At 49.4% G+C, this 72,089-nt stretch overlaps 1 protein-coding gene and 1 long non-coding RNA gene across 5 annotated transcripts; one reads left to right on the forward strand and one right to left on the reverse strand.

The window, feature by feature from the left end:
- Nucleotides 1-17,510: 17,510 nt before the first annotated feature.
- LOC109784071 (metal transporter Nramp4) lies at nt 17,511-55,328 on the reverse strand. Of its 4 annotated transcripts, none has more exons than XR_002237810.4 (13): nt 54,914-55,328; nt 54,463-54,541; nt 54,218-54,258; nt 54,054-54,132; nt 53,859-53,963; nt 32,605-32,714; nt 31,899-32,080; nt 27,578-27,647; nt 26,975-27,145; nt 26,606-26,710; nt 25,682-25,797; nt 25,500-25,595; nt 17,511-18,070 (listed from the first exon to the last, which is right to left on the reverse strand). XR_002237810.4 is itself a non-coding variant. In XM_020342672.4 (13 exons), exons 1-13 carry the CDS (start codon nt 55,082-55,084, stop codon nt 17,774-17,776), a joined length of 1,632 nt encoding a protein of 543 aa, XP_020198261.1. In that variant the 5' UTR covers nt 55,085-55,328; the 3' UTR covers nt 17,511-17,773. The 4 variants fall into 4 exon arrangements, 3 of the variants coding, with proteins under 3 accessions (XP_020198261.1, XP_040259821.1, XP_020198262.1); XM_020342672.4 differs by having other exon boundaries at nt 25,682-25,807; XM_040403887.3 differs by lacking the exon at nt 27,578-27,647 and having other exon boundaries at nt 25,682-25,807; nt 26,975-27,011.
- LOC109784072 (uncharacterized) lies at nt 18,519-23,844 on the forward strand. The gene is made up of 2 exons (XR_012204882.1): nt 18,519-19,605; nt 23,533-23,844. It is a non-coding gene; the product is annotated as an uncharacterized lncRNA (long non-coding RNA).
- Nucleotides 55,329-72,089: the final 16,761 nt, after the last annotated feature.

The raw sequence follows: 72,089 nt of genomic DNA on the forward strand, positions 1-72,089 counted from the left end.
TACTCATCCAAAGTACTCGCAAGCAAGGAGCTACACTACATATGCATGGGTATATGTGTAAAGGGGCATATCAGTGGACTGAACTGCAGAATGCCAGAATAAGAGGGGGATAGCTAATCCCGTCGAAGACTACGCTTCTGGCCATCTCCATCTTGCAGCATGTAGAAGAGAGTAGATTGAAGTCTTCCAAGTAGCATCGCATAGCATAATCCTACCCGGCGATCCCCTCCTCGTCGCCCTGTTAGAGAGCGATCACCGGGTTGTATCTGGCACTTGGAAGGGTGTATTTTATTCAGTATCCGGTTCTAGTTGTCATAAGGTCAAGGTACAACTCCGGGTCGTCCTTTTACCGAGGGACACGGCTATTCGAATAGATAAACTTCCCTGCAGGGGTGCACCACATAACCCAACACGCTCGATCCCATTTGGCCGGACACACTTTTCTGGGTCATGCCCGGCCGCGGAAGATCAACACGTCGCAGCCCCACCTAAGCACAACAGAGAGGTCAGCACGCCGGTCTAAATCATATGCGCGCAGGGGTCTGGGCCCATCGCCCATTGCATAGCTGCACGTTGCGTACGCGGCCGGAAGCAGACCTAGCCTAGTGGCGTTCCAGTCCAATCCGGCGCGCGCCACTCAGTCGCTGACGTCACGAAGGCTTCGGCTGATACCACGACGCCGGGATACCCATAACTACTCCCGCGTAGATGGTTAGTGCGTATAGACCAAATGGCCAGACTCAGATCAAATACCAAGAACTCGTTAAGCGTGTTATGTCGAAGTAACCGCGGTCGCCGTCCAGGGCCAGGCCCACCTCTCACCTAGGCGGTCTCAACCTTCCCTGTCGCTCCCCCACAAAGTATCAGTCGGGGGCCGTCAGGAACCCAGGCCCACCTCTACCGGGATGGAGCCACCTGTCCTTTCAGCCCCCTCATCAGAATCACTTGCGGGTACTCAACGAGCCGACCCGACTTTAGTCACCACATGTGTCATGCATATAAAGTATATAGTATATACCCGTGATCACCTCCCGAAGTGCTCACGGCCCAGTAGTATAGCATGGCAGACGGACAAGAGTGTAGGGCCACTGATGGAACACTAGCATCCTATACTAAGCAGTAGGATAGCAGGTAAGGGTAACAACTGTAGCAACAATGACAGGCTATGCATCAGGATAGGATTAACGGAAAGCAGTAACATGCTACACTACTCTAATGCAAGCAGTATAGAGAAGAATAGGCGATATCTGGTGATCAAGGGGGGGGCTTGCCTGGTTGCTCAGACAAGGAGGGGTCGTCGGTGACGTAGTCGACCACAGGGGCATCAGCATCGTCACGGGGTCTACCGAAGAGAAGAGGGGGGAGAAACAGTAAATACATAGCAAGCAAGTGCATAACAGGACAACAGGCAGAGCTAGACGTGTTCTAACGCGGTATGAGGTGATACCGGTGAAGGGGGGGACATCCGGGAAAATATCCCCGGTGTTTCGCGTTTTCGGACAGATGAATCGGAGGGGAAAAGTTGCGTATTCGTTATGCTAGGGATGCGTGGCGGACGAACGGGCTGCGTAACCGGATTCGTCTCGTCGTTCTGAGCAACTTTCATGTACAAAGTTTTTTCATCCGAGCTACGGTTTATTTCATATTAATTTTAAAAGATTTAAATCATTATTAGGGTTAGCAGAATTAATTAAATCAAAAGGCATTTATGACGTCATCATGACATCAGCATGATGTAAGCGGTCAATGTTGACCGTTGACCAGTCAACTAAATGGGTGGGTCCCGCATGTCATAGGTACAATAACCTAATTAACCTATTAATCAGTTTAATTGGTTAATTAGGTACCTACTGTTTAATTAGTTTAATTAAACATGATTAATTAAGTTAATTAATTTAGTTACTTAACTAATTATTTAATTAACATTTTTATTTACTTATTATTTATTTATTTTTAATTTCTTTTTTTTCGTTCTCAGGGCGTGGGCCCCGTTTGTCATTGGCCCAGAGGGCCGATGCGGGTTAGCGGGCGTCGGGTGCGGGCGAAGGGGTGCCCGCACGCCCGAGGCGACCAGGGAAGGGGCGGCCGCGGTGGCTGCCGGAGCAGGGCGGCGCGACGAGGCCAGGTGGGACGACGAGCGTGGGCGGCTGCGACTGGGCTCGACGGGCGCGTGCGGCCGAGGCGTGGTGGCAGCAGCAGCAGGCAGCACCAGCAGCGGCGGGGGCAGGCAGAGCGAGCGCACGCGCGGGCGGCCGTGCAATTGCACGAGCGGGCGCGTGAAGGGCGAAGTGGGGCACGAGCTGGGGCGCGCAGGCGGTTGCTGGACGCGGCGGCGGCGCGGCCACAACGCGAGGCGCGGGTGCGGTGAGCGCGAGGAGCGCGGACAGCAGCGGGGAAAGGAGCGACGGGGGGCGCTCACATGCGTTGACGAGAGAGGGGGCGGCGTGGCTTGTTGGAGCCGGCGAGGGAGAGGCGGGGAGGCATCGACGAGGCCGGGCGACGGCGTGGCGGAGCCGGAGACGGCGGGCGGCGAAGCAGGTACTCCCCGGCTCCGATCCAGCGGCGTGGGAGTCGAAGGCGAGGCGAGCGGAGGTCCAGGGCACGGCGACGGCAGGGACTACGGGCGGCGAAGGGGTCGATGCCCCCCAATCTGGATCGGGGGAGGGGCAGAGGAGGGGATCGTGTGGGGGGAGTGGGGTGACTTTGGGGTTAGGGTTTCCTGGGGTGGGGGGATAAGGGAGGCCGGTTGGGCCAGGGTGGAGCTGGGCCAGGTGGGTCAGAGTGGGCCTTTCGGCCGGGGGGATGGTGCTGGCCGGCTGGGCCGCTTGGTCCAGTTGGCCAGGGGGGTTCCTTTCACTTTTTTGTTTGTGTTTCTTTTCTGTTTTATTTTAGTTACATTTTATTTTAGTTTTGTAAAATGCCAAATGAGCACCTAAATTAGTATTACTAATTAGTCCACTGCCACAATTAACTTGGCACCTAAAATAAAATATTTTGTAATTGTTAGTATTTAAAGTATTTAAATAATAGTTTTGCTACTGTTTTATTACCATTTGAATATTTGAACATTTTATAAAAGTGTGGTTCTCCACCATAATTACCTACACATTATTTGGCACAACCTAAACATTTTAGTTTTAAAGTTTGAAAACTTTTGTTGTTTGCCTTTTATTCAATTTTGAATTTGAATTGGTTTTTGAACTAACGCGGGATTAACTACAGTGACAGAGGTGACGTGGCATCAATAGCAGGGAATTTCTGTAGTCTAATTATCCGGGCGTCACAATTCTCCTCCACTACAAGAAATCTCGTCCCGAGAATTAAGTGAGGAGTAAGGGGGAAAGTTCTGGTTACGATATTCTAACGGATCTTCTCGAAGAAGTTAATCCCTTTCGTTGATGTCTTCAATTCTTTATTCCAATGCATCATGATAAAGTTGTCGTCCTTTCTTCGGGAACTCCACCGTACTTACGAAAGGTTAAGAGGGGAAAACTCTATAAGGACGGATTCTAACAGGATTGAGCATCAGACGGTTAACTCGAGGGAAGAAGCTTAAGCATCTCTCGAATTGAAACTTAAGAAGATATCGAGAGCAAAGTAAGAAGGTACCATGAGAAGTTTCAAATGGATAGGTAATGGTTCGATGTTTGAAACCAAGTGCGAAAGGGGTCCAGAGCAACGAGATTAAGTATTGCGTCTGTTACGAAAATAGATCACTAGGAAGGTGGCCCGTGAATTACATACGAGGCCACGCGCGAGGAACAACCTTGGGAACTGGGGGTGTACAGGAGAGTCAGGTTTCGATCCTGGGGAACTGTGGGTTATGGGCCCACCATGTGGTTAAAGTAGGAAGGGCGGTGACATCTTGCATGATCATGATAGCAAGGCATGTCAGAGGGTAGCCTGTCAGTTATATGTCAGCAACATCGTCGGTACCAAGGGCGAGGGACGAAGAGAACCACTTTCCTGCTCGTTGAACGAGGCGGACCAATAGGCAAGGTTCTCGTCCATCGGTGGCTACCGGAATGTCATCAACAATAGTAACAGGGTCTTATTGATAGAGTAGTACACCGAGGTGTTTACATAAGCAGTGAATTATTACTGCTTAGGTCATATAGATCACAAGAAAGATTAAATAAAATAATGGAAAGGAAAAGGGTGATCATCAGATTAAACAGAACAATGGAAAGGAAAATGTGTTTAAACACATATTTCAAGGGTATATCCTTCCCAAGGACAAGCTGAGCATGATATCCATGACAGGATATAATGTAGAAAACTCTTTAGGTAGGGGAGAGAAATTTCATGACATTACCCATACAACGGTGTTTGGATAATTGAGCAGGAAACATTTAGCATTGGGCTTCAAATGTTCCTGATGAAAATTGAAGTACCATAGACATGCTTCGAGATAGCATTGACATGGTCAACAGGTGAAGATCAGACTTTGGAAACAAAAAGGATCCATCAGGAACAACTTATAGAATAAGTCTTACAATTTCCTCATGGAAGAATGGATAACCTTGCTGAAAGGAAGAACTATAACAATAGGTCCTCCGGCCAGTTGTGCTAGGCATGACATCACCCTACTGGGTCATATAAAGACCAATGTATAACTCTTGGAAATATGTTCCAACCATCATATCTAACCGAGGTTCAGATCTGATTGGTGTCAGGATACCTCAGACTCAGGATGTCTGAGAAGGAAGGTGCAACACAAATTGATGGGATGACATTGTAAGATTCTCGAGAAATGAACTATGAAAGCAAGTTCCGAAACAAGAGTTCATCATTAAACCAAGGAGAGGATGAGGGGGTGGCTGATGGACTCAGCGACAATTCCTCGAGATTTCCAAAAAGAGGGATTTCCACACTTATGTGAACAAGGAGATAACATTTGTCAGATCAAATGATATAATGAGGTATGCTCGAGGAAAACATACACAATTAAACATTGGTTGAAAGGTGCACCCGAAATATGGGCTTAGGTAGAATGATCAATGTTAGAACGGTGATTCGATAACCAATGGTCTAAGAATGAAATATCGACCATTAACTTCAAAGCAATAGGGTTGCTAGAAGTTTTGAAGTCGCACATCATAGTTCAATTGTCGGTTTCCGGTTAGAAACAACACGGGGATCAGAAAACAAATGGAGATGGCGAGAAGTATTACTATATCAAGAATTCTCAAGAGGTGGAGAAATTCTCACAATATCCTTGACATAAAAGATGGTAATACTCCAAGGTAGAACATAACATAAGCTGGTTAGCAAGGAGCTCCATAACATGATCAAGTTTGTGATGAAAGGAATGTAAGGATGTTGTCGATGGTAACTCAAATTACCAAGGAACGAGGATGGCACTTATCATCATGAATTCCATTGATATCCTGGAAGGAGTCAAAATGTTGATGATGATCACGATTTTGTTGTCGAGGGGATCCACGAAGAAGCAATTGATCAGCGACTGCATCAAGCAAAAGGACTGATGCAACAAAAGATTATTGGAGCCACAGATACTACACAAACTCGGGGTCAACTTTGTTGTTCGAGGTGAAACGATATGACGAGGAAAATCGACGTAAGCTTAGCTCATCGTCGAAAGTGGTGCTCCGGGAATAAGGACCAGGTAGCACAGTTAAAATCATCAAGATAATGATATAGCCAAACAGGCTAGGAATGGCGTGATCGGGTACAAACTCGTACTTAAAGAAGATTACTAAGAGTTGTTGAACCGTAGTGCGGACTCGGTTCAGTTATCGGTGTCTTTGCGTGATTAATAACTCAGAGCCCGTGGAAAATTGGAATCAGTGAGAATTTAGCACTTGATGAAGAACTCATAAGAAGTTATGCAGTTCCATGATAATCTCGAGATACCAGGGGGTAATACTCGACGACAGATCAAGGTAAAGGTTGGACTAGGGTATTGCCTGCAGAAGACAAGTGCTCAAACTTGCACGAGAAACGGAATCAAGGAGAAACATGGTCGGAACCACGATTGCAAAGGATCAATTCACCGATACCAGATGATATTATACCAGGGAAATAGCTATTATTATAAGAAGCTTCCATGATAGGATCTACATGGTGTCCATGGGCATGAACACAAAGGTTCAAGGTCGACTCCCACTTCTTCAATGCATAACCTTCCATTCGCCTCTCGTATTTTGATAATGACATTAGTTGTCAAAAGTTTTACCTGGTGCAATACCAGATAAGTATGTCCCGCGAAATCTTTCGGGTTCACACAGATTAAGGAAGGCATAGGTTCAACCCATCGGGGCATCGTAGAAAGATATACTGCAAACTTCAGGAGTAAATAACACAAGCTCAAAAGTAGAGCATGGTTGACAAAGCAGAGGATACAATTTACCAAAGGCATTATGTATCCGAGAAAAAGCTCACAGGCTTATTGAATATGAAGGACGCTGTCGGATAAAATCCAACAGAGGATCTGGTGGTCCACAAGGGATCTGACGTGAGCAATGGTACTCCACTAGAGGAAGAAGAATGCAAGGAGATCAGATTATAGAAACAACTGACTAACTCAAAGCTCAAAGGCAAAGGAATTATGATTCCAAATCAAGGGATCCGAAGCAATGTTCTAATTAGGGATGGATAAGTTGAATAGCCTTAGGGATACAATCGACAGTAATTTGATTAGTCGAGAACCAGCTCCTGTTCAAATGACATCTGAGCCGGAAGGATGAATTCTAGGATTCGACTGAGGAATGCGAGCATCGCAACAAATTGAATCAACAGACTCAAATGATAATGACAAAGGATGCTAATAAGATTACCAGACTTATGGGATTAATCATAATTAAAGCAAGCAAGAAATTCCAGAGCAATAGGTTGCTGAGGATTTTCGAAAGATCGAATGGTATTTCGAAGACTTTGTGAAATACATGAATCATTTGGGGATGAGCGGATACTCGATAAGTGCGAGAAATTATTCGTAGGGGTATTCAGGTGGCAAAGAACTGGAAGGCAGTGGTACAAGGGTCTTAAAAAGCCGAAGAGCAATTCGATGTATCTGGTATTAACAAGAGAAACTCAGAGTAATTGTATGAACAACAAGTGTATGTTGTTATCCATATGGATATATCGGTAGTAGGGAATTGAAAAGGCAGAGGGCACAAGGGTCTCGGGAATGATCGAAGAGTATCTTCAACATCTTCTGGTGCAGTCGGCGACCATATGTGATAAAGGGCTCTCCGGGAGAAAGTATTTATGAGAACCTACAGTTAGTCCTTTTAGCAAAATCATTTAACCCGAATAGGAGAGAGTTCAGAGTCCCAGAGTATAGACAAGGAGTAAAAGATCCTAATACCACCCAATGGCGACGTGGGCCCGTAAGCCACACAGCCATGTTAGTAAAACAGTTTTCACTGACTAGACTCAACTTCGGCCAAGGAGTGTGGAAGGGGGATTCCTACAGGCAGTCGGCTCTGATACCAACTTGTGACTCCCCCGATTTGACCGTACACTAATCATGCACGCAAATGTGTATGATCAAGATCAGGGACTCACGGGAAGATAACACAACATAACTCTACAACATAAATAAGTCATACAAGCATCATAATACAAGCCAGGGGCCTCGAGGGCTCGAATGCAAGTGCTCGATCATAGACGAGTCAGCGGAAGCAACAATATCTGAGTACAGACATAAGTTAAACAAGTTTGCCTTAAGAAGGCTAGCACAAACTGGGATACAGATCTAACGAAGCGCAGGCCTCCTGCCTGGGATCCTCCTAACTACTCCTGGTCGTCGTCAGCGGGCTGCACGTAGTAGTAGGCACCTCCAGTGCCGTAGGAGTCGTCGTCGACGGTGGCGTCTGGCTCCTGGACTCCAGCATCTGGTTGCGACAACCAGGTAGAAAGGAAAGGGGGAAAAGAGGGAGAAAAGCAACCGTGAGTACTCATCCAAAGTACTCGCAAGCAAGGAGCTACACTACATATGCATGGGTATATGTGTAAAGGGGCATATCAGTGGACTGAACTGCAGAATGCCAGAATAAGAGGGGGATAGCTAATCCCGTCGAAGACTACGCTTCTGGCCATCTCCATCTTGCAGCATGTAGAAGAGAGTAGATTGAAGTCCTCCAAGTAGCATCGCATAGCATAATCCTACCCGGCGATCCCCTCCTCGTCGCCCTGTTAGAGAGCGATCACCGGGTTGTATCTGACACTTGGAAGGGTGTATTTTATTCAGTATCCGGTTCTAGTTGTTATAAGGTCAAGGTACAACTCCGGGTCGTCCTTTTACCGAGGGACACGGCTATTCGAATAGATAAACTTCCCTGCAGGGGTGCACCACATAACCCAACACGCTCGATCCCATTTGGCCAGACACACTTTTCTGGGTCATGCCCGGCCGCGGAAGATCAACACGTCGCAGCCCCACCTAAGCACAACAGAGAGGTCAGCACGCCGGTCTAAATCCTATGCGCGCAGGGGTCTGGGCCCATCGCCCATTGCACACCTACACGTTGCGTACGCGGCCGGAAGCAAACCTAGCCTAGTGGCGTTCCAGTCCAATCCGGCGCGCGCCACTCAGTCGCTGATGTCACGAAGGCTTCGGCGGATACCACGACGCCGGGATACCCATAACTACTCCCGCGTAGATGGTTAGTGCGTATAGACCAAATGGCCAGACTCAGATCAAATACCAAGAACTCGTTAAGCGTGTTATGTCGAAGTAACCGCGGTCGCCGTCCAGGGCCAGGCCCACCTCTCACCTAGGCGGTCTCAACCTGCCCTGTCGCTCCCCCACAAAGTATCAGTCGGGGGCCGTCAGGAACCCAGGCCCACCTCTACCGGGATGGAGCCACCTGTCCTTTCAGCCCCCTCATCAGAATCACTTGCGGGTACTCAACGAGCCGACCCGACTTTAGTCACCACATGTGTCATGCATATAAAGTATATAGTATATACCCGTGATCACCTCCCGAAGAGATCACGGCCCAGTAGTATAGCATGGTAGACGGACAAGAGTGTAGGGCCACTGATGGAACACTAGCATCCTATACTAAGCAGTAGGATAGCAGGTAAGGGTAACAACTGTAGCAACAATGACAGGCTATGCATCAGGATAGGATTAACGGAAAGCAGTAACGTGCTACACTACTCTAATGCAAGCAGTATAGAGAAGAATAGGCGATATCTGGTGATCAAGGGGGGGGCTTGCCTGGTTGCTCAGACAAGGAGGGGTCGTCGGTGATTTAGTCGACCACAGGGGCATCAGCATCGTCACGGGGTCTACCGAAGAGAAGAGGGGGGAGGAACAGTAAATACATAGCAAGCAAGTGCATAACAGGACAACAGGCAGAGTTGGACGTGTTCTAACGCGGTATGAGGTGATACCGGTGAAGAGGGGGAACATCCGGGAAAATATCCCCGGTGTTTCGCGTTTTCGGACAGATGAATCGGAGGGGAAAAGTTGCGTGTTCGTTATGCTAGGGATGCGTGGCGGACGAACGGGTTGCGTAACCGGATTCGTCTCGTCGTTCTGAGCAACTTTCATGTACAAAGTTTTTTCATCCGAGCTACGGTTTATTTCATATTAATTTTAAAAGATTTAAATCATTATTAGGATTAGCAGAATTAATTAAATCAAAAGGCATTTATGACGTCATCATGACATCAGCATGATGTAAGCGGTCAAAGTTGACCGTTGACCAGTCAACTAAATGGGTGGGTCCCGCATGTCGTAGGTACAATAACCTAATTAACCTATTAATCAGTTTAATTAGTTAATTAGGTACCTACTATTTAATTAGTTTAATTAAACATGATTAATTAAGTTAATTAATTTAGTTACTTAACTAATTATTTAATTAACATTTTTATTTACTTTTTATTTATTTATTTTTAATTTCTTTTTTTTCGTTCTCAGGGCGTGGGCCCCGTTTGTCATTGGCCCAGAGGGCCGATGCGGGTTAGCGGGCGTCGGGTGCGGGCGAAGGGGTGCCCGCACGCCCGAGGCGACCAGGGAAGGGGCGGCCGCGGTGGCTGCCGGAGCAGGGCGGCGTGACGAGGCCAGGTCGGACGACGAGCGTGGGCGGCTGCGACTGGGCTCGACGGGCGCGTGCGGCCGAGGCGTGGTGGCAGCAGCAGCAGGCAGCACCAGCAGCGGCGGGGGCAGGCAGAGCGAGTGCACGCGCGGGCGGCCGTGCAATTGCACGAGCGGGCGCGTGAAGGGCGAAGTGGGGCACGAGCTGGGGCGCGCAGGCGGTTGCTGGACGCGGCGGCGGCGCGGCCACAACGCGAGGCGCGGGTGCGGTGAGCGCGAGGAGCACGGACAACAGCAGGGAAAGGAGCGACGGGGGGGCGCTCACATGCGTTGACGAGAGAGGGGGCGGCGTGGCTTGTTGGAGCCGGCGAGGGAGAGGCGGGGAGGCATCGACGAGGCCGGGCGACGGCGTGGCGGAGCCGGAGACGGCGGGCGGCGAAGCAGGTACTCCCCGGCTCCGATTCAGCGGCGTGGGAGTCGAAGGCGAGGCGAGCGGAGGTCCAGGGCACGGCGGCGATGAGGCGGCGGCGACGGCAGGGACTACGGGCGGCGAAGGGGTCGATGCCCCCCGATCTGGATCGGGGGAGGGGCAGAGGAGGGGATTGTGTGGGGGGGAGTGGGGTGACTTTGGGGTTAGGGTTTCCTGGGGTGGGGGATAAGGGAGGCCGGTTGGGCCAGGGTGGAGCTGGGCCAGGTGGGTCGGAGTGGGCCTTTCGGCCGGGGGGGATGGTGCTGGCCGGCTGGGCCGCTTGGCCCAGTTGGCCAGGGGGATTCCTTTCACTTTTTTGTTTGTGTTTCTTTTCTGTTTTATTTTAGTTACATTTTATTTTAGTTTTGTAAAATGCCAAATGAGCACCTAAATTAGTATTACTAATTAGTCCACTGCCACAATTAACTTGGCACCTAAAATAAAATATTTTGTAATTGTTTAGTATTTAAAGTATTTAAATAATAGTTTTGCTACTGTTTTATTACCATTTGAATATTTGAACATTTTATGAAAGTGTGGTTCTCCACCATAATTACCTACACATTATTTGGCACAACCCGAACATTTTAGTTTTAAAGTTTGAAAACTTTTGTTGTTTGCCTTTTATTCAATTTTGAATTTGAATTGGTTTTTGAACTAACGCGGGATTAACTACAGTGACAGAGGTGACGTGGCATCAATAGCAGGGAATTTCTGTAGTCTAATTATCCGGGCGTCACAAGCGCAGACTATTCTTGTGTTCATCGACATACGGGGTCACCAAGGTAGAGTTCTGTAGAACTGTTTAGTGTGCTTGAGACCAAGAATGCCTCTCCCTACATATTATTGAGTCCGCTCCTAGCGTGCCTTTTCCAGTCAGTCTCCCATCATACCGCGATTTAGGGAGACCTATCTTCTTAAGGCCAGGAATGAAGTCAACGCAAAACCCAATGACATCCTCTGTTTGATGGCCCATGGAGATGCTTCCTTCTAGCCTAGCACGGTTACGGACATATTTCTTTAGGACTCCCGTGAACCTCTCAAAGGGGAACATATTGTATAGAAATACGGGGCCCAGAATGACAATCTCGTCGACTAGATGAACTAGGACGTGCGTCATGATATTGAAGAAGGATGGTGGGTACACCAGCTCGAAACTGACAAGACATTGCGCCACATCACTCTTTAGCCTTGGTATGATTTCTGGATCGATCACCTTCTGAGAGATTGCATTGAGGAATGCACATAGCTTCACAATGGCTAATCGGATGTTTTCCGGTAGAAGCCCCCTCAATGCAACCGAAAGCAGTTGCGTCATAATCACGTGGCAGTCATGAGACTTTAGGTTCTGGAACTTTTTCTCTGGAATATTTATTATTCCCTTTATATTCGACGAGAAGCCAGTCGAGACCTTCATACTGAGCAGGCATTCAAAAAAGATTTTCTTTTCTTCTTTGGTAAGAGCGTAGCTGGTAGGACCTTCATACTGCTTTGGAGGCATCCGTCTTTTTCGTGCAAACGTTGCAGGTCCTCCCGTGCCTCAGGTGTATCTTTTGTCTTCCCATACACGCCCAAGAAGCCTAACAGGTTCACGCAAAGGTTCTTCGTCACGTGCATCACGTCGATTGAAGAGCGTACCTCTAGCTCTTTCCAGTAGGGTAGGTCCCAAAATATAGATTTCTTCTTCCACATGGGTGCGCGTCCCTCAGCGTCATTCGGAACAGCTAGTCCGCCGGGACCCTTTCCAAATATTACGTGTAAATTAAAGACCATAGCAAGTACGTGATCACCGGTACGCATGGCGGGCTTCTTCCAGTGATCTGCCTCGCCTTTGAAATGCTTGCCTTTCTTTCGACATTGATGGTTGGTCGGGAGAAATCGACGATGGCCCAGGTACACATTCTTCCTGCATCTGTCTAGGTATATACTTTCGGTGTCAGCTAAACAGTGCATGCATGCGTGGTATCCCTTATTTGTTTGTCCTGAAAGGTTACTGAGAGCGGGCCAATCATTGATGGTCACGAACAGCAATGCCTTTAGGTCAAATTCTTCCCCATGTGCTCATCCCACGCACGTACACCTGTTCCATTCCACAGCTGTAAGAGTTCTTCAACTAATGGCCTTAGGTACACATCAATGTCGTTGCCGGGTTGCTTAGGGCCTTGGATGAGAATTGGCATCATAATGAACTTTCGCTTCATGCACATTCAAGGAGGAAGGTTATACATACATAGAGTCACGGGCCAGGTGCTGCGATTGCTGCTCTGCTCCCCGAAAGGATTAATGCCATCCGCGCTTAAAGCAAACCATACGTTCCTTGGGTCACTTGCAAACTCAGCCAGAACTTTCTCTCGATTTTTCTCCACTGCGACCCGTCAGCGGGTGCTCTCAACTTCCCGTCTTTCTTACGGTCCTCACTGTGCCATCGCATCAACTTGGCATGCTCTTTGTTTCTGAACAGTCGTTTCAACCGTGGTATTATAGGAGCATACCACATCACCTTCGCAGGAACCCTCTTCCTGCGGGGCTCGCCCTCAACATCACCAGGGTCATCTCTTCTGATCTTATACCGCAATGCACCGCATACCGGGCATGCGTTCAAATCCGCGGTAGAGGATGCAGTCATTAGGGCATGCATGTATCTTCTCCACCTCCAATCCTAGAGGGCATACGACCTTCTTTGCTGCGTACGTACTGTCGGGCAATTCGTTATCCTTTGGAAGCTTCTTCTTCAATATTTTCAGTAGCTTCTCAAATCCTTTGTCAGGCACAGCATTCTCTGCCTTCCACTGCAGCAATTCCAGTACGGTACCGAGCTTTGTGTTGCCATCTTCACAATTGGGGTACAACCCTTTTTTGTGATCCTCTAACATGCGATCGAACTTCAGCTTCTCCTTTTCACTTTCGCATTTTTCCCTTGCATCAACAATGAACCGGCGGAGATCATCATCGGGCACATCGTCTGGTTCCTCTGGATCTTCAGCTTCCTCTTGATCTTCAGCTTCCCCCGTTGCAGCATCACCGTATTCAGGGGCACATAGTTGTCATCGTCCTCTTCTTCTTCGCTGTCTTCCATCATAACCCCTATTTCTCCGTGCTTCGTCCAAACATTATAGTGTGGCATGAAACCCTTATAAAGCAGGTGGGTGTGAAGAATTTTCTTGTCAGAGTAAGACCTCGTATTCCCACAATTAGGGCATGGACAACACATAAAACCATTCTGCTTGTTTGCCTCAGCCACTTCAAGAAAATTATGCACGCCCTTAATGTACTCAGAGGTGTGTCTGTCACCGTACATCCATTGCCGGTTCATCTGCGTGCATTATATATAATTATGTGTGTCAAAAGTAAGAAAAATAGACAACTATCTATCTAAAGTAAGATTTTTTTTTTCTTTCAGAAAGAAGATAAGAACAAGAGGCTCACCACGGGGTGCCGGCGACGAGATCGGTGCGGGCGATCGACGGCGGTGAAGACGAGGACGGGGCGTGACGGATCGCTAAATCTAGACGAATCTCGGAAAAAATGGAGCTCGGAGGTCGAGCTTCGAGAGGAGAAAGCTTAAATAGTGTGGCTCGGGCATTTCATCGAACACCTCACATGCATAAGAGGTGAGCTAGAGCACCCAAATGCCCTTCCTCGCCGGCCAGCAAAAAACAGAGCACTGTGGAGTGCTCTGCTCGCCGGCGATGGGGTATATTTAGGCAACTCATTTGTCCCGGTTCGTGGCTGGAACCGGGACTAAAGGCCATCCTTCTGTCCCGGTTCCTGCCACGAACCGGGACCAATGGTTGTGGGCCAGGAGCGAGGCTCATTGGTCCCGGTTCGTGCCAAGAGCCGGGACAAATGGTCCCAGACGAACCGGGACCAATGCCCACGAGGCCCCGGCCGGCCCCCTGGGCTCACGAACCGGGACAAATGCCTCCATTGGTCCCGATTCGTGGCAGGACCGGGACTAATGGGCTGGCCAGGCCCGAACGAAAGCCCCTTTTTCTACTAGTGCACGCCGCTCCCTCCAGTCGACATTCTTCGCCTTGCAGCTGACTGCCACATGCAAGACGGAAATGGACTCCGCTAAGGCATCATCCATCTTGGTGGTGGGGGACGGAGTACTCGGTGATGATATCTACGACGGCGGACGAGGGTGGCGGCGCGTACGGGGGAGCAAGGGTGGAGGACGGCGATGGCCCGGACACTGATAATAGATGACGGACGCGAGAGGAAGGCAGACGATTTGGTGGAATTTGGGGTGGGTCCGGCCTGTCTGGTCCGGTGTGGTGGACGCACACGGGCGTGTCCGAGCCTCCCCATATCCGCCCCAGATATGGGTTGGATATGAGCGGCGTCGGTCAGCCCAGACGAATAGGGCCGGTTTGAAGGGGTCGGCTGGTCACGACTTTGTGATAGGTCACTGACTGGGCCGTCTGTTGGGGATAACTATTGGGTATGACCCGCCCAGAAGGGGCCGGGTGATGCTACGGCGACTTAAGGATGAAGATGGCGGGTTATAAAGCAAGCCTATTGAAGGCCCAAGACCCAGAGGCGACTTGAGGCCCAAGAGGATAAATCGTCATACATGTAACTTGTATTGTAAGGCAAGCTTAGTTAGTCACCGAGCCGGACACATTGTGTATGAGCCGGTCGGGACTCTGTAAGCCGCCGGGCATCAACCTGTGTATATAAAGGGGTGACCCGGCGGCGGGTGAGGGCAAGAAACAACAAGTCGAGAACTAGGTAAAGCGTATTCGCTCCCTGGTAATCAAAACCCAAGCAATACAACCTAAAGCAGGAGTAGGCTTTTACCTCGTTGAGAGGGGCCGAACCTGGGTAAACTCTCTGTGTCCTTTGTCCCGTTTAACCCCTTCAAGCTAACTACGTCGCGATGGCTCCACACTTAAGTCCTTTTGCTAGGGCATCTGCCGTGTTAAATCCACGACAGTTGGCGCCCACCGTGGGGCCAGCGCACGGTGGTTTCAAGTTCTTAAAGGGCAGCTTCGCAGGGATCAAGGGATACGTCGTGGGCCGGATGACCAAGAGTTGTCGCGGCAAGCTCTACATCGACGCTGCTGGCTGGGGCCCCGAGGCCGGCTCAATTGAGTACGGGTACCGGGTCCCCTTCGGCGGAATCCACGTCTTCATCGCCAAGATCGGCATGTCAGGGCCTGAGCCGGACACCTGCACCGACATCTCAAGACGGCTCAGCGCGCACAACCCGCCAAGGTTCAAGCCGCCGTGAAGCATGCCTTTGTTGGTTTCATCCATGGGGCGGATCTTCAGGAAGGATCTGTGTCCAGGGAAGAGACGGTGATCTACTCTGATGGCGAGTCTTCAACTGGTAAGACCGATTCCCTCGGACGTACATGAGCATTTGAGAAGCCGGGTTGTAGATGCTTTAAAAGATGCCACATCAGACTTGAGAGAAGAGAACAGAAGCAGGCTATATATTTATAGTTGATGGTAACACGGGCTTCAACATCCTTCCTAAGAGAAAAATATGATTCACTTCACATGTAGTGGGTTCAAATACAATCGCAGATGCTCACATAGACTCATCCCTACACCCACCCTGCTCCTATGAGCACCACATCTCCCTCACTAAACAAACATCGCCGTAATGTCTGAAATAAATCCAAAAAAAATGAGAACACCAAACACCGCCGTAATGTCTGAAATAAATCCAAAAAAATGAGAGCACCAGTGCCAAGTCTAGAAGTTAAACGAATATCATCGGAAGGTCTGAAATAAATCAAAAAAATGCAAGTATCAGTACCAAGTCTAGGGCTTGAACCCCGATGGGTTGGTTCCACCAGCAAGAACCTAATAATCTGAACTACGTTCAGTTCCCTAATCCCTATGATTCACATATTAATGACATAGCACAAAATATGACCTACTATTATATGAGTAGGCTATTAGGTTGATTATAAGTAACAACACAACTCCATACAGCTGGTTGTTGGGATATTATTAGATATATGCTAGGTGGCCATATAGCTGCCGGTCCGTGCTATTTCAAAAATGCATTACATAAGATCAGTTTCAATTTCTTTAAAGAAAAACCAAAACGGCGAGTGGTTTTGAAATTATTCTGGTTGTTGTGATGTTTTTCTTTTTTTGCAATTAACTTTCTTCCGATAATCAATTCAACCTCTCATAAAAAAGATAGACCTTGGTTCTATTTCATCTCTTCAACCAAGTTTAGTAATACCCCCGCAGAAAAAAAAAGTTTAGTACTCCCTCCTTCCCAAATATATAGCGCAATTGACTTTGCACGGTCTTTGATGCACGACTTTGACCACTAATATATGTCAAAGTATCTGGATTGAACATGTATAAATGGCATCATCATATTTGTCTTGCAAAACAATTTTTTTCATATACATGTATACTAATTTTATAGATATTCAATACGTGAAAATCATAGTCGAAGTTGTGCAACGAAGACCAAGAAAGTCAATGAAGTTGTGCAACGAAAACCAAGAAAGTCAATTGACGTCTTATATTTTGGAAAGGAGGGGGTAATAAGCACAACGGCCCTATTGTTCCGATGGAGAGAAGAATTTACAATTAGCTTTTTAGAAAATTTCCAAACAAACAATTTCAACAAAATCTTTCAATTTCTCATTTTATTATGTTCAACTTATGTATTCCTCTATCCTTAGAGTACATTGAATGTACGGAAATGGTTATAACAGAGTTTCTCTTATTCATATTAACAGCTACTCTAGAGGGAATGTTTTTATGTGGTGCTAACATTTAATAACTATCTTTATAGCTCCAGAATGTTTTAGCTTATGTTCCTACCTGTTGTATGGATATACTAAGAGAGATCTACGGTCTAATGAGGCTACAATGAAATATTTACTCATGGGTGGGGCAAGCTCTTCTATTCTGGTGGCTATCTATCTAGTAAGTTTTCTGAAAAAACAGACCAGCTGGAAGGTAGCATTTCTCCACAATATAAATATTTCTGAAGAGACCATATAGCAGTTTTCAGTATACAATATATGCACAAGTAGGCCATCACAAGAAATACCTTATATTAGGTGCCTATTTGAACGTGCATGACAAACAATTGAGTAACTAAAAGACCAGTAAATGATTTCCCACTATATATGCCATCCATTGAGTGCTGATATGCTATACATGAACTAGTTGATGCTTTGTTCATCGAAGAGTTACAAGGGACTTTTTGGATCGCACTAATTGCACCGAAAACGGCTTCATTCTTGAAGAAATCAAGATATTACCGTCTCCAAAACAAGGTCTGGATCCAATCTTTCAATCTAGCAATGTAGAGCCAAAACTTCATCCTTGTTGTCTTGTCTTGGCACCTCTGCCACTTCAATCTCACAAGAAACTGAACTGGAGGGGAGTACGGCATTAGTACTAACTTTTCTGAAAGCCAAGTAAATGACCGCTGCAATATAGGCCGCCATGAAAGGGAAGACGAGGGTGCTAATTATTGCTTTAGCAAATCTTGGTAGGTCACTATATACAAGCCAACTGACGAAGCTAGTACAAAAGAAATAAGTATTGATGCCGATGATCACCAACGACAGGATCCATGATATTCTCGTGATCTGCACAAATTTAAGGTGCAACAAGAACGAATAACTTCAAATCCATGTTGCAAAAGTTTATTTTAAAACAATAGAAATAGCACAACCTAAATAAACAAATTATTTTATGGCATCATCGATGAATAAGAAAAGGGCCTTGTATGAATTTGCTGAAGGCATTGGTTTGTAGTCTCTCTTAGACGTGCTCTAGGGGTGAAACCCAAGATCCGACCCTCAGTGGTTGGACCCGACAACGGTGGAGCCTGCGCATCATTTCCTTTCCCGAGGCGTTGCTTTCGGAGAACCTTTCTTGTAGTTCATGTGCTTTCAAGTACGGTGGATGGTGTTGCTGCTTATCTGTTGCAAGTCTTTGGCCGCGTCGTTTCTCTTTGTTTTTCCTCCTTAATCTTTCTAGCATTGTGCATCCTCGAAGTCTCGATGGTCTTGATATTGTGTCACTACAGAGGCCGGGTGTAATTTGGCATCATTTTGATACGAAAATATTACTCCGAGGAGAATGAGAAACCAAGAGGCGATGGCGCTTGAATCGGGATCTGGCGACGCCCCGGGCGACTGCCCCGACCCCTGCCCCTCCGCCGCCCCGGCCCGCCGGCGAGCCCCCTGGCGTCGCCCCCGCTACCGCGCCCTCCGCCCTTCGCCCGCCGTCCCCTCCGGAGGCCTCGTCGCCACCCACGCCGGCTCGCTGGGCCGACCTCGCCGAGGATGCGGATCGGGCGGCTGGCCTCTCCATCCAGCGCCGCGACTACGCCCTACCTCCTCCCCGTAGCCTCTCGGTGCTAACCAGCATGGATGGCGGCTCCGTCGCCATCTCGCGGTCTCGCCGGAGTGCTCGGCCGCCAGTGGGACAAGGCCCGTCCTTGCGCAGGGGTGGGGGTCGCCGTCGCCACTCTTGGGGTGTGGCCGGCCGTTCCGACATGGGCTCCGCCAGGTCGTTGTGGCGCTCCAACAGGATTGGCCCTTCCACCCGTGCTCCAGCGCCGGCGTTGACCGCCGGCTCCCCCATGCCGCTCCGGCCTGCCGTCGCCCAGCGCTCCCCCTTCCGTCCGTTCATCGCGTCATTCAGTTCATCTAGCCTCCAAGTCCACACGTTCCGTTGGGCGCTGTTTCTCCCGCTGGTCCGGCTGACTCCTCCGGCACTTCCAGTGTGGGAATGCTCGTCCTTCCGGTGACACCTCCGCGCTCCCCCACCTCGGACCCCGCCGACTGGGGTGAGGACCGGCTGCTGGTGTGTGCTCCGCCGACTGGGGTGAGGACCGGTGCGTCTCCTCCAGCCTCGCCTGGCCTGCCCGCCACCCCCACCTCCTTCCTGTCAGCCATGGGGAGTGGGGTGGCCTCCGTCCTATCTACACCTGTGGTTGCGCCTCCCCACCCGCCACGGACAGCTTCCTACTCCAGGCGTGGGCGCTCGACCTCGACTCCGGTGACGTCCTCATGGCGTAGCGCCCGGATCGTTGCTGCTCGGCCGGCTGGCAACCCTGCTCTGCCCATCCCAGAGCGGGCGGAGCTTCGGGCCGCGGCCCGCAACCTCGAGCCAGGTACCCCAATCATCCTAGCTAGTTCTTCTACATGCCCGTTTTCTGCCTTGGAGTCGGCTCCGCTTGGGCACTTAGCTAAGGTCGCGGCCAACTCCGCTATAGTTTCCAGGGGAGAGGTGGCTCCCCCCCCTAGTCCAGATCAAGGCAATCCGGGCCCGGGAAATCCTGGATGGGAGGTTGGTTGAGGCTCGTGCTCGCCTGGCCACGCCCCTCCCCCCGTGGCCAGTGGACCTCACACGTCCACCCAGTCAGATAGCCAAGCCCCGCAAGCGGCCCTGGAGATCCGTGGCCGCACCCGCTCCCGCACCGGCGCCCTCCGTGCCCAAAGCGCCTCCCGTGTCCTCGGGTCAAGCAGCCCCGCGATGGCGGCTTAATGCGGACCCTTTTTGGAACATTCACGGTTTCGGCAAGGCCGGCGCCGTCAACTCATCGAGTACATGCGAGATGAGCGGATAGACATCGTGGCAATCCAAGAGACCATGCGCACAGAGTTCTCCTTGTCTGAGCTTGAGCGGCTGAGCACCCACATGTTTGCCTGACATTGGCTCCCTTCTAGTGGGATCGCCGGGCACTCGGGTGGCATCCTGCTAGGTGTCAAGGATGCCACCTTTGAGGTGGGTGGTATGGATAGGGGAGAGTTCTTTGTCAGAATGGCATTGTTCGAGCGTGCTCTCAACTTCAAGTGGGAGATCATCATTGTCTATGGCCCTGCTGACCACCGCCGATCTGCGTCCTTCCTTGATGAACTCAAGAGGAAGGTGTCGGCCGCGTGCTTGCCGGTCGTAGTGGGTGGTGACTTCAACCTCCTCCGTTTTGCGGAGGATAAGAGCAACGGTCTAGTAAACTTCCCTCGGATGCAGATGTTCAATGATTGCATCGCCAAGCTCGGTCTGCGGGAATTACACAGGATTGGTGCCGGATTCACCTGGACCAACCGCCAAGCGGACCCGACCCGCTCCGTTCTGGACCGCGTCTTGGTCTCGCCAGAGTGGGAGCATCGCTGCCCCCTTGCCTCCCTCCACGCCATCACCCGGATTGGCTCGGACCATGTCATTCTGCTCCTGTCTTCTCAGGATGACCGCCCGCCCACTGCGCCTAGGTTTCGCTTTGAGACGTTCTGTCTTAACCAGAACGATTTCGCTGAGGCTGCTCAGGACCGCTGGATGGAGGCCCGGCTCGCCCCTCACCGGTCCATCTTGGCGGTGGATGATTGGCACTTCTGTGCCAAGCGCTCTCGTCAGTTTATGAAGGGTTGGGGCGCAAACCTCGGACGGGACCTGTGGGATCGCAAGAAGGCCCTCCTTGCCTCCATCCAAGCGTTGGACCTCCAGGCCAACTCGGTGGGACTAGCCCCCGATGAGTGGCTGCTTCGTTATGACCTTGAGGATCAGCTCACGGTCATTTACACCGACGAGGAGGCGTATTGGCGACTCTGGGGGACCCAAAAGTGGGTCCTCGAGGGTGACGCCAATACGGCCTATTTCCAGGCCATCGCCAATGGTCGTAGGAGGCGGAATACCATCCCCTTGCTTTGGGATGGGGAAACCCTCCTGCAGCGCCCGGCCAAGATCCGTGCTCATGTCGATGGCTTCTATAAAGCCCTTTTTCCGCCCCCTAGGGGAGGCTTGGCCCTAGCTACGGACTTCTGGGTTGGTCCACAGTGCATCTCGCCCGCGGAAAATGCTGCCCTCACGGCTCCGTTCACCGAGGAGGAAGTCTGGGAGGCGATTAACGGAATGAATCCATCGTCCGCCCCTGGCCCCGACGGTCTGCCGGTGAAGTTCTTCCAGACCTTCTGGACTGCCATCAAGCCGGAGGTCATGGCCCTCTTTGAGGAGTTCTATGTGGGCACCATTGACCTCCACCGCCTTAACTACGGGATCATCACATTGATTCCCAAGGTGCCTGGAGCCTCGGACATTCGTCAGTTCCTACCAATCACGGTGATCAATGTGATCTTCCGCATTCTGGCAAAGGGGTACGCCAATAGGGTGGCCCCTTTGGCTGACCGCATCACCCACCCTGACCAGTCCGCCTTCATCCAAGGCCGGTATATTCCGGATGGGGTCCTTGTCTTCCATGAAGTTCTGCATGAGGTCCAGTCCAAAAACCTCAAAGCAATCTTCCTGAAAATTGACTTCCACAAAGCCTACGACGCGGTTAGCTGGTCCTTCCTTCGGGAAGTGTTGCTCAGGAAAGGGTTCGACGATCGCTGGGTCACCCGGGTCATGCAGATGGTGGCCTCTGGGCACACCGCGGTTAACATTAATGGGGAGATCGGGCCCTATTTCCCCACCTTATGTGGGGTTAGGCAGGGTGACCCCTTCTCTCCGTTTATGTTCAACATGGTGGTTGACGCCCTGGCGACGATCCTTGATAAGGCGAAGACCGCGGGGGCCACATCCACGGCATAGTCCCGCACCTAGTGGAGGGAGGTGGTGTCTCCCTCCAATATGCCGGCGACACCATTATCATGGTGGAATGCTCGACAGCCGATATCTGAACCTCAAATTTCTGCTGTTGTGCTTCCAGCAGTTGTCACGTCTCAAAATAAACTTCGATAAGAGCGAGGTAATGATTTTAGGCTATTCCCCCTCCGAGAGCCAGAGTATTGCTAACCGACTCAACTGTCGGCTTGGTTCTTTCCCCACCACCTACCTGGGGATCCCCATTAGCGACTCTCGACTCTCTGTGGCTGACCTGCGGCCCTCGATGCTCAAGCTTCAACACCGTATCGAGCCATGGCAAGGGCGATGGTTGTCTAAGGCGGCTCGGACGATCCTCATCAACTCGTCCTTGTCCAGCCTCCTCCTGTTCATCATGAGTTTCTACAGTCTGCCCGAAACGTTGCACCATGAGATCGGTGCAGTCCAGGCGCGCTTTTACTGGGCCGGTGATGGTGATAAGCAGAAATACCATATGGTTCGCTGGACCGACATCTGCAAACCTAGGGACCAAGGGGGCATCGGCATCATGTCCTCCAAACACATGAACCTGGCACTCCTGACGAGGTGGCTCTGGCGCATTGCGAATGGCGAGGGTGGCCTGTGGTTGCAAATCATCCGAAACAAATACTTGCGCGGCCAACCTCTTGCCTTCTGCCTTAGGGCAAGGGGATCCCAGTTCTGGCAGTCCGTCATCCAACTGCTCCCGGTTCTCCGCATCGGGACCTCCATCACGGTCGGCTCTGGGACAACCACTCTGTTTTGGTTCGACTGGTGGGCTGGGGACTCCCCCTTCGCTGCCCGGTTCCCGGATCTCTTCTCCATTGCGGTGGAGCCTAGGATCTCCGTCGAGACGGCCCTTCTTGACTTAGGGCGTCTCGCATTCCGGCGGCCATTTGGGCCCCCCAGAAATCGCCGCCTGGCATGAGCTCCTGGAGGCCGTTGCGCTTCACGAGCCTGATCTGGCACAGCCTCATGACCGCTTATCCTGGCGCCTAGAGCCCTCGGGTTGATTCTCCACAAAGTCCCTATACCAAGCCATCGCCCCCACCCCAGGCCCGGCGGTCCTCGAGTTGATCTAGGCTATCTGTGTGCCCCTCAAGATCAGGATCTTCCTATCGCAATGGATCCGTGCTCGGCTTCCCTCCGGCGTGGAGGTGTTAAAATGGAATGGCTCGGGCGATGGGATGTGTCCCCTAGTAGGACTAAGTAAACCTCGAATCACATTTTCTTCTCGTGCGTCTCCGCCCAGTTCCTCTAGAGCTACCTCCGTGAGGTAATCAGGGGTAGTTGGTGCAACACCAACTTCCCCGACCTACTCACCGAGGTCCAGGCATCTACCCCTTCGGGCCGCCACATTAGGTGACTGCTCATTGGGGTCCTTGCTTGGACGCTCTGGACCGTGCGTAATAAGCTTGTCATCCAGTGAGTGCCTCTTCGACGTGCCACTGACGCAGTATTCAAAATGTGTGGTTATTTGCAGCTCTGGCGGCCGCTTAGCCGCCGCCAGGACTAGGACGCCATCAACATCATCATTGCTGACCTTCGCGCGATGGCTCTTCACTTGGCGCCGCCGCTTCCTCCTCCACCACCTGAGCCGGATTAGCTTCTTAGCTGCGGTGTAACAGCCTTTGTTTTCGTTTTCAGGGCTTGTTGAGCTGTGCCCTCAGCAGAACCCTCTTGTACTCTATGTTGTGCGACTTTCTGTGTGTGTGTGGGTGAACCTCTGTGATACTTTGTGGCTGTGGTGGTTTGCTTTATTTATAAAGTAGGGCGAAAACCTTTTTCGGTAAAATATTACTCTCTGTTGAACAAAATGCATGTGCTGGAACCGATTCCTAGTTTCCTGGTAAACGACTACTTTGATATGTAGCATCTTGTATGCCATCTTGTTTGTGTTTAGGTAGTCACAAGCAACATGACATCTGATTGAGATCCAAATGTTTAGCAAAATGAGATTTGTTTTGACGTATGGACACAAGATACATAACTTTAAAGTTAAATTCGACCTTCAAATAAGAAAATGAACACAAAGTATGCCATCAATAAGACTTCTTGTGATTGTCACTACCTATTATTCACATCGGAGCTTGTCTACTCTTACTTTCTGTATGTTTCATGGTCCAACCAAGATTCGGAATTACATGTGAGGGCAGATGTATGTAGTCTTAATATTCAAATTCTTGTAAACTTCATCTGACCATTTTACTAAAAACCATGTACCATATGATTGCATCTATACATAGAAACAGGAGACAGAGCACACACCACCAAACTATGAATACTTAAAATATATATATTTTTATAAGAAATATTAGATTTATATCTCTAAATTAAAAAAAGGCAAAAGAAGTACCCTGTTAAAAAAATATACTTATCGTTGGTAACGGCAACCAACAGAGGTTAGTTGCAATGGGCAACCAAAAGCACCACAACTTCACATCCTTGAGGCACCGTAGTTCCCCTACTCGAACCCTCGCGCCATGACGGCTACATCACCGAGAAAAAACCGCTCAAACAAAAAAGAGCTCGAACCGTGCATCGTGGGGGACGAATTTCGTCGTTCAGTCTACACCAACCACCGCAAGTGTACGTCGCGCTTAGTGAATTTTTCTCCAGTTACTCGCACCTATCTACTCATCTAGATGCCGCCAACCTCCTAAACATAATCCGCCATTGGCTGCGCGGAAAATGACTAACCGCGGGCGTGAACTGGATTGGCATAGATCATGGTGCGGGCGGCCAACGACAATATTAGGACAAGTGACAGTGTCTAGGCGGTTGGTGGCATCAATATGAGTAGATGGGTGCAACTAATGGAAAACTTCTCAGTGCACGCGATGTACGCTTGTGGCGATCAGTGTAGACTGAATGACGAAATTCGTCCTCCATGATGCATGCTTCAATCCCCTTTTTGTCTGAATGCATTCTTCTCATCGATGCAATCCTGATGCCGCGAGGGGGAGCTACGGTGCGTCAGGGGTGTCGTCAAGGGTGTGCAACTGTGACAGGGAGTATGTCGTTTCGGGGTATACAGACTTTTCGTTACCCTTTGCAACAAAATAATCCTTGCTAGACCTTGATGGTCGAGCAAGTTAGATGTCGACACCCCGTGCGCGGGGGGGGGGGGGGGGGGGGGGGGGGGGGGATGACCTTGCCACTGCCCCTCCCTGCTTAGGGCGTAGATGGTTCAGATTCCCCACTTAGGATGCCTACGTAGGCCCACACTCTACACTCGAGTAAGCTCATGGAGCAACTCGGAATGTTTCTCGTGTTACACAAGGGAATAGTCCTCGATGACTTGATTCTCCCATTTCATCGAAGTACAGTGAGATAATACTATGAAATTATTAGGTTGTACAATACTAAAATATATATCAATTTTTATGTTATTCTCACCTCACAAGTTATTATGTATCATGGTAATAACCATAGTATGAGTGAGCTTACCCATGTTGAGTTCTTGTATGGTCCTATCATTGAGCAACAGCTACTGAATTTGAGGAGAGGAACGAGAGCAAATGGCAGCACAAACGACAATATGACCTGCAGCACACAAATAAAACGTCATTAAACATGCGCATAGCCTGTATACTCATTTACTTTATGGTGGATTGAGATGGAAAGGTGACCGCTGCTATATTGATAAGTTGACGAACTCGTAAAGCACCACCAATGCCGCAAATTATCAAAGTAGGCACCATGGTGAGACAGGGAGCAAAAAGGTATATGATGAATACCCTCATCCCTGAGAATCCCTGTGAATGTTCATGTTAGATAAATTATACCGAGGGGCATTGAACTCGTAAAGCACCACCAACACTGTATGTACTTTTAATGCAAAACTAGGGCTTGAACGTTATTCTAAGTTTTGAAATATTTAATAGATGATTTTTTAATAAAAAAATGGAAAATGTAATTTAATAATGAGCAAGTATGGGACATGGATTTTTGGAACATGTTCCATGTGCGCCTATTATGAATAGTAAAATCAGAAAAAATAGACAATTCTGTTTTTTTTTTGTAACATACATGATCGATTGTTCTACTCACATGTGAAATTTCATGAAGAAATGACATCCGTGGTATTCTAGGCAAAAATAATAATAAAATTGGTGCTATAAAAAGGACTATGTTTGAAGTAATTTGGAGATCAGATTTTATTTTCTTCGCTAAGAGTACGACGTGTGTCATTTCCTTGCAAAACTTCATATATGAACAGAACCGTCAACTAAGTTTGATTAGCTAAATTTTTTGAATTGTTTGATTTTTTATTTTTAGATTTTACTATTAATAATGGGTGCGCGTGGAACCATGTGCACCATTGTATTTCCCGTAAGTATGTTAGTAATGTTACTTATATAAGTTTTCCCCTTTAGCATGTATGGTTATAAAATTTCTAGTCTGCGAGAATTAGTGCTGGCATATAAGTTTTCCCCTTTACTCCCTTATAATAAGTTCAATTTTAGAATAACATTGTATTATGTAATATAAATTAAATGTGCACAACACGAATTTGCGAGTCCAATAAAATGTTAACAATGTTACAACTTTACCTGCATAATGTATTGCCCAGAGTAGGTGGTAACCACTGCACAGCTTTGTCCAGAAGCTAATAATGCCAAACCATAAAAAATTGATCTTGACCGTCCCAAAATATTCTGTAAAATAAAATTGATTTTCAACTGAGAGTATACATGATAATTTACTTCTATGAATTTTTATGTACATAATATGTATGGTCTATTGTTTATGGTGAATCCTACTCCCTCCGATCCATAATAAGTGTCGCAGTTTTGAACTAGTTCAAAACAAACTGCGACAAGTTGTTCAAAACTGCGACACTTATTATGGATCGGAGGGAGTATTATACTTCTGAAATGTAAGGCGAATGACCTCCCAATTATGTTTGGGGAAATATTAACCTTGAATAGTACGGATGCTGACTTTAAAGTGAGACTGCTGCATGTGTTCGTATCATCCAGTGAAAGATTATCAGCACATATAGTTCCAGAGAGTGATACAATGGCAACATTTATGACAAGCGCAAGAAACAAAGCGAATGCATTCTCTAGCAAGAAGAACACAGATGCATCCTGCAAAAAAATTACTAAAATTATATCTGCTGGTACTTCTGCAACTAGAACCAAAGAAGTGGGTATCATAGATCTAGCAATAGCTGCAAATACTATGACCTTGTTATATATATGTTGTACAATCATGTCAGCTTTAATGCATGGTGTAATTAGCTTATGTTTGTGTAGATCTTTTCCCCCCTTTTGGCTTCTTTTATTTCCAAAAATCTTGGCAATTCGTACACTTTGCTAGCCTAGTATTTTGTGGTTTACTACAGATACTATTTCAAATGTTGCATGTTTCTTGAAAGAAATAAGATATTAATCACTATGGCCAACTGCATTTAAGGGCTATATTGTGTATGGGGACATATAGTATTGTAAGCACATAGAAAAAGGAAGTCTAAGTAGAATATTCGAAATAGAACAAAAATACTAAATTTGGATATTTACCTTAACTGCTTCAGAGGATGATGGTAAGTTTCTTGATGAAACAAGAGAAGAATGTAGGAAGAGATTGTGCCTTGTATTTCAAAAACAATCAAAATTAGTGGAAGCTATTTCTTTTTAGTTTACACACTAGACAAAACCCCCTATGCTTTTGGGTGATAAAAGTTCATTTGTGGAATAGGGACTGAACGTTTTCAACCAATCATCCAAGAGTATAAAATAACCTTAGTGGATAGTCTTGTTAATAGGTGCAAGAGTGAACGAGAATATTTATGTAGCCGGAAACAATGATCCAATCATCCAATTCTCGTTCACTCGTTAATAGGTGCAAGAGTGAACCCCCCATGCGCACGGAATTCTCTCTCCCTGAACTCGATCGGCTTAGCTCCCACCTCTTTGCTTGGCATTGGCTCCCTTCTAGTGGGAGCACTGGCCATTCCGGTGGCATCCTGTTAGGTGTAAAGGATGCCACCTTCGAGGTGGGTAGCATGGACCGGGGCCGGTTCTTTGTTAGCATGGAGCTATACGAACGGGCCCTAAACTTCAAGTGGGAGGTCATTATCGTCTACAGCCCTGCAGACCATAGTAGATCTGCCTCCTTCCTCGAGGAGCTCCACCGGAAGGTTTCGGCTGCCTCGCTTCCGGTGGTGGTGGGGGGCGATTTTAACCTCCTTCGATTCGCGGATGACAAGAGCAACTCGAATGTCAACTTTGCTCGGATGCAAATGTTTAATGACTGCATTGCTGACCTTGGTCTCCGCGAAATAGATCGGATTGGTGCCAGGTTTACCAGGACCAACCGTCAGGCGTCCCCGACCCAGTCCGTCCTGGACCGGGTCCTAGTCTCCCCGGAATGGGACCTCCGCTGCTCCCTAGCTTCCCTCCGGGCCATCACCCGGATTGGTTCTGACCACGTTCCCCTCCTCCTATCCTTCGCCAACGAGCGATCCCCGATCCCCCCCCCCCCCGATTTCGGTTTGAGACATTCTGGTTGTCCCAAACTGGTTTCGTGGCGGCGGTTGGCGCCGTTGGGTGGAGGCTCGCGCCCACCCTCAGCCCCATCCCCCCTCTGCCATTGACTCGTGGCAATTCTGTGCCAAGCGGGGCCGGCAGTTCATGAAGGGGTGGGGCGCCAACCTGGGCGTGACCTCCGCGAGCGCAAGAAGGCCCTGTTGACCGCCATCCAGGCCCTGGACCTGCGCGCCGATGCGACCGGCCTCTCTCCTGAGGAGTGGCTTTCCCGATACGACTTGGAAGACCAACTCTCTGTCATCTACACCGATGAGGAGGCCTATTGGCGTCTGCGTGGTGCCCAGAAATGGGTGTTGAAGGGCGATGCGAACACGGCCTACTTCCAGGCCATAGCGAACGGTTGCCGTAGATGCAACACCATCCCCCTACTCTGGGATGGCGCGACCCTTATGCAGTCCCCCTGCGACATTAGGGCCCATGTCGACGGGTTCTACAGGTCCCTGTTCTCAGCCGCTCCCCGGAGCGGCTTATCTCTGGCCCGTGACTGCTGGACCGGCCGCCAGCTAGTCTCCGATGCGGATAACGTGCCCCTTACGGCCCCCTTCTCCGAGGGCGAGGTCTGGGCTGCCATTAGAGGCATGAACCCTACCTCGGCCCCGGGTCCGGATGGCCTCCCGGCTAAATTCTTCCAGACCTTCTGGAATGTGATCAAGCCTGAGATCATGGCCATCTTCGACGAGTTCTACGTTGGGTCCATCGACCTCGGGCGCCTCAAATATGGGATCATTTCGCTCATCCCCAAGGTGCCTGGGGCTTCTGACATTCGCCAGTTTCGCCCGATTACGGTGATCAATGTGATCTTCCGGATTCTGGCAAAAGGGTACGCCAATAGGGTGACCCTGCTTGCCGACCACATTACCCACCCCAACCAATCCGCCTTCATTCAAGGTCGGTATATCCTGGATGGGGTGCTAGTTCTTCATGAAGTCCTCCATGAGGTCCGATCCAAACACCTCAGGGCGGTCTTCCTGAAGATCGACTTCCATAAAGCATACGACACTGTTAGCTGGCCCTTCCTTCAGGAAGTTCTGCTCCGGAAAGGCTTCGACGACCGATGGATCACCAGAGTGATGCAGATGGTTTCCTGCGGTCGCACTGCCGTGAACATCAACGGGGAGATTGGCCCTTACTTCCCCACTCTTTGTGGGGTTAGACAAGGCGATCCTTTCTCCCCATTCTTGTTCAACATGGTGGTGGACGCGCTTGCCGCCATCCTGGACAAGGCTAAGGTTGCGGGCCATATTCATGGGATCACTCCCCACCTGGCCGGTGGCTCCGGGATCTCCCTTCTCCAGTACGCCGACGACACCATCATCATGGTCGAAGGCTCGGAGGCGGACATCGCCAACCTTAAGTTCCTTCTCCTCTGCTTCCAACAAATGTCTGGCCTCAAGATCAACTTCGACAAGAGTGATGTGATGGTGATGGGATACTCTCCGGCAGAGGCCCTCGACATTGCCAACCGTCTCAACTGCCGACTGGGCTCCTTCCCCACGACTTACTTGGGAACGCCCATTAGTGACTCTCGGCTTACCGTTGCTGACTTGCGCCCGACCGTGGCCAAGCTGCAAACGCGTATTGAGCCATGGCAGGGTAGGTGGCTGTCGAAGGCGGCTCGGACGATTCTCATCAACTCCTCCCTCTCCAGCCTCCTCTTGTTCCTCATGAGCTTCTACAGCCTTCACGAGACTCTACACCATGAGATCACCAAAGTCCAGTCTCGCATCTATTGGGCTGGCGATAACAATAAGCAGAAATACCATATGGTTAGCTGGCCAGACATCTGCAAGCCCCGGGAACAAGGAGGTCGCGGTATCATGTGCTCTAAGCGCATGAATATTGCCCTCCTTTCCCGCTGGCTCTGGCGCATTTCGCAAGGGCACGGCGGCCTTTGGTTAGACATCATCCGGAACAAGTACCTGCGTGGGCAACCCCTGGCCTTCTGTCAGAGGTCCGGCGGTTCCCAGTTTTGGCAGTCGGTCATCCAACTGCTCCCTGTCCTCCACATTGGGACCTCCATCTCGGTCGGATCGGGAGCTGCGACTTTGTTCTGGTTTGACTGTTGGGCGGGAGACACCCCCTTCGCGGCACGCTTCCCTGACCTCTTCTCCATCGCCGTCGCTCCTTCGATCTCAGTAGAGAGGGCCCTTATTGACCTAGGGCGCCTCGCTTTCCGGAGGCCATTTGGGCCTCCGGAAGCCGCCGCCTGGCAGGAGCTACTTGATTGTGTTGCTCTCCACGAGCCGGTTGTGGATGCTGGCCCGGATGAGGTTCGGTGGCGCCTTGAGCCTTCAGGCCAGTTCTCCACCAAGTCCCTCTATATGGCCATTGCCCCCTCCTCCGCTCCTCCCCCACTTTTGGCGGTGTGGTCCATCCGCATTCCTTTGAAAATCCGGATCTTCATGTGGCAATGGATCCGAGGGCAGATACCGTCTGGGGTGGAGGTTCGCAAGCGCAATGGCCCTGGGTCCGGCCTCTGCCCGCTGTGTGGTACCCCCGAAGATTCGAATCACATCTTCTCCTGTGTGTCCGCTCAATTCGTCTGGAGCTGCTTTAGAGAGGTGGTGGGGGTAATTGGTGCCACACCAACTTCCCCGACCTCTTCGCCGAACTCCAGAACTCCCCCTGCCCTCTCGCCACATTAGGTGGCTTCAGATTGGGGCAATCGCGTGGACCCTCTGGACGATTCGCAATAAGCTTGTGATTCAACGCATCCCTCTCCGACGGGCTACTGACTCTCTTTCCAAACTCTGGTTACTTGCAGCTTTGGCGGCCGCTTAGCCGCCCACAGGACCGGGACGCCATCTCCGCCTTCATCGCCGACCTTCGCTCGATGGCCGTCCGTCTGTCGCCGCCACTCCCTCCGCCACCTCCGGAGCCAGATTAGGCGCCGGACATGTTCTCCGGCTTCGGCCTCCCCTTTTTTATGTTTTTTGGGCTTGTTGAGCTGTGCCCTTAGCAAAACCTTTGTACTTCTTGTTGTGTGACTTGGGTGTGTGTGTTCTGGACTAGTCCGTGTATGTGTGCTCTTGGCGGTTTGCTTTATTTATAAAGCGGGGCGAAAGCCTTTTTCGGTAAACAATAATGTACAACTGAATAGTTTATTTGTAACCATAAATACCAAATCGACTAGTTTCTCACGTGCCCTTAATTTATTATCAGCATGCAATTCGCAAACATAGAATGTCTATCAGGAATAAATATTGCAAATACATGTTCTTATTTATATTTCCATAAGAATACAGTGTTCATGTTGATGACCAACGAAGCAACAAAAATGTCCCATACTTACGGTACAACAAGGGCACTGATCAGTGCGACTGCATCGGAGATAGCATAATGTCCTTTAAGTCTTGGGATAAATAACCCTTCAATTAACTCATTCATTGGAGGATTGACATGGCTCAGCTCTATAAAGAAGCAAGAGGCCATGATGAGCATAAACACTGCAATCATGAACTCCAATTTCCGGACCTTAAGAGAAAAGGGACTTTATAAATATCACTGCATTTATTAACATTGTATATACGAAACAATGAATGTGTTCTTGCTATCTTTTTTTTTTTCTTTTTCTCTTTTTTTGCTATCTTAGGTATTGTTACATAGGAAGTCTCTTGCAAGCAGTGAAGGATCTAGCACAATGGGCCAGGGTGGGCCATTAGTGAAGATAACCATAAAAAAAAATTTATTTATTATTTTTTTCTATGATATAAAGGCTAATGGGAAATCCCAGCTCGTAAGTGTCTCATCTACGAAATTTCAGCTCCTGGTGCTAAATAGTCCAAAGTGGATCTAGCACATCCTTTGTAGCCCTAACAACCTTTGTATCTATTCCATGTACAGCTGTGTATAAACAGAGATCAAGGTCTCTGATGATTTCTCACAGCAAAACTTTCTCAGTTATTACTGTTATACTTATGAAAGGGACGAGATTTTGGTTACTGCGAGTTCCAAAAATATGTTTCCCTTCTGTTTTATAGCGGGATGAAATGTCTTACCCCATAGCTTTGTAATCCGAGAAGCAGTATAACAGTTGCTGCACAAATCAGTACACCAGCCCAGAAAGGAAGATCAAGCACCATGTTGTATGCTAAAGCAGTTCCAAGAACTGTATAAACATAATGAAAAATAATAATAAGACCTAAGTATATATCAAAGTAAAATAACTGATAAAGCATTCAATTTTTCAACTATGTACTCCAGCAAAAGTCACCATCCCCGTCCTAAACTCTACAAAAACGGACACTAATGACGTGCGGAAATTATGTCATTTTACACAACTAAGTTGGATTATAGGTAATTTGGACTGACGTATACACATGTTTACCTGACCTTGAACCCACTATAATCTCACCCTATTCATCTTAGGGAACCAGCCGCGCGGGGGGGGGGGGGGGGGGGGGGGGGGGGGAGGGGGGGATCAGAGAATTCAAGTTAAACAAATCAAAGTTTAATTGTTTAATTTTTTTTAAAATAAGTTTAATTGTTTAAGTAGGGCTACAGATTTATATGGCTATAATTTGGATGGTGAACTGGATTGTAATACACCCAAATTAGAATGGGCTTTGCGTTTGCAATGGATCTCTACTGTATAGACCCATTAGTATTACCGAAAAAGGCTTTCCCCCCGCTTATATATAAAGCAACGATCGACATACATGATGCAAACCACCCGACACCACACACACCCAAGGCAGATACAAAGGAGCTGACGAACAGCAACGCTACTCCAAACACCCCAAAGCAAACAACAAGTAGGCAGAAGAGCATAGTTAAGGATCTAAAGAGCTCTCCACCGTGAACGAGTCACCGCGAGGAGACGAAGCCGCAACTCGACGAACCAGGGAGTCAAAAGCGATGCTTTCAAGAAAGAAACGATACTTAAGAGCCGCCACCGCCCGATCCTGGGAATCTAGGTTTTCACCCAAAGTAACACGAAGGACGCAGGGTCACCGCGATGGAGAAGGGAACGACGCATGGACGCCTCCGCCATCGGTCTGGCTCCGAGCCAGACAAGGTTTTCACCCCGGCCGCCACCCTCCGCCTCCGCCCGAGGTACGGCCCTACATGAGAGTGCCGGCCGCACCACCACCGAGATCGTCGAAGGCCCGCCCCCATGCCGCCCACGCGGCCATGGCAGCAAGCCTGTCAGCGCCCGAGCCACGAGCTACGCCCACGAGACAGCAGCTCCCGCCACCAAGGCCGCCGCCTTGCATCCAGACCCTCTGGAGACCATCAAAGGCACGAGGTTTGAGTCGACCGGCATACCCCTAGCACCATCGGAACCGCCAGTGATCGACTCGCCCCGAACAACGGTCAGCGGCAAGGAGTCACTAGGCCAAGAAAAGGGGAGGGGGGACCGGAGCTCGTCCGGACCAGCGCACCCCTGCGCCGGTGACAGGTAGTCGGTCTACCCTCACTCCAGCAGCCTCCCTTGCGTCACCCTGACGCCCTACCACGACCTCCGACCAGAACCACACGAGGAAGAGGCAGACACCCGTCCGCCGGCGAGGGCCACCGGATCGACCGCATCGTGCCGCCGAAGAAGGCCGCCAGAGGAGGGTCAACGACCACCACACCACCTGCGTCTCCACACCCTGGCCAGGTCCAGCCGGTGCCCCGCCACCCCACCGGAGAAGAACGAGCACCAGCTGCAGAGCCACCACCTTGGAAGGGCCGCCGATCACCCCTGCCGCCGGCAACCGCCACCACCAACCGAATCTGGGCAGGGGCTGCCAGATCCGCCGCCAGCACGCCCTCGGCCCCCTCCAGCCCCCACAGCCGAGGTGGAGGGGGAGGAGGAGAGGGGGAGGCGTTGGCAGTCCACCAGGACGCAAGGAGGAGGGAGACGAAGCAACAGTTGACCGGCGCCCGGCGCCACCGAGCAGGGGAGGGCGCCCCGCGACGCCCGTCACCTGCGTGCGGGAGGAAGCCGCCCCACCTCCGCCTGCGCCACACGGCCTTTGGCCGGCAACGCCACCGGCGGCGACCAGGGAGGGAGGGGGCGGGGTGAGAAGACGGGGGCGGCGGCGCTAGGGTTGCCTCCTGGGGGTGCCCGCAGGAGCGCCTCAGTTGGGAAGGGGAGGGGCGCATAGGGTTGATGATCTATTAGTATTAGATGAGCCACTTTGTTCAAATGGGATGTGCTGCATGGGTATGAAAATGTGTTGCCATGGTCATGCAAGGCGGCAACCCTGCGAGGCTCCGCGGTCTACTCTCTCAGCTTCGTCAGCACATTGCGGTGCCCCTTCTACCTTTGCCGGATGTTCAGCATGGGCGTCGCCGCCACCTATTCATTCTCGAAGATCAGCTCCGCGGGAGTGCACGGTTAGTCGGTCCCCTCAAAGCCTCCTCAAACATCCGAACAGGCAGTTCAGTCACTGTCCAGACAGAAGAGAGAAGAAAAAAATGTGAACCAACTGGATCACCCACTTCGTCCCCATATGTCTGGGATTGTCCATAAACCCACATATCCAGACCATACATATGGGGAGGATATGAGGACTCACCGACATGCCCGGTCAGTCTGTCACATAGGACGCGGCCCACTCGGACCACCTTTTCTCTTTCTTTATCTTTCTCTCTTTATCTCCATCAATCACATTGATGCGGAGCATCCTACGGACATCACCATGTCAAGAGTTCATTCGGCAAGTAACACGTGCAACATCTACTTCACATACATAAAGGTGAATCATCTCCTTTACACGTGCTCACCTGACCCCTTCGAGGATGGTATACTACTTGACCCTCCATCGTGCATGCATAGGTGTTGTCGGAGCTTCACGAATGTCGAGGGGGAGTGCAAGCGCCAAGGAACAACTAAACCATCCACGAGGGAAGCGTGGAAGAGAAGGAAGAAGAAGCATGGACAAGCTTCTGGAAAGCCCGGAACTTCCGGCCCTGCCGCACCGAAGCTGTCCAAGAGTGTGCCTACTCTCTAGATAGCCCGGACCTTCGCCCGGACCTTCCAGCCATCCCTGGAACTTCCGGCCTACCTGCGCGCAGAGACTCCGGCCAAGGCCCATGTACCCTTTCGCCCCTCACTTACCCCTTCGTGGCTACTACTATATATACTCATCCCCTCCTCCACTCTAGGGTTAGCATTGGTTTAGCTCATTTAGAGATGGAGCTTTGCTCATCCTTGTGGTTCTTCTCGATCGAGAGACCGCGGCCTCTACGGAGAGGATCCACGCTTGGATTCAAGACCCATCACAGGAAGATCCCTCGCGGATTCAAGGCCTCCTCACGGAGATGAACTAGTTACCGTTTGTATCATCCTTTGTTAACGTTGGATCTTGTATCTCCCTTTGTGTTCATGGATCTAGCACATGTGTGATTGTTTCTTGTTGCTTTGAGTGTATCCTCTCGTTCCCCTCGTGTTTCCCCTCGTGTTCTTCGCGGGATCCCCCTCATTTCATGAAAGATCGGGCTCTAAGGTATCCACCTTACATCATCTTGGTATCATGAGCCATGTTGATCACGAATTTGGAGTCTTCCCCCTCCGTTTCGAGCCTTCTTTTCCTTGATTTCGTCCTAAATTCCAAAATCTCCACCAAAAATAGCCCCAAATATTTGTGATTTGTTGGTTTGGATGATGTTTTGTTGATTTTGATCCATGGATTCGTTGTGTTTCAAGTGGATCTAGTCTTCTCCATCTTTTCCCCCATTTCCATCCATGAAATCTTTGTAATTTTGCCCCCGGAAATGGTGTTTTCCGCCCCCGTTCTTAGATCTGGAATTTAGGGTTCGTCCCGGAAGAAATTCCACGACCCCCGGAACTTCCGGGCTAAACATAGAGTTTACCCAAAATCCCCCAGCTTCCCCCAGACTTTTCCCGCGACCCCGGAACTTCCGGAGCCCGAAACTTCCGGCCTAACCAGAAACTTTCCCCGAAATTTCAGCATCGCCCCTCTTCACCGTTTTCATCACAGCTTTTCGCTCCGAACTCCGATTTGAGTGTTCTGTGGCTCGTTTTGAAGCTATCGACGTGCTCGAGGTCCTCACATTGGTTTCACACCTTTTGACTCCATCAAAATTTTGGAACTTTGGCATCTTTGCCTAGGCCTTCCACCATATCATCCGCAATACCACCATAGCCTTCCGCAACCTAACCCATTTTGTTCCCCATAGCATTTGAGGTTGTTTGTGTAGTGATTTGAGTCTCCTAAGGTGTTTAGGCTACTTAGGGACGGTTACTTCTTCATCAACCCTCCACCATAACTTTCGCATAACCTTGCCCACCATACCCTTCCGACACCTCAACTTAACCCAATTTTGTTTGAGCTTGTCCGAGTTGTGGTTTGTGTCACCTAAGGTGTTTCAGCTACTTAGGGACGGTGACTTCAACTCCGACACCGTGTATAGTCCACCACCATAACCTCCACTTCCGCGTTGCGTACTCCAAAACCCATCATTGCATTTCCGCAATCCCATTGAGCTTCCGAAACCACCACCGCATTCCGCTACAACCATTTGACATTTGCCTTTGGAGATTTTGAGTTCGCTGTTTTTCCGTTTCCTAAGGTGTTTCTGCTAATTAGGAACGGTACTGCATCAAGAGCACCGCCTCTCATCATCGCCACGGATTCGTCATCAACAACGACCACTTCACCATTTTGACACCCTAACCATAAGCAAAAACGGTAACCTCTTTATCATCTTGGTATCGTGGTATCCCATCATTGTACATTCTTCTTGCCATAGTATTGATAACCCCTAAGCCATTTTGCGTCACTTGCCTATCGAGACTAGACATTTGAATATTGCCGACAACGTTACTTGTGCACATTAGTGATCATCGATCTACACCTTCCATTGCATACATACCATATCATCTTGGTATCATATCATCCCTTGTGTCACAAGATTGTTCGTGTATATACACAATTGCTATCTTGGTTTGTGCATTTCGCATTGTGGCCATATCAAAAAAGAAAAGAAAAAAGAATAAGCTTTTAAGCAAAAGAGAAAAACAAAGAGCTTGTATGCAATAGCCATAGCATCATACCACATTGCATATAAGATTGTCATATCCGATCATCTTGGATCAAATTGAGAGAGACACCGGAACATCATACATATAGCATACTTGGGATAGAAGTCGTTGCATCTTTGCTTTGTAGGTTGTGCACAAGTCTCGTATCCGCCTATTGTGCAATCGTGCTAGCGTCTCTCTAGAGTTGTGCAACAAGGGCATTTTCCGTGGATTCCACATTTTGAGCTCGTTCCTTGGTTGCACGACCCCACTTATCTATCCGTGTGTGTTTTCGTGTGCCATTCATTGCTATTGGTCTACTTGTTGCACTTGTGAATTTGTGAACCTTTTTCAACATTATTGACTCTTGCTAACATTTTGCATCAAATTTTTGTGCCACTATCCTCACCAAGCTACACCAAAAGCCTTACTTGTGTAGGTGTGAGAATTGACAAGATCCGGTACCAATTGTGCTATTTCCTTGATACATTATTGAGTGATCATCGATCCATCTTCAATATCGGGTAAGGTACATCGGTCTAGTTCTTCTCTTTCTCCCACTCACATTTGCTCGAGTCTTGTGATGGATAGGCATTGCACACCTCCTTCGGTCCACAACAACAACGACGAGTTTGGTGCCATGAACAACAACTTCGACGCCAAGATGGATGCTCAAATGGAAGAGATCAAGGCCCTCATAAAGTCCTACAAGAGATCTTCCTCATCTTCGAGAAGATGCTCAAGTGCACATCCTTTCAAGCTACCATCTCCGGCAAGGTCACATCGGCATCGACACAATCACCGACGAGAACGTGAAGGTCAAGAGCTCAACACCAACCACCGCTCTACAACTTCACCATCTACCTTGGCATCTTCGCCAACCAACTTCAAGGCATCTTTGCCTTTGGACATTCGGCATCTTCGCCAACAAGCACCTCAAGACTACGCTCAAGAGAAGCTCCCCAAGCTCAAGTCCGCGACTTCCACGAGCTACTACGACCTCGACACCGACCACAAGATTCCTTTCTATGGAACTCACGACCCCGAGGAGTATCTTGAGTGGGAGCGCAAGATGGACGACTACATCAAGTCCCTTCCGAAGACCAAGTGAAGTGCGCCACAAGTAACTTCCATGACTATGCGTCGACATGGTAGCTTCACACACCTTCGAAGACCTTCGACGTGAGTTGGCCCAAGACGAAGAAAGCTATGTGCCGAGAGTTTGTGCCTTCCACCTACACGGAACAACTTCTACGCCAATTGGAGAACACCATCCAAGGATCCAAGTCCATCGACGCGTACTTCAAGGAGATGAAGAATGCCTTGCAACGAGCCGGCATGGACGACCCCATTTCGATGAAGTTCCACTTCATGATGGGATTGCATAACGACATCTCCAAGACTATCTTCCTCGAGAACTACAAGTCCCTCGACGACAACTACATTGGTGCTCTCAAGGCGGAACAAGAACTCATGAAGGCCAAGGCTTCTCCACCCCAAGCACACTTCTCGGCGACCAAGCTCCATGAGATCGAGCATGAGGATGGTACCACCAAGATGTCCAAGCCCGACGAGCTCCAAGACGACGCTCCCAAGTTCAACTTAATCACCATCCCTCTTTGTGGCATTGATGATGCCGAGTCTACTTCGAGTCTTTTTCAAGATGGTGCGCCGACGACTACGACTACGGAGCCATTCGAGGACCAAGCATTGGAGGCGAACGACATGGTGATGAGCAAGGATGATGCTTCCATCTTTGGAGGCGAGAGTGATGATGTGCCATCTTTGGCCTTCATCCACGGCGACGGTGATGAGATGATCGAGCATGGGATTTTCCCTTCGGTCATGGAGGAGAGTGATGATGTGCCATCTTCGGCCTTCATCCATGGCGACAGTGACAAGATGGTTGAGCACGGGATTTTCCCTTCGACCACGGCGACGTATGACGACTTGAGTGACATGAGCCACTATATTGAGAGCCAGAGTGACTTCACCACTAGCCCCATATATGATGAGTTGCCCAATTCCCATATGAGGAGAGCCACAGCCCCCACCACTTGAGTGAGATGAGTGACTCCACCATATGTGACTTTCAGTGCACCTATTTTGAGGGAGTGAGTGAGCCACCACATAGAGAGAGTGAGATAGTTGATAGGTCTTATGAGGCCATTTGCATTTCTAACAACTTGACCTCTACCTCTATTGTGTCTTCTCATTTGGTGCTAGGTCCCATATATGATGACGCGCCGATCCTCGAGGACTTCGTCCTCCGTTTGGACAAGACGATGACCATGGTGGAATATGATGCACCCCCCACATGGTTCCATCAAGATGTAGATGACCATCATTTGGTCTTTGCCACCTCACCTACACCACATGAGTGGAATGAACAAGGTAACATAGGTGAAGGTAACAAGGTAACATTTGGTCTCGTCCCACTAGTGGACTATCCTGACATTGATTGCTTGAATGATGTTGATCAACCTATTACCATGTTTCATGCTAGTGCGACTTCCCCATGCGATGATTTGCCCATTTATGATGAGTTTGATGATTGCCATGTGGAGTCTATTAGTTGTGATGCCATGTTGCATAGGATTTCTTGTCATAATTCTTTAGGTCACATCATGTTTGACAATCCGCTTGACTTGTCACATGCTATGCATGAGATCAACAATATGTCATATTTGCAATCTCTTCGTAGTAACTATGTATGTGCCATTAAAATAAACCCAATTTGCACGTATGGCATAGATGACAAGCCCATGATTATTGGCATTTGTTTTTCTTGTGATGATATTGATATGCTCCCTTTGCATCATTTATCTCATATGCCATGCCATGACCACCTAGCTTCGGATATGCATTGTTTTGGATGTTGTCCATTTTCTTCATATGTTTCCGATATTGCTCATGAGGAGACCCCCATAGTTTCCTCATACATGTTTGGAGATTTTGATCACTCCCATCCATTGCATGATCCCAATAATTATGTGCACAATATGCTCCCCATGAATGAACATGATATTGATGTGCCATATATTTGTATGCTCAATCTGCATCCCCATCGTGTCATACATAACAACTATTTTTTCATTATGGATGACATGTTCTTATACCAGGCATCAAATTTCTTTGAGCATTGCTTATCTTGTGCTAACTCACACGTGCACATACACATCATGATGGATGATGTGTACATTTACCACACACAATTTCTTTCGTCTGTGTATTTGTTGTGTAGGTACCCATGCTTACTTGTCAACCTCACAATCCCGTGAGTTGACAAAACGACCTCTAGAGAGCAACGATGACTTGGGATCCCGTGGATTGGCTTGCACACTGTTCCCATCGCGCAAAGACTTCGCGCATTTCTTCTACATGGCCCTCACATGGTTATGGATTATTGTCCATTATGTAACATTTGCCCATATTGCCATGTTCACTTTGCATGTCACGATAATTCCCATGCATTTGTGACACATGCTTTGCATTACACATGATGATTGATTCTACTACTTGTATGTGTATTTGCAAGCTTGGTGGAGATATCATTTGTTATTGCCATGTTCCATTTATGACCAATTCCTATGATGATACTATGATCTTGCTTTGTGTTCGTGCTTGCGATATGTCATGTGCATTACCTATACCTACTATTTGCTCACATGACATGATTGCCATGATTTCCCCTAGTGTGTTGCATCTTCACTCCACTAGTTTGCACAACATGATTTCTATGCTTGACTTTGTTGCATCACCAATGATTCATACTTGCTCATTTCATACGGTTGATGACAACCATTGCCATGCTTTGCACATGATTGTTATTGCTTCTTGTCATATATCTCCATGTGTTGCCTCTCTCATGCTAGATGATTTGCCATGTATTGAGTGCAACAATGATTTTAGTCTTGCTAATGAGATTGCCCCCATAGCATTCTCGCATATCTTTGGAGATTTTGACATATTTCTTGTGAAGCATGCTTGCCTTACTTCTTTGCATCATATACCTAGTGCCATGAATATCGCCATTGTTGCATCATATTATTCATGCACTTGTATTTCTAATGGTTATGTGCAAGAGAAGAGAACCATCATGATGGATGATGTGTTTATCTACCATGCGCATGCGTTCTTTCTTTTGTTGTGTGCTTGTGTAGGATACTTGGACTCGGTGTCGACTTCCACTTCACGTGAGTTGACCATTCGAGCTCTTGAGAGCAAACCACCTTCTACCACGACGATTCTACATCACACTTGCTTGTGCTTCAGCATTGTGAAGGACGCACAAGGACATGCTTTCAAGGTGATATCCTTCTCTTTTGAGAACACCCAAACCATGAGCATGGATATTATGGATCCTACTACTTATGTTGCTTTCACCATGAGACTTATTGGTCATCTTGGACCATTTGATTGCGCACCTGTTAGAGATCTTGCTTTGACTTGTCATTTTCACCGATCCATGCCTCATGACATATATACCTTGTGCGTTGCATCCAAATCTTGGATTACTTGCTCCTATCACATGTTGTCGGCCCAGAGTCAGTTCGGCTCGGCCAATGTCTCGAAGGTACCTTGGTTGACCCGCAAACCTCACTTTGGATCTGCCCGGCCTTGTGCTAGGTCATGAATCCTGAGGATCTTTCTCATCTCAATGGGATGCCGGATCGCATTCAGAGGATGTCAATCTCGGATGACCAAACCTCGGTTTATGACAAGCTCGGACTTAAAGCCGACGACAGGGATATTTACATCCCACCCACCACCCATCTAGTCGCCACCGTTGATGACTTAACCGACGTATTGGACTACGCATCAGAAGCAATGACTTACCTCGGACGTGAACATGATCTACGCCACTCACATACCTAAGGAGAGAAAGCATGCACTTTGGGACGTTTACGCCTTAGAGCCAGTGGCATCGAAGTACAACCCATGGTCGGTTTGCCCGATCACCTTCGACAAACACGACCACCCGACCAGTATCCGTCATGGAGGGTCGGTGGCTCTGGTCTTGGATCCCATCGTTGACGGGTTCCACCTGACACGCGTCCTCATGGACGGAGGCAGTAGCCTCAACCTGATCTATTCTGACACGATCAGGAAAATTGGAATCGACCCTTCAAGGATCAAACCCAGTTCTACCACATTCAAGGGTGTTATACCCGGCGTCGAAGCACGCTGCTCAGGCACGATCACATTGGAAGTAGTCTTCGGCTCCTCCGATAACTTCCGAAGTGAAGACTTGATCTTCGACATCGTCCCCTTTCACAACGGCTACCACGCCCTTCTCGGACAAACTGTGTTCGCACGCTTTAATGCGGTCCCACACTATGCATGTTTGAAGCTAAAGATGCCCGGACCAAATGGTGTTATCACAGTAAATGGTAACACAGAACGCTCACTCCGGATAGAGGAGCAGACCGGGCCGAGGTACAGGCGTCCGAAGAGGCTGCTCGCGCTGCGCTAAGAAAGGGTGCATCTAGCTCCTCCAAGCGCTGCCGCGGCATCAACCCCATCCTCGGACAAGCCAGCACCGACCCTAAATAGGGCTACGCGCTCCTCGCCCCTGCCCTTATCATCGAAGACTACGTACCTAGAGTACACAACTTCACACTAAAAATTCCATGGGTGGCCGAGGAGCACAACACACCGAGCGCGCCGCTTGGTTCAACCAGGCGACACCCATCCGAACACTCCGGCAAGGCACTGTCAAAGGCCCAACAAGAGCAGTATGGCTTAAACCAACACGCTGGCCGCCACCTCTTCAAAGGGACCGATCCCCAGATGCATCAAGCACAGGATACGTGAGTTAGCAGGCAAGGCACAACAACCTCGGCTTAGACGGGGACACACTGGTAAACAGCACAGAGGCGCAGACGTGCAACAAAGAACGACCGGGGACATTAAACCCGACGACCGGACCTGTTCAGTTCCTCCCCTTTTCCTTCTTCTCACAATGTATCTTTCAAAGTTTTCTTTGATACAGCTCGGCATGTACAGCTTGACCCCATAAATCAAAAAGAAAACAGACCATTGACGATCGTTATGCATATACTGGTGCTATTCTCTTTTCTTTCTTGCCTCGGAGCCAAAGATAAACTCTCGCGAAACACACTCCTTAATAGTATACCTGGCTATCGACCGGGGGCTCGGATTTAATCCCACGCTTACATAAAAGTCCGGACAGTTTATTCGGCGTCTCGGATGTTGCATTATATGAATTAGTTCCGAACCATCATTGGTCAATAGTAGGGTTGCCCGGCTTCTGTGTTTACCTCTTATGTTCCGCTTTGTTCGACTAAGAGTCTAAAGGGAGAACCACTGCGATTGTGCTTCCAGATTGGATGGTAAAGCGCCTCAGTGGAGAAAGCTGAAAACTGACTGTCCTGGTACGTCTGAACTTACCGGCGATCCGATGACAGTGTCCAACATAAGATCGTTTTTGAGATCTTCCGTGTCAAACGAGGGGCTTTTTCTCAAAAATAGCCGAGATGTGTGGCGGTTTAGACCTCGGCTACGGCCGAACACCTCATGTACCGGGGGCTAGTAACTAGCTCCCACAGTCCAACTCCTATGACTAAGTGAAAATTATAAAGCCATCATAGTCCGATTGCCTAGTTTCCATATGCATAAACCACCCGAGGGAACCGAGACATTGGCTAAGGGTAAAATTGCTATGGAAACACCCCTTATACTCTATACAAAGGGGGTGGAAGCCGACGACTGGCCATTTTCAGTATCAACCAGTCAAACAGGAGTAAAAAAATGATATATAGAGCACATCGGAACTTAAAGCCGAACTCATTTAAACTTAACCCAAAAGCTTGTTCCCTTTACATCATTAAAACTTCGGCATTCCAAAGTACAAGCTAAAAATACAAAGTGTTCTGGCCACAGCGTGGCTCGGTTATCCGCGTGCCTTCCATCATTTCAGCCAAAAACTCCTCCGACGTCTGAGTCTTCCCCTCCGGCGGCCCCGAAGCCACCAGCCTCGCGTCAATGCGAGGGTAGTGGGTCTTCACGGAGGCGTACGCCATTTGGGCACCTTCCAGGCACGCGGATCATTTCCAACAAAGAGCTCGGGGTCCGATGTCTTAAGGTCGGGCCAACAGGCCGAAGAAACTGGTTGGCAGCGGCTCCACAGGCCACAGATGAACACAAAGGTCCTCCATGGCCGTTTTCGCCATGCGGTAGAGCTGCATCAACTGCTTCATTTGATCATTGATCAGTGGCGAATGCGACGGCGCCTGGAATTGCTGCCAGAACGCCCTCTCCGTGGCATATGCCCATCTTGGGTGGCGTAGTGACGGTCGGCGTCCAATGCACTTCGAGGCAGATCTGCGAAGGCCTCTACAAATTGCCAGAGTTGAGTCAGCTCGATGGACCCATTGCGACCAAAAACACACTGCAGCAAGTACGGCTTACCGGCGGCGATTTGCCTCACTTGCTGAAGCACCTCACGGTCGGCCCGGGCTTGGGACTGGACCTCGGCGTGCGTCAATATCAGCTTCTCGAAATCAACAACCGCTTTCTTCTTGTCCTCCTGGAGGGCGTCCCGTTCCAAGTAGACGCCCTTCAGGCTGTCCTCGACCTCGGTGACCCGGGCCTGGTCCTTGCCGCAGGCCACCCTTTCTTCGGCCAGCTCTTTGCTGGCCTTGGCCGCCGCAGCCTTCTACTGCTCGGCTTCTTGCCGAGCTCTTTGTAGCTCGGCCTTGAGGGACTCAAGCTCCGTGGTGGCAGTTGTTATCATATAGGCCCGAGATTACAACTAAAGCTCAAACAACGATGAAAGATACATTATTTCGTATTGTAAACTTCGGTTACCTTGGGCACTTTCGATCTGCTTTTGCATCAGATCGAGGTCCTCTTCGGACCGCTTCAGCTTCATCTCCGCCAATTCCTCGGAGACAGAGCTCGGAGCCGAAGTAGAGGCCTGCGCATATGATTGAAATAATTAGCCATCCAAGCTCGATTTTGATCCTTTGATAACTTTATATCAAGCCAACCAGAGTTGTCGGGGGCTATTAAGCGGCCAACTTCACGCATACAACAAGATGACCCCAAGTCAGTTCTTTATAACCAACTTAGGGCTCGGGGGCTACTGGTAGCTACGCTATAAGCTATCGCATTGTCTTCGGACAGGAGTTTTTTTAGCTGCGCCTGAAGAAGGCTAACGCGAAATTGAATATATATACAAGAAGGTGAATCGGAAGTGTGGCAAACATACCTCGAAAGCTGTAAGAAGACCCTTGAAGGCCTCTTGCATTCCAGCCTCCACGGACCAGAAGCTCCCCAGCGCCGCGCCAATCAGGGCACGTTGCTCTTCTAGGATGGAGGAGCTTGCCACGGCGACCTCCATCTCCTCAGGCCACCCCATCACGACCTACTTTGAAGTAGGAGGGGAAGGCTAAGCACTTTGGTTCCACCCGCCGTGGTGTCAAGGACGGTAACCTTGGGCTGCTTTGGCAGCTCCAGAGTGATCTAGGCCGAGGATCCACCTCGGCCCACCTCGTCTTCTATAACCACGGGGACTTCCTCCCCGTGGTCTTCGGCTACCGAGGTCTGGACCTCGGCCAATGAACCGCCGGCGCCCACCCCCGTGTTGTCAACGGTGGGGGTTGGGCGCAACGTCGCTTCCCCCAGCCCGTCAGGGGCAGAGGGGGGAATGGGACGCTCCACGGACCCACTCTCTTCCATAGAGGGCGGACAAGCTCCAAAGACTAATCAGTAATCGGGCATTTACACAATACCTATAAACAGTGCCGGCCTCGCTCTGCGCAGCTGGGCAAGGGGGTCCTCCGAGGTGTCAGAGAGGGTCAGCTGAGCGGGCTCGGGTCGTTGACCGACCGGCGCGCCCGAGGCCGTGCACAGTTTCCTATGGGATTGGTGTGTGCCTCCTCAATGAGGTCCTCGGACGCCGTTCTCTTCCTCTTCGGAGAGACCGCCTCCTCTTCTTCGTCTTCCGTCTCCTCCTCGTGGGTGGAGGAGACATGGGTGTCCTCGGACCAGGCCCCGAAGTGCCTCGGAGGCGCCTACTGGCCTTCCCCTTTGGCTGCTTCGGCTCCTTGGCCGGAACCACGTACTGCTCCTCGGCCAAGAACGCCGTGAGCTGGGGAGTTCTCGCCTCCTCTGGCAGTGACGTCGGGCACAGCATTTGCTGTCTGTGAAGGGAGGAGAAGTTCAAAAAGTTCGATCAAGATACATCCACAAAATACAAGACGAGAATATAAGGCCCTATGGTAGAAATTACCTCGTTGGCGTCGTGCGCGGCGTCGAAGCCGCAGTCCCTCCCCTCTATGGGGAAATCGTGTTTGGACGGCTTGAAAAGCGCCGTCCACATCCCAGACAGGGATGTGCGGAAAAAAATACTTCACGAGCGGCTTGTCTGCGGACTTGTGAACCCACATCGGACTCACCGAAGTTGGAGTGGCAAGATGCAGCGATGGAGCATGACGTCAGCTTGATCTTCTTCTTGTCTGCCAGAAACTGGATCTTCTGCTGCAGCAAGGTCACGTCGTCGAAGTTGCCCCAGTCGATACCCTTCCTCTTCCAAGAAACCAGCCTCCTCGAAGGGTCAGCCAAGAAGGCTGGGACTTCGGCCTTACCGCCGGCGACTGGCTCGGTGACGTAGAACCAGTCACGTTACCACTCCTGATGGTTTCGACAAAGGTTCCTTTCGACAAAGGTTCGCCGGCCACTGGACTTCAGCTTAATGCCGAAGGTTTTCAGCCACGGCCCAAAGTAGGGCTCGACGCGGAGGAAGGCCTCGCAAACGATTAAGAAGGATGCGAGGTGGAGGATGGAGTTTGGCGCCAGATGGTGGAAATCCAGCCCATAATAGTAGAGGATCCCATGCACAAAGGGGTGCAGCGGGAACCCCATACCTCTGATGAGGTGGGGAACGAAAATGACCCTCTCCCACGGCTTGGGGTGGGTGCTCGCTGGTCCTTCTCCGATGGCCGGGTCGCAACGTTGGCGGGGATGTACCCCACACTCCGCAGCTCCAGGATGGTGCCCTCCATGACGGTGGAGCCAGCCCGGTGCCCCTTCAAGGTGGCGTCGGCCATGGCCGGAAAGGGAAGCTTTGGACATGAGAGAGGCGAGTGGATTGAGGATTGGATCTGGGCGCTGGAGCTCAGGAGGCAGTAGGCAAGGGAGGAACGGAAGCGTGGATTGTCAAGGGCTCCCTTTTCACTCTTATAGGCCTGTGAAAGGCCAAGAGTCCCCTTACTACGCCGTTAAAATCGCAACGCCTCAATACAGAAACGCCATTATGCGCGTGGGGTGAAACAAAATCTTGATGATATCCCCAAAATACGAGCACGATCTCTGTTTTGATAAGACGTGCCAATGAAAAACCGCCTCGGGCCGCGAATCGAGCAAGGAGTTACCGACCCACTTTGGTATAAGAAGTGACGCTTCGGGAAAAGTTGTCAAGCTAAGGGCACCATTCACACCTAGGTGGATGGCCTTCGAGGCTAAGTTAGCTCGCGTCCTCGGATGCTAGGGGGATTGGCTAACACATGGTTGAAGAATTGTTCCCTTTGGGAATTAATCTGGTTAGAGCCTGTTGGCGGGAGAGGATCTCATACCGAAATTATTTGAAGGAATTAACCTGTCAAGCCGAAGACTCTGGAGCCGAAGTCACGTGTCTGATGTTGCCCTTGGCATTGAAGATCGGTTCGGGGGCTACTGACGGTGTCCTGGACTAGGGGGTACCGACCTAGTCGACCCACAGTCCATGGGGCCCACCATTTCTCTAGAAGGACTCCAAAAGCCTCATACCTCAGCATAATGAAGAAGGATTCTACCAAAGACTTGAAGTGTACTCCAAGACTTGCATCGGCTCGGCGGCGCATGTAACCCTAGATTGACAACCGACCATGTGTAATCCTAGGTACCCCCCCAGTGTCTATATAAACTGGGAGGTCTTGTCCGTAGGGGGAGGATCACAATTGCAACCACCTAGCCTTAGGGTTAGAACATTACTTACAATCTCGAGGTAGATCACGCCTGTACTCGATACATCATCATCAATATAATCAAGCAGGACGTAGGGTATTACCTCTTCGAGAGGGCCTAAACCTGGGTAAATACGGTCTCCTTCGTCCCCTGTTATCCATAGATCCGAGATCCACAGCTCGGGACCCCCTACCCCGAGGTCTGTCGGTTTTAGTACCGACACAGGAGATTTTGGGCTTTCACCCGGGCCATGGAGGTCGAGGGCAAGGGGAGGATCACAACGCACCTTCAGGAAGGGTAGCAATGCCCAAAGCATTGCCGACATCGTGGCCACCATCGCCAGCTAGGAGATACCCACAATCCAAATCCAGAGCCCCCCATCGCCCCACCCTGCAGCAACAACAGCACCCGGAAGTCGTTGTCATCTTGGGCTGGCGGGGCAAGTGTGGAACTAGAGCAAAGGACACCGTCTTCGGATCAATGCATAGGGCCACCGGGGAAACCACATCATCGAGCCCCACGTCCGCCGCCATCTTGTTGCTCGAACAGCCAAGGAGGGCGGCCCCCAGCATCCGCGTCGGCCACCCGCCACCGGGAGGGAGGCGCGCTCACCGACTGAGGTCGTCGCCTCAGATCTGCACACACCACGCGTAGCCCGCCCGCCCCCACACGCCCGCGGAGAGGAGACCCCATGCGGCACGTGCGAGCCATCGCACCTGCCAGACCCGTCACAGCTCAGCCCCGCAGCCACCACGCGCCATGCCGGCCTGGCCTACGCTAGTTCTCGTGGCCCGCGTGCCGCCAAACCAAGCGAAAGTGAGAGAAGCCTCCCCCCCCCCCCCCCCCCGCCCGCACGCCGCCAGCGCCACGCGGTCTTAGCCCGACGACTGCTGCCTGCGGAGGCGAGGGGCTAGAGAAGAGGGAGAGGGTGCCCGGTGGCTAGGGTTGAGCCCTCGGGTCACCGCAGGGGGCACCACTATTCATCCTCATCGCGGACGTGCTCGGGGCCATGTTTTGTATGGCGGAGGAATGCCACATATTTTAGCCTCTCGACAAGTTCTGCGTGTGGCACCGGCTGGTGGGCTTGGATTCCGTCGGCTGGCAGGGAGTCGGCGCCAGAGGGAGATCAACTCGGTGATCATCATCGGCCTTGGCTTGAGTTCATCTGGATCGAGTGATACAAACGTGTCTTGGAAAACATTTGTTCTCGCCCGTGTTGTGCAGGTGGTGGCCAGACTCGTGCGGAATTAGCGTTGTGGGTTCTAGCACGACGTTGACGCCGTGAGTTACATGGCAAGTAGTTGGTTGCGGAGAGACCACGCCAGGCATATGACGGTCCAACATCGATTCTGCCAAGAACTTGACAGTGAGCTGTCAGTATGGTGCCTGGATGGATCTGTTGCCCTTGGTTTCCTTGGCCGTCTAGAATGGACATTGGAACATCGTGTTCCGACACACTTTTGGGCAGGCAGAGACTGTAGAGTCGGCTAGATTGCGGGCTACCCTCCCGCCAGTGCTACCAGATTATCCGGATACCGTGTCCTAGAGTATTTCCCCTTTCGGGGTATTCTCTGTGAGCTCGGCCTACCGGGCTTTATGCCGTGCGCCCATTCTTACATGGACTAAGCCTCTGTGGAAGGCCCCGTTGCCCCTAAAGATCAAGATCTTTGCGTGGCAACTGTTGTGAGACCGCCTGCCCTCTGGGACGGAGGTGCTTAAGCGGCACTGGCCGGGCAATTGCTTATGCCCCTTGTGTGGCGTCCCGAAGACCGGGTACCACATCCTGCTCTCGTGCACTGCAGCACGTGTCCTCTAGAGTTTCGCCCGCGAGGCTCTGGGCCTGATTGCGAGGCCCTAGACCTTGGGGAGTTTCTTGAAGCCGGGGCTAACCAGGCCGGGCAAAAATGCCGCCTATCCTAGCTTATATTTGCAGCGATGTCATGGACTTTATGGATGACGCGTAATAAAATGGTGATTGAGCGGGTCTTTCAACGGCAGGCCTCTGACTAGTTCTTCTAATTCCTTGCTTTTTTGCAGCATTGGCACCCGCTCACTAGATAGCGGGACCATGTCTGTCTTGGGCTCATGCTGGATGCGCGCTGACTACCACGCGATGGCTCGCTTCTCCATAGTGCCGATATGCCTACTGCCACTAGGTGGCTTTTTTCTTATTCCTTTTATGCTTTCTTTGGGCATGATTTTGTTGTTGCCCTAGCCAGCCGTACGTGCTGCTTTGTCACTATGTATTGGGATGTTTGCTTTATCTACAAAGCGGGGCGAGCCTATTTCGAGAAGAGCGCAAGGTAGTCTGAGCTGAGCTGAATCCATCGCTAGCATATGGTGTCGGGGACGGTGGATGCCGCCGCCGGACCAAATGGACTACACGCCATATTTCATAGTCCTACTACAGTAGTACCCTGATTCTTGGAAGAGGATTTGTGGCTCTCGAGTGCCACACAACCCTATATGAATATAGAATTAAAAGACATATTAGGAAAAAAGACAAAAAATTCGTATGCATGGAAAAGAAACTAGATGTAACGTATGTCCGACCATAATTCCTGTGCCGCGGATACCACGGGCACCCATTCCCCACGAAAATGAACACAGGTGTACCATGGGCACTCATGTTTCATATCCCAACAATTTAGAATTCTTTGAAATTTCCTAATCTTTTTTAATGCATTTTCATATAGGGGTGTGTGCACCCGGGTGCTCCAACGCATTTCCTCCTTATTCTTCTGCTACCTTGCTCGTCTAGCAGTAATACAATGGGTCTAAAGCTGCACGATTTCTCTAGTAACATGATTCAAATTTTCTACTTAGGGCAACTCCAACCGATCCCCTATCCGGCGTTAGAGGAGGATAATTTCGGCTTTTCTCCTCTAACGCGCACCTAGCCGATCCCCAATAACCGTTAGCAGAGGATAAATTATACTCCGGCGCCTATCCCACCCCTATTTTACTCCGCCGCTACCGCACAGAACATAACTCTCGGGCCTCTCCCTCACCACTACCTCTTCGCCGGCCCCCGCCGCTATCGCGTTGCCTCCCTTGGCCCTTGCCGCCTTTCTGCCCGAAACCCAGCCCGTTCGTCCACCGTCGCCGGAATCAGGTGAAACGCCGCCGCCGTCGCCATAACCGATTCGTCGGATTGATTCATTTTTTCTTCCTCTTTGGCGGGCGCCGCTCCCGGCCTTGCTTCCGCGCCGCTGCAGGTCATTTTCACGCTTCGCCACCCACCGGTTTGTTCGAAATGACGGCGGCTGGCCAGTGCATCACCACCGCACCGCAAGTGTAAAACGAATTGCCTAGGTGAGTTTTTTTGCTCATTTATTTTTTAACCAAGCCATTTGGATTGAACCTAGCCGTTTGAATTGTAGATGAAGAGGTTGAGGGAGATGGTCTTCGAAGACTCGTCGTCATCCGAAGAGGAAGAAGACGATGAAGACTTTAAAACCCTTTTAGGCATGATTTTCAATGATGATATTCGGCGCCCTAGGAGAGGATCACGGTTTGGCCGCATGCACATCAACCGTGATAGAGCAGAGGGTCATGCCAAGATCATGAGAGACTATTTTACTTCGAAGCCAACCTATCTAGGGAAGTACTTTCGTCGGCGCTTTCGGACGCACACAAGTCTTTTTCTGACGATTGCAGAAGCCATTGAGAAGTATGATGACTGGTTCAAGCTCCTGAGAAATGCAAGTGGAGAGATGAGTGCAAGTCCTCTGATGAAGTGCATTGCGGTTGTTCGAGTCTTGGCATATGGGTGTTCAGCCGATGCCGTTGACGACTATGTCCGCATTGCTGAAGACACAATCTTGGAGGCTGTTTGAAGGTTCACTAAAGCAGTGATCGATGTTTTTGGACCCGAGTACTTGAGAGCACCCACCGAGGAAGACACCCAGAGGCTGATGACCGAGAGTGAAGCAAGAGGATGGCCAAGGATGCTTGGATCACTTGACTGTATGCACTGGACATGGAAAAATTGTCCTACATGGTGGAAGGGTCAGTACAAAGGCCACTGCAACGATCCAACGATCATTCTTGAGGCAGTTGCATCGAAGGATCTTTGGATATGGCATTCATTCTTTGGTTTGTCTGGCTCTCACAATGACTTGAATGTGCTGTCAAGATCACCACTGTTTTGTAGGCTTATTACAGGAGATGCTCCTGCTTGCAACTACTCGGTCAATGGGCACAACTACTCGATGGATTACTACCTTGCGGATAGCATCTATCCACCATGGGCTGCATTAGTCAAAACAATTCCGCGTCCAAAAGGTAACAAAAATATTCACTTTACCCAATGTCAAGAGTCTGCTAGGAAAGATGTGGAGAGAGCCTTAGGTGTGCTCCAGAAGCGCTTTGCAATTGTTCGTGGCCCTGCCAAGTACTGAGCTTCAAGGTTCTATGGTAGATCATGACTTGTTGCATCATATTGCATAACATGATCATCGAAGACGAGAGGGAGATGCCTGAGAACTTTCGGTACATCACCAACGGGACTCCGATTGAGCCAGAGTATGATCCAAATAGGATCCTGACATTCCTTGAAGAGCATCGCAAGATCGAGAACCGACAAGTTCATGCTCAGCTCCAAGATGATCTTATTGAACATCAATGGCAATGTCATAGCGCTTCCTAGTTGTTCTGTCACATGTTATTTGCTACTCCCTCCGTCCCAAAATTCTTGTCTTAGATTTGTCTAGATATGGATGTATCTATACTAAAACATGACTTGATACATCCGTATTTAGACAAATCTAAGACAAGAATTTTGGGACGGAGGGAGTACATTTGGACCATTCGACGTGTTTAAATTTGAATAATTCGGTTTGTAAACTTTGCATTTGGTTTGTAAACTATATTCGTGATTTGGTTGAACATTCAGTTTCTATACGTGTGCTAATATGTAGTTGCAATGTATACTAGAATTGCATAAGTTTAGAAAAAACAAAAATGTACTCCGTTATATATATAGGGGATCGGTTAGGTCCGGCCAAAACTTAGTGGAGTAAAAATACTCCAGTAAGGGTTTACTCGGCCGGATCCTCCTTTATTAGGGTCGGTTAGAGTTGCCCTTATGCTATAGTTTACCTATCCCTTTCACGTGAGTACCTACCGTGTGGATTGAATGCAAAAGGGGGAATATCGCTTTCGAACTATCACCTAACAATTACTCCTATAAGTCAACATAAACCGATGAGCTTAATAAACTGAAAATGAGGGGGCAGTAAGTAAATATAATTTTACAAGTTAAAAAACAGAAGGAAAAACTAGGAACACTAAATTCAATACCTCCGGGTATAGTGGCAGCAATCACACCTAGCTCGGCGAAAAACCATAGGCCGTACCTGACAGGCTTGGGGTATTCACTCATACACAGCTCCGCGAGGTGCCTTCCTAAAGTAGATTATGTGAAGACATATGCTAAGCTTCATACTAAATACAAAACAGTATAATTTTGCATCAAGAGCACATTGATTATCTCACCTGTAACGATGCCAAGCTTCGCTGCCAACGACTGTATAATCAACACGAAGATGAACCCGAATAAGAGTACCCATAATAACTGAAAGAAATTACAATGTTCAGGCCCCAGTTATTCCAGCACGACGGGTGAAATAGTTTTAACATTTTGGATAATTTATTTATACCTCATATCTGTGACTGTATCCAGCCTGCAAATCAGTTTGCACTGTTGGTTTTGCAAAGTTTAAACTGTCAGAATGCAATAAACAAACATTGGAAAGAAAATATACAGTAGTGTTTTCATATTGTTTAGTGGCGATGAATTACATCTGTTCATCATCTTTTTAGCAAGATAAGTTGGCATAAACATGAGAACATTTTAAAGTCCAGTGGAGAGACGATGGAAGGAGACAAGGCTGGTTGGGCTTACAGTTGCTAGGATCCAGGTAAGCCATGGAGATGAGAAATCCTGGTCCAACGTATGCTAGAAATCTCTTCCACCTAGGCCCCTGCTCAATAGTACAAGTGAACGCAAAGTTTAGTTTATTTTGTGTACTGCATCACTAACGTCTAAATTCAATTCCACAAAATTCAATTCCACCTGGGCGTTGCTTTATATATAAAACGGGGCGAAAGCTATAAAAAAACTAACGACTCAAATTCGCAGAACCGAAGGCCTTCTGCCTATCGTCAAATGAGACTACACAAAGATGAGCAGAAACTATCCGTCAGAGAACTAATTGATCACTAATTAGCGCGCCTCTGCCAGCAAGAAAAACATTACAAATCCAAAGAAATTATCCATCAGATAATAACTAAAGAAAATCACTAAGTATCCGTCAGAGAAACCGCATAGGGGAGCGATGAGGAGCAAACACTACCTGGACGTGGACGCCGCCGGCCGCATCATCGCCTTGTTGCCCAGAAGAAGCGACCGTCGACGCTGCCGCTGCCTCCATCTCTATCACGTCGCCGTCGGCGATGGCCACGGCCCTCCCATTCCCGTCCTGCTGCTGCCCTCCGTCCCTTCCGATGCTTCCCCTCTCTTCCATTTCTCTTCTCGCCTTCTGGGATGCACTCCGTGTGCTAACATAGGCTTGACTTTGACTTTTCTCATCGAGGCTGGCTTTGTATCCATTCCAATCCAAGATGCAAGCTGCACTCAAGGTCAACTCTCCGTTTTGTTTACACAAAGATGTACATATATAATGCGATATGGATGGATTCGGTGAGCACGCGTCTAAGATCAAAGTCGTCTCTCGGGCAGGCAGCTCCTCTATTCTAGTATAATAATAATGCCGTGATCGCTGTTGTTTCGGACATACGCCCCTTAATTCATCTAGGGCGTATTTGGTTGCCCGCATCGAACCCAACTAGACCCGCGCGGGAAGAAGGAGGTCTGTTTGGTTGCCTGGATTCACTGTTGGGCCTGTATCGCACGTTTTTTAAAGCAGTCCAGGCCCGGCTCGCTGGAAACGCTCGGATGAGCAGTTTCTCACGAGCCAGGCTGAGCGCGGCGCGAGGTCGTACGGGCGGGTGCGACGCGAGGGCGAGGGGGATGGCGGTAGATGGAAATCTGGCGCGCCATCCCGGCGCCAAATCTAACCTCACCCCCTTTCACTCGCTCACCCATAGTCACTACCCTCCTTTCTTCCCTACTGTCTCACCACCGGTGGCGGCTGCGATTTCAGATCTGCGCTAGAGGCGGCAGCGGCGGCGGAAGAGGCGGCGGCGTTTGCGGCGAATCTGGTGCTCCCCTTGCTGTTGGTCACCGTCTGGTCGACCTTAGTCTGTGCCATGGCTCCCCCTACGTCGTCCTCGTCTCCGATGCCGGTAAGCAGCACCCCCTCCCCCTTTTGTTAGCTCGGTGGTTAGGTCTTTAGGCTAGGTGTAGGATCGATTTCCCACTGAACGAACCGTCGATGTCGACTAGGTTATGGACGCACGGATGAGGCTGATAATTCAGGCAGCAGCATTGATTAGTGTGATTCAGGCATGGGCCATGTTCATGCAACAGAGAGCTGTTCGTCGTGCTGGGAGACCTTTGATCCGCTATGGTCCATTGTTTGTCCGAGAACAGGAGAGGATCCAAAATCTGAACTACATCTACAACTGCAATGACGTCGAGGCTCTGTGGATGCTTTGAATAAAAAGAGCACCATTTGCCAGGCTTGTCGAGACCTTCAGGAGCAGGGGCTGCTACAAGATAGCATCAACACCAGTGTCGAAGAGCAAGTGGCCATGTTCCTCCATATTGTTGGCCACAACCAGAGGTTCAGGGTCATTCACAACACGTTCAGGAGATCAATGGAGACCATCTCTAGGTACTTCAAGCAGGTGCTTTTTGCTATTGGGGAGCTTAGAGGAGAGATGATCAGGAGACCATCTGGTCAGACTCCACCCAAGATTCGCGGAAGCCCAAGATGGTATCCATACTTCAAGGTGAGCATTGACAATATACACTTTTCATGGCTTGATATGCCTGTATTGTTCATGTTGAGCACTAACATAGGCTTGTGATGCCATTTTCAGGATTGCATTGGGGCAATAGATGGTACTCATGTCACTGCCAAAGTTCCTAGGTCACAGTCTGCAGCATACAGGGGGAGGAAGCACTACACAAGCCAGAATGTGCTTGCTGTTGTTGACTTTGATCTGAAGTTCACATATGTGCTGGCTGGCTGGGAGGGGTCAGCGCATGATGCTAACATTCTCAGTGACAGCATGAGTCGACCTGATGGGATCAACATCCCCGGCGGCAAATTCTACCTTGGAGATGCTGGCTATGCATGTCGGCCGGGTATTCTTCCACCTTTCAGGAAAACCAGGTACCATCTCAACAAGTTCTCTGGTAGGAACTATCCTAGGACTGCACAGGAGTTGTTTAATCTCAGACACTCGAGCCTTAGAGTAACTGTTGAGAGGGCATTTGGAGCTCTGAAGAATAGGTTTAAGATCCTGGATCAGAAGCCATTCCACCCATACTCCACTCAGGTTAAGCTTGTTCTTACTTGTTGCATTCTGCATAACTGGGTTCTCCAGTAGGGCTTTGATGAACACGTGCATGAGGAGGAAGAGGTCGAGCCTGACGATGTTGTTAGCTTCGGTCATGGTGTGGAGGCATTTGACAATGACCCTTGGAAGAACAAAAGGTTGGACTGGATAGAGGCAACGTGGCTTAACAGAGGTCAGTGCAGGACTTGAAGAAGATGGAAGAAAAAGAAGCAGCAGCAGCAGTAGCAGAAGCAGCAGCAGAAGCAGAAGAAGAGGAAGATCTGGTAGCAGCAACACCGATGAACTATCCCATATTTATCCAATGGCTCTTAATAATTTGAATTACATTTGATAGTAGTTAGAATGAACTGTCATTTGTTTAACTAGCTGGCGCTAAATGTTCAGACTGTGTGTGGTAAGCTCACCACTAGTTAGAAGTGGTGACAACACCTTATGCAGGTTGCAACCAAACACCATGTCATATATGCGTCTAATGCAATGCGGGCAACCAAACCCCGGGTCAAAAATAGTTGTCTCATGCAACTAGGGGCATGCAGGCAACCAAACTATGTGCATCTGGGATTTTTTGACCTGTATCCTCTCAAACTGGCTCACTAGAGCCAAGCTCGCCGGGCCAAGCTCGATTGGCAATGTAACCAAACACGCCCTTATTTACGGCGTGATGCGGTTGCTTGGGACGTGTTTGGTAGACATAACTACGCGAGAAGAAAATGGTCAGTTTGGTTACCTGCATTTACTATGGGCCTGCATAGCATAAAGATGGACAACGCTGACGCCCACATGTGTGGTGGGAGCCAAAGCCGCCCACACGCCCTATAACACACAGACTGCGCCACATCACCGTATGCATGCATGTGGGAATTTTTTTGGATTTTCAGTTTTAAAAATGTTTTATCTCTTAAATGAAAAATCCGATTGAAGATCCGTTTTCACCATCAAATCCCTTGCGACGAGATCTTCGAAACTAGATCTCATATCAATATATTTCGAGGAATCTTTTTAGGTTAAAAGTTGCCATGTCTATTGCACATGAATTGCCATGATGTTCACACTGAAGTTGCCATGATATGTTCCAACTATTTTCTTCTACATTTAAAAGTAAATTTTGACATATTATAAAACGGGGAATTAAGAAACTAGACTTGCCATGCAGCATAAACTAAAATTGTCATGATATATGCACTTAAAATTGCCATGGTTCATACAAAAAATATTTTAATGGCCAAAGTATTGGAATTGCCATCATAAAAAAAGCAAAATTGCCATGCACTACAAACTAAAATTGCCACGTGGCAACTTTAGTTTAAGCACTATGACAACTACAATGTAAACATCATGGCAACTTTTGGGCAAAAAAATTCATCAAAATATATCAACATGGTGTCTAGTTTTGAAGATCTCGTCGAGACGGATTTGATGGTGAAAATGGATTTTTAATTTGATTTTTAATTAGGAGATAAAACATTTTTAAGCCGAAAACCAAAAAAAATATGCTAATGTCATCTGTTCATACGTGGCAAAATGAATGGTGATGAAGACGTGTTTGCGATGTGCAAACGCCCACACGTGTGGTGGGAGCCAAACTCGCCCACACGCCCTGTAACACAAAGACTGCGCCACATCACCCACGCATGCATGTGGGAATTTTTTTGGATTTTCAGTTTTTAAAATGTTTTATCTCTTAAATGAAAATTCCGATTGAAGATCCGTTTTGACCATTAAATCCCTCGCGACGAGATCTTCGAAACTAGATCTCATATCAATATATTTCGACAAATATTTTCTTGGGGTAAAAGTTGCATGTCTATTGCATATGAATTGCCATGATGTTTACACTGATGTTGCCATGATATGTTTCAAATATTTTCTTCTACATTTAAAAGTAAATTTTGACATATTATAAAATGGGGAATTAAGAAATTAGACTTGCCATGAACCGTAAACTAAAATTGCCATGGTTCATACAAAAAATAATTTTCATGGTCAAAGTACTGGAATTGCCATCATTAAAAAACTAAAACTGTCATGCTCTACAAACTAAAATTGTCACATGGCAACTTTAGTTTAAGCACTATGGCAACTACAGTGTAAACATCATGGCAACTTTTGGGCAAAATAAATTTTTTGTCGAAACATATCAACATGGGGTCTAGTTTTGAAGATCTCGTCGAGACAGATTTAATGATGAAAACGGATTTTTAATTCGATTTTTTAATTAGGAGATAAAACATTTTTAAGCCGAAAACCAAAAAGATTCCTGCTGATGTCATCTGTTCATACGTGGCAAAATGAGTGGTGATGGAGGCGTGTAGACGATGTGCAAGATGCCACACGTGTGGGCGTTAGTTTTTTTGAAGATTAAAGCAAATCTGGGCCTGCATCCAAAGGAATGTTCAAATCGGCTCTTTTTTTGGAGCCAGGCCCGCGCGGTGCAACCCTAGGCACGTGGGCGTGGGCGATTCCACACGTGGGTGCGGTCCCGAGACGTCGCATTGTTTCCAGACGCGTCGTCATAAATTACCCTCACCTCCCTTCCTCATCGCTCTCTCCCCTCTTCCCCACTCACACCGGCGGCGGCGACCACCTGAGCTCTGGTGCGAATCGATCCAAGACGGCGGCGCCAACCACCGAAGCGACTATATACCTCCACCGGAGCGCATCGGCCATGGCAGTAAGACCTCATCCTCTTTATACATTCACTGCTTTCGACTCGGGCTAGATTAGATTAGAGCATGCGATTGAAGAGTTAGGGATGGGATTGAACACATCGGGGGTAGAGGATTGCCATCAATTGATTCTGCATCGACAACTACTAGGGTTCATAGGTTATTTTTCGGTTACATCGGGGGTGGGGATTGGGGTACAAACTTTCTTGTAGCCGTGACGACCCTGGAGTCGCGTCGAGCAGCGGGGGGGGGGGGGGGGGCGTAGCCATCTTCTTTCCTTCCTCGCCATCTCTGTCCTCATCGTCTTCATCAAGAACGATGGGCCTTGCACGGTCACCTACCGCCGGTGCCCTGGACAGCATCTGCACCTCGTCGTTGTTGGCCTCCGGTGACCCAAACGTGCTACTCCAGTACGTCGCGACACGCTGGTCTTGAGGCGCCTTGTACTGACTGTACTTGGCCCATCTTGCCCGCTGTCCAGCGTCGCTGGAGTCTGCCAGATTCATGGCCCAACGCAGGATGTCCACTGACATCGCGCCCTTGCTTGGGTCCGGAATCAGTCCCTTCAGCTCGTCCTGCGTAGCCTTCTTCATCACAGCATCGGCCCTCTTATGCATGTCATCAATGTTGCTGAAGTCCGAGCACACTTCCATGGTGTGCTCGAACTTCTTGCGGTCACCGAGCGAGCACCCAAGAAAGAAGGCCCTCCATCCAATGCCACATGGAAAAGGGTTGGGTTTGGAGTTGGAGTTCATGCCGAGGGGGAGGTGGTGAAACAGACAGGTGGAAGAGGAGAGGTGGTGAAACAGAGGGGGTTTGAGTGTGGTGCTGGGTTAGTGGGGTGGGTTATATAGGAGCGTTAGGCCGATATGAATGAATGTCGGCCATTGAACTATGTGTTGTTCATAATGTAGATGGACAAGGGCAAGGAGGTGGTGCCACCATTGGAGAAGGGAGAGGAGGTTGTGCCTCCATTGGTCGAAGTGCCAGTGCAGGATCACCCAAGCCCCAAGCGGAGGAACTATGGGCACTACCATCAGGAGTCAGGACCAAACCACTTCTGCAAGGTTATCCTTGCTCCAAAGCTGGAGAGTGATCTACAATTGCCTCTGGACTTCACGAAGTACTTCCCCGCCATCCCTACAGAGTTCAAGCTCAAGGCGAATAGCGGATGCGCACAGAGGGTGATGGTGAGGGTGATCAACGACAGGGTCACCCTTGATCAGGGTTGGGCCACCTTCACCGTCGTTCACCAAATCATGATCGGGTACATGCTGACGTTCAAGCTGCTGACCCCCGACACCATGAAGGTGATCGTCTTCAATGACGAGGGCGTGGAGGTGGTCACCAAGTGCAAGGAGCACGACAATGCCTTCGCCGCGACCGCCTGAGCTCCTGTTGCCCATTCCTTGTTGGTTCTTGCTTTAAGACTTGGGTTTCTCTTAGAACTTATCGTACTATGTTGGTTTAAAACTTGTTCTGCGTGGTTAAGACTTGTGTTTGTGCCTAAGATTGTTCTGTTGCTACTAGTTTAGTTGTTAGTAGTTCATGTGTGCCTTTGGTAACCTCACCACATCGAGGAGGAGTTTACCGCACAACAGTCCTGGATGTAACCAAATAGTCGGACTTGTGTTTCCCCTCAAACAAGTTTGCAACCAAACAACAGGCCTTCCGTTTTAGCACATGCAGGCTAGAGGGGATGGAGGTAACCAACCAACATGCAGATGTTTGTTTTTTGCCTGCATATGCTCAGCCAGGACCAATTGGGACAAGTATGCAAAGTGGCAAAAAACGATGCAGGTAACCAAACGCGCCCTTGGATATTGCATGGTGAATGAGGGGTCAGATGTAAGCCCGCACGGCTGGTTCGTGGTTCACATCTGGATCAAGGACTGTAACGTACAGCCGTACAGGTAGTACATTGCTTAGGGCAAAAATCCTCCCGCATCCGTGCCCACAAACTGGTTCCAGTCCGTGGACACGGATGCGGGAGGCAGTCATCCAACCGTAGTCGCACACATTTTCACAATAACTCGAACCAACGAGACGAAATTCGTTCAAACAAGTCCGGAATTCATACAAACACTAGATTTCATATAAACATACCAGGTTTCATATAAACATGACAGATTTCATTACAAATACATCAAAGCGGTCCTAGGCAGGCTCTGGAGTATAATTAATACCTAATCTAAATGATCGCCGGCGTCCGGTCCCCGTCTCCGGCCATCAGCCCGAGAACTGAAGCTTCATCGTCTCTAGCTCTGCCTCCACGACCTCCGCCTCCGGAGCACTACTACAGGATGCTGCTAACACGACACTACGATCACAGACCCTTTGACGAAACTATGTGCGATGCATTAATCGCAAACAGGGTGTAAAAAACCCGTCAAAAAATGTGCAAAACGTTTGCAATGGCGGAGCCGTCAAACATGGTTCAGATTTTAGTTGCGTGTGTGATGCAGGGCACACGGTTAACCCATTCCAACTGTTTGCGATGAGGCATAACAACAGAAACGGGCAGCCATATCAATGTGTGTGCGATATACGGCATACAGTTTGCTTCGATGAACTGTTTGTTATTAGGGAGTGCAACAGAAATGGTTAGCCAGATCAAGGTGTGTGTGATATATGGCATACGGTTCACTCGGACCAACTGTTTTCGATTAGTGAACACAACATAAATGGTTCAACTTAACAAGATGTGTGTGATACGTGGCAAACAGCGACTCGGATGAACTATTTGCGATGAGAAATTACAACACATGCGGTTAATACAGTTAGTTCGTGTGTGATTCTGTGTGTACAAAAAAATTTGAAAAATGCAAACTAGTTGCTTGCGGTGGCTAGGAGTATCGCACACAATGCGCCTGTGAGTACTCGTGTGCGATGATTAGTAAGTTACACATATGTTTCCTTATGTTTACACTGTGTGATAAATAATACGTGGCGCCGGATACGGTATTCAGGTTGTATGTGTGCTCCACTTAGTCTTCCCGCGCTCCAGCGAATGCTTCCCGCGCTCCACATGGGTGAATTGTAAAATCCACGCCTCTTCCCTCATCAGTTTCCCGCCACCAGCTAATGGCTTGCTGCATATAACCCAGGCGGCAACGCACCGTCGCGACACTCTACGCAGATCTAGTCGTCACCCATCTACCATTAGTTATTCCAAGCATGCCAGACAACGACCAAAGCTTCGACGTCGATGCCTACCTGTGTTACATCTTTGGCGAGGAGAACGAGCCAGAGCAGGTCGGGGAGGAAGAGCTTCATCGGCCGATGCAGGCACCATGGCCCATCGGCAGCGATATCGGCATGACAGTCCTTGGGCGCACAATCGACATATTGCAGAGGAGGTGTGATGAGCAGTTTGCCATCCACCGTGCAAAAGATCCAGAGCTGCTCGACGACATGATCGACGACCCACCCGAAGAGCCGCCGTCACCAGTGCTCATCGAGAGCCTGATGCCCCGCAAGGAATGGGCAGAGGACCTCTACGATTCAGTCAAGAGACAGGAAGCCTGCGGCTTCATCATTGCCCATGGGGGCCGTGTCAACCTCGATCCTGATGATGTGGTGGCCAGGCTTGAGCGCATCCTTGGTGGAGTTGACGTCCCCGACGAAGTAGAACATCGCCAACGTGATGGATGCAGGTGATGGACGGAATTTGCTACCAGGCCAGAGACATGGAAATGGAGCGGTTCCGCAGAGATATCATGCACGCGATTGCACGTTGTCAAGCTCTTTTGGAGGCCCAACAGCCCCAAGAGCCTCCCAGCGCTAGCAGCTCCGTAGGCAGAGGCGGGTCGGGACACTTAGAGTGAACGGCCGCAAGGGTACTATGCTGATCATGGAGTCCGAGAAGACCGTTGTCGGAAGGCCGTCAGCTTAGCCTTTTAGGCTATATTTTATTATAACTGTATGCATATGTAGGTCGTGAGTGTTCTGGGCCTTGCCGCATGTGGCATTTTAAATAATACTGAATATGTAAGACAATTATTAAGAATTATCAACTGTTGCCATTGTAAATTTGCCTCAACGGCGAGCAAAGCACGCGCAGGGACGCCAGAGCGGAGCGCGCCGCAGCCACCTCAACGGTGAGCAAAATGCGCAGACGGACGCGAGCAGAGCACGCCGCGGCCGCCTCAACGGCGAGCAACCACGCGGTCAACCTTCTGCATGCCATCAATAAATTTTGACCTTGTTTCTCGTCACATTGCAGATTACAATGCAATAAGTAATTGCAAATCTGTTCACACCTATCAAACTAATATGTGTTCACACTTAGCACCGAGCTATAAAAACTACCCACTCGAAAATTACTTCACAGTTCTTCTCCTCATCACCCACAAAACTGGTCTTTCCTGTCAAGTCGTTCCACCATGACCGGTAGGAGGAGTTTCGGGTGGACATATAACCAGGCATCAAAGACCAAGGCCACGGAAGCACTAGAGAGGTTTCGCCGCGAAGCCGCAGCAGAGATGTCCCGGCACGCCGCGGAGCCCTCGAACGAGCTCTCACGGGCACGCGAGGGCTCTCACAAGCGCACTCGCGGCATCGGCCATCGCGATGAGCTGGCGTTCCTGAAGTCCTTGGCCGGCAACGACGACATTCCCGCTAGCGTCATTAAGCAGCAGGAGCTGGTCGACGGCTTGATGAAGCTGCTCAAGATCAGCGATGCCTCGGTTGACAAGGCGACCGGCCTCGTCGAGCAACTCATGGGTGACAATGCGAAGCTCCTCAAGGCGCTCGCCAAGAAGGAGGAGGAGGCCGCCGGCTGGAAGATGCTGCATGAGGAGAGCAGTGCCTCGGGGATGATGCTGACAGCGGTCGGCGAGGAACTGATGGGTGACTTGAGGAAGCTCCGGATCGAGCGCGAGCAGGGGGTGGAGGAATCCATGGCTGCTTTCAAGCAAAGTCGTGAGGAATTGAAGAAGGAGCTGGAGGATGTCGTCGCCCGACAATCCATCGACGAGTAGAGATAGTAGCGATCCAGATCGTTGTCTGCGATTTCCTTCTTCTCTTGCCCCGTGTCTTTCGGGCTTTGCCGCATGTGGCATTTTAAATTATCCGGAATATGTGCGCCATTGTAAATTTGTCGTCATATTATCCGTTGCCATTTTATTTGTGGTCGTATTATCTGTTGCCCTATGTGGCAATTTAAATTAGGCCGGAATACGAGTTGAAAACACGAACAAAGCAAATGCTGCCATGGGATCACAAGCAAACACCCTCCGTCCAGGTGCTTTAATTAACCCAATAATGGAGAAGTTGTGAGCGATGCGGGCGGCGGCTGGTGCATGGAGGCCAAAGAGCTCGCTTCCCGGTGAGCATGGGCGGCCTTGCTGCTAGCACGTGTCCCATCGAGCCTGTGAGGTGGACAAGATGCACGCGTCCCGTCGAGCCTGCGCGGCGGATTGCTCGCACGCGTCCCGTTGATCCTGCACGGCGGACTTCTCGCGCTCGTCCCGTCTAATCAAACAGTTGCACGCACGCCACCGAGTATGGTTAAATTTTTACACGGTTCATATAATACAACCATTTGCGATATTAGCGTGTCAGCTATTTGTTTCAAAAAGGACTTCGTTGGCAATTAATGTGTGCGCCTTGTCTCAAAATAGACAATTTTTTTACCACGGCATATATGCGCCATGTCATGGAACCATGCCAAGTTTCATGTTTTTTGGGTGAGTTTTTGATTTACTGGGATTTAAAAACCGAGATTCTCAATGTTTCAGGACGACGAGAAGTTTGTAATTCATTCACATTCCTTAAATCATACCTAAACATGCACCCAATGACACATGTACGATTTCCCACCCATTTTGCTTCACTGGAGCATGTGCTTGTAGTTCAAATTTGAATTATGCACTACATTAAATGCCTAGAAAACTTAATTTATATATACAATGGCCAAACGAACCCTGAACAGTTTCAAATTTCAGCACGACACTCCTGTTATTCTATGTTGCCTATAGAAAACAAAGTTCAAGGCGAGAAGAGGCAGCGATTATCATTTCACCCACAAGAGGGGCATGTTTCCCTACCAGAACCACGAGGGTTGCGACAGGCTCCGGTTTGTAAGAGGCTTGTAATATAGCTTCGCCCAAATTGGACAATTATATGTACCATGTAGTGACACCATGCCAAGTTTCATGATTTCCTGGTGAGTTTTGGATTTACAGAGATTTAAAAACTGAGATTCACAATGTTTGTGGCCAAGCCAGGACGGTGAGACGGTTGAATTCATTCCCATTCGTTTCATGGGACCTAAACATGCACCCCAATGAAACATGTACATTTTTTCTAGCCATTTTGGTGCACTGGAGCATGTATTTGTAGTTCGGATTTGAATTATGGACATTAAATGCCTAGAAAACTCAACTAATGAATAAAAAGGTCAAACAAACCCTGAATAATTTCAAAGTTCAGCGCGAATCTCCCGTTGTTCCGTGTTGCGTGTAGAAGAAAATACGAGGCTAGAAGAGGGAGCAATTATCGTTTGGCCCACAAGGGGACACGTTTCCCTATCGAAACCACGGGGGTTCTTGCGACAGACTCTGGTTTGTAAGAGGTTTGTAGTAAAGCTTGGCCCAAATGGACAATGTTTTTACCATGACATATATGTGCCATGACGTGACACCATGCCACCTTCGATGACTTTTTGGTGAGTTTTGGATTTATGGGGATTTAAAAACCAAGATTCGAAATGTTGGAGGACGAGCCAGGACGCCGGTACGGTTGTAATTCGTTCCCATTCCTGGCATGGGACCTAAACATGCACCCAGGGACACATGTATAATTTTTCTAGCCATTTTGGTGAACTGGAGCATGTATTTGTAGTTCAGATTTGACGTATGGACATTAAATGCCTAGGAAACTCAATTAGTGTATAAAAAGGCCAAACGAACCCTGAACAAGTTTAATTTTCAGCACGGATATCCTGTCATTCCATGTTGCCCGTAGAAGAAAATATAAGGCGAAAAGAGGCAGTGATTACGTTTCGCCCACAAGGGGAACACGTTTCCCTATCGGAACCACAAGGCTTCTTTGAGAGAACCTCCGGTTTGTAAGAGGTTTGTAATAAAGCTTGGCCCAAATTGGCAATGTTTTTACCACGACATATATGTGCCATGACGTGACACCATGCCACCTTCGACGACTTCCTGGTGAATTTTGGATTTATGGGGATTTAAAAACCAAGATTCGAAATGTTTGAGGACGAGCCAGGACGCCGGTACGGTTGTAATTCATTCCCATTCCTGGCATGGGACCTAAACATGCACCCAAGGACACATGTATAATTTTTCTAGCCATTTTGGTGAACTGGAGCATGTATTTGTAGTCCAGATTTGAATTACGGACATTAAATGCCTAGGAAACTCAATTAGTTTATAAAAAGGCCAAACGAACCCTGAATAAGTTTAAATTTCAGCACGGATATCCTGTCGTTCCATGTTGCCCATAGAAGAAAATATAAGGTGAAAAGAGGCAGTGATTACATTTCGCCCACAAGGGGAACACGTTTCTCTATCGGAACCACAAGGCTTCTTTGAGAGAACCTCCGGTTTGTAAGAGGTTTGTAATAAAGCTTGGCCCAAATTGGCAATGTTTTTACCATGACATACATGTGCCATGACGTGACACCATGCCACCTTCGATGACTTCCTAGTGAATTTGGATTTATGGGGATTTAAAAACCGAGATTCGAAATGTTTGAGGACGAGCCAGGAGGCCGATACGGTTGTAATTCATTCCCATTCCTGGCATGGGACCTAAACATGCACCCAAGGACACATGTATAATTTTTCTAGCCATTTTGGTGAACTGGAGCATGTATTTGTAGTTCAGATTTGAATTACGGACATTAAATGCCTAGGAAACTCAATTAGTGTATAAAAAGGCCAAACGAACCCTGAATAAGTTTAAATTTCAGCACGGATATCCTGTCGTTCCATGTTGCCCGTAGAAAAAAATATAAGGTGAAAAGAGGCAGTGATTATGTTTCGCCCACAAGGGGGACACGTTTCCCTATCGGAACCACGAGGCTTCTTTGAGAGAAGCTCCGGTTTGTAAGGGGCTTGTAACAAAACTTGCGCCAAAATGGACAGAAAAAATCCTCAACATATATGTGCCATCTCGTGTCACCATGCAAGGTTTCACGATTTTTGGGTGAGTTTTGGATTTACGGGGATTTAAAAACCAAGATTCTTCTCACGAAATGTTTTCAAATAGCACATGGTTCACTCACGAAAGCCGTGTGCCTACCAAACCGTGGTCGATTGTGACACGCTCGATTCAATCATACACTAATCATACACGCAAAGGTGTACGATCAAGATCAAGGACTCACGGGAACATATCACAACACAACTCTAGACACAAATTAAAATAATACAAGCTTTATATTACAAGCCAGGGGCCTCGAGGGCTCGAATACATAAGCTCGTATACACAAGAGTCAGCGGAAGCAACAATATTTGAGTACAGACATGAGTTAGACAAGTTTGCCTTAAGAAGGCTAGCACAAAAGCAACAATGATCGAAAAGGCAAGGCCTCCTGCCTGGGAGCCTCCTAACTACTCCTGGTCGTCGGCGGTCTCCACGTAGTAGTAGGCGTCGACGGTGGCATCTGGCTCCTGGGCTCCGACATCTGGTTGCATCAACTGGAAAGAAGAAGAAAGGGGGAAAAGGGGGAGCAAAGCAACCATGAGTACTCATCCAAAGTACTCGCAAGCAAGGATCTACACTACATATGCAACATTATCAAAGAAAGGCTGTATATGTGGACTGGGCTGCAGAAAAGCCAGAATAGAGGGGAGAACCTAGTCCTATCGAAGACTAGCATCTTCTGGAAACCACCATCTTGCAGCAACAAGAGGGAGTAGAGTAGCATAAAGTAAAGTAGTAGTAGTGTTATCAACCTCGGCAAGAGATCCTTTCTCGACTCCCTGCGAGAAAGCAATCCCAGAGCCATTCTATCCATTTCTCATATCCATGTCTCATCTCAAGTATCCAGTTCTAGTTGTATCGATCGGGATACAACTCCAAGTGTCCGTTACCGTAGGACAGGCTATTGATAGATGTTCTCTTCCCTGCAGGGGTGCACCAACTTACCCACCACGCTCGATTAACTCCGGCCGGACACACTTGCCTGGGTCATGCCCGGCCTCGGCCAAACAATACTCCGCAACCCGACCTAGGCTTAATAGAGAGGTCAAGCACGCCGGACTAAACCTATGCCCCCAGGGGTCATGGGCCATCGCCCCGGGAACTCCTGCACGTTGCGAACGCGGCCTGTGAGCAGACCTAGCTACCTCCTTCAAAAAGGCAGGTGCTTACCAGTCCAACCCGGCGCGCGCCGCTCAGTCGCTGACGTCTATTAAGCTTCGGTTGATGCATACGGCGCAGAACGCCCATACTATGCCCAGGTGATGATTAGTGCTATCAGGCCAGAGGCCCCTCGGATCAAATATCCAAATCGTAGTGGATTAGGAGCACACGGTAACAAGCAGAGACTCACGAAAGATGTTACGCCGTTGCCCCGTCTCGAGGACTTGCGGCAAGGGCTAGGAATGCCCGGCCACGCCTCGTAATTATCTCGCGGGCACCCTCCAGGTCAACCCGTCTCCACATCACTCGCGGGTACCCCTCAGGTTCGACCTGCCTGTCCAAGTAACAGTTGTAAAGTCCAAGTATCCGTGTGTCCGAACATCAAGGGGAAAACCCAAGGAATCACCCCCGGTGAATTCCACTCGATGTAATCATCAAGGTGAACGTTAGAGGATCCACCCTCGAGGTTCACACTTGAGGGGTTGCAGGACAGAGCCGTATCAGAAGTGGTTAAGGAGGAAATCACCCTCGATGACCACGACCGAATAGCTACACTACAGGTTAACATCAGAAGTGCTGATGAGGCCTCACCCTCGGCACTCGATAGTAACCCAGTAGTGTCGAGCAACTAAGGGGAATGTGATGTGCAGTGCCGGGGCCTGGTCTTCGATCCCGTTGATCGGGTCTTCGATGATGAAGCAGGGGCAACAAGGCCAAGGTGGGGGTCACTGATGGATCACTAACCAACCTATACTAAGCAGTTTAGGATAAGCAGGTAGGTAACGATAGGCAGGTTACAAAAGCAGGCTATGCATCAGAATAGGAGCAAACAATAACAGTAGCAAAATCTAATGCAAGCATGAGAGAATGGAATCGGCGATATCGGGATGATCAAAAGGTGGGGGGCTTGCCTTGAAGCTCCGTTGAAAGGGAAGGAGGGTCGTCGTCGACGTAGTCGATCACAGTGGCATCAGCAGCGGTCTCGGGGTCTACCGGAGAGAAGAGGGGGAAGAAATAGTAAATACAGGCAAACATATGCATAACAAGACAATAAGCGGCGCTAGAGGTGTTCTAACACGGTGATACATGATACCGGTGAAGGGGGAAAACATCCGGGAAAGTATCCCCGGTGTTTTGCGTTTTCGGACAGAGGGGGAAAGTTGTGTGTTTGCTATGCTAGGGATGTGTGGCGGATGAACGGGCTGCGTATTCGGATTCGTCTCATCGTTGTGAGCAACTTTCATGTACAAAGTTTCTTCATCCGAGTTACATATTATTTTATATGAATTTCCAAGGTTCTAATGTTTTCTGAATTTATTATTATTTCAAAATAAATAGTTAAATTGCTAAGTGCACCCAGTATATGTACACAACAAAGTGCATTAGAGGCTGAGAGGTGGGGACAGTTGACCTGGTCAACCGCCCAGTCAGCAGTCAACCATGACTGTTGACCGGTCCACTGACAAGTGGGGCCAACCTGTGATAGACATAAACTTTCATTGAAATTAACTAATATTGTTTTAAGTTCACTAATGAGTCAGCGGGTCCCACATGTCATTGGTGGTAGTATTAAACAGAGTTTTAATTTAGCAAGGTTTAATTAGCGCAGTGGGGTTCGATTTCAGTGGGAGTTAGTGGCTGGATTAGTGCTTAACTAAACAGTTAATGACCCGGGCCCACGCGTCATAACACACTGGTCGGGTTCTAACGCGTGTGCGTGCTGGTGCACGTCGGCGACCAGCAAAGGCAACGGCGGCCCACCGGAGGCGCACTCCGGCGTCCGAACGGGCGGTGGCCGCCACCACTAGTGCGAGCGGCTGGAGACGGGGGTGGTCGGAACAACGTCGTCGGCGAGCGGAGGCAGTGGCAGTGGTGAGAGCCGGCCCAGGCCGCGGGCGTAGAGGGGCGAGGCACGCCCTGGCGCGCGCGGGTGTGCGGGAGCCGCGACGGGGCGCGGCCACGCAGAGGCGGGCCTGGCGACGGGACGGCGTGTGGCGAAGCGTTCGGAGGGGGGAGACGGATGGGGCCCGACGGGGAGCTCACCCCCGTTAACGAGAAGAGGGCGGCGTTGCGCGAGGAGGACCGGCGAAGGAGAGGCGGGGACGGGGTAGTCCGGCACGGCGGGGGCGAGGACGACGCAGTCCGGCGGGGAGGCGGCGCTGGCGAGGTGGCGGGCGACCCGGCGAACGGCAGCGAGGGCGATCCGGTGGCGGCGGCGTCGATGTGGCAGCGGGGCGCCGGCATGAGGCGGGGCGGTCCAGCGACGGTGTCGGTGGCGAGCGGCGTGCGCCCCCCGATCCAGATCGGGGGAAGGGGAACCGAGCGAGAGAGAGGGAGGGGATTGAGGGAAGTGGGTCGGGGGGTTAGGGTTTGTGGGGTGAGGGGGTTATACAGGGGCACCGGGTGGGCCGGCCTGAATGGTTTCGGCCAAGGCCCAGTGGGGAAAGGGGGGCTCTCTTTTCTTTTCTTTTGTCTTGTTTTTTCTTTTTCTTTTATTTTTATTCTGTTTGCGGAATCTGTTTGCAATATTTTCAGCTGCCAATTGGTCTTTGTAGAATTGTGGAACTTGGCAACATAAATACATTACAATATCTAGCACTACCACAAAAAGTTTGGGAGGAGTTTGAATTGATTCGGATTTTTCACAAATGGAAAAGTATAAGAAAAAGTTGATTTGGAACTGTTTTAATTTCCAAGGGAAATTAAATATCTCAAATGATGTTGAATCATTCATGACAATTAGTTAGCGAATATTTTCAACCATCGAACATTTTTGCTTGACAGTTGGAAGAAATAAGAATTTGACTTGTGTTTGAAACAAGTGAGGTTTAGCAAGAGTTACAGTGGTGACATGGCATCATTAACAGAGGATTACTGTAGCTAAATTATCCGGCGTCACAATTCTCCTCCACTACAAGAAATCTCGTCCCGAGATTTAAGGGGTGGAGTTAGGGGGAAAGACTCGGGAAGGACGGGGCTCAATACAAGATGGGTACCTAGGGCTATCTCGCGAACGTGGCATAGAGGCATCTCTTGATTT

This window comes from Aegilops tauschii, chromosome 3, assembly GCF_002575655.3.
Source record: "Aegilops tauschii subsp. strangulata cultivar AL8/78 chromosome 3, Aet v6.0, whole genome shotgun sequence".
NCBI classification, from domain to species: domain Eukaryota; kingdom Viridiplantae; phylum Streptophyta; class Magnoliopsida; order Poales; family Poaceae; genus Aegilops; species Aegilops tauschii.

Bases quoted from the DNA above. Each gene is read 5' to 3' on its own strand.
- LOC109784071 (XM_020342672.4), bottom strand. From the start codon at position 55,084: ATGGAAGAGAGGGGAAGCATCGGAAGGGACGGAGGGCAGCAGCAGGAC. The intron at 54,259-54,462 runs GTAAGCCCAACC...CAAAACCAACAG, and splicing joins TTACCTGGATCCTAGCAACT to TGCAAACTGATTTGCAGGCT. The intron at 53,964-54,053 runs GTGAGATAATCA...AATCTACTTTAG, and splicing joins GAAGCTTGGCATCGTTACAG to GAAGGCACCTCGCGGAGCTG.